Source organism: Stigmatopora argus, chromosome 17 (assembly GCF_051989625.1).
Source record: "Stigmatopora argus isolate UIUO_Sarg chromosome 17, RoL_Sarg_1.0, whole genome shotgun sequence".
Classification (NCBI taxonomy): Eukaryota; Metazoa; Chordata; class Actinopteri; order Syngnathiformes; family Syngnathidae; genus Stigmatopora; species Stigmatopora argus.
The window spans coordinates 14184261-14244491 of NC_135403.1; the positions used below are offsets into that span (position 1 = coordinate 14184261).

Below are 60231 nucleotides of genomic sequence, written 5' to 3' on the forward strand. Positions count from 1 at the left end.
GTTTGACCCCATGACGAAATATGCCACTTGATATAATGAGCGAATTATGCTGAAGAACCAATTATACACTCGGCTAGCTTCAACAAAAGTCCGTTCTTTTGTTGATACTCGACAGCTAGCTTGTATTTTTAGTCACACGGGGTTATTTGACACATTACAGCGCAACTCGGCGTTAAATCAACTAAATCTCACGATTAGGCTCCTCTTTTACAGGTGAATATCATTTACATTGAATGAATTTGACTTGACGTAACTGTTAATGAACCACGTCATTTTTCACTTTCAGTTTTGCAATCAACTTCGCTTGGTCCTAAATATTGGATTTGAACTTCTTTGTATTGCAGATAGTAATGGGTAGTTTTTTTTAACCTTTTCTTATGTAACATGACCTTGTTCTACATGATAGGTGTTAAGTCTTTTGTCATTATGAATATTATACTATTGCCATTTGTTCCCCAACCGTATTCAATTGTGTCCCCGTTTAATTTACTCGTAATCCCACTTTACGCCCGCAGAGGGCGGCACACGATTTAGTTTGCCCGTCAATGGACGTTTTCAACGCATCCAAATCCACTAAAAAGCATTTTATTTGTATGGCTTGTTGACGAACCTCGTTGCAAAATGGAACAATATGAAATGGAGCTTAGATGAACTAATTCAAAATGTAAATGTTGTGTAAGAATGACTTGACCGTCTGTTGCCATCCATGGCAGCCAATGAGTTATTATTATTTTAATATAGTTAACTTCATTTTGACAATACAAAGATAAATGTGCAATATGGGCGAATTTTTCACCCACCCACCCAGCCAGCACAACTACAAAATAAATAAAAAAAGGTTAAAGTGGTGTATTTTATGTGTTATTGTCTGTAAAGGTCAGGTCCAATTTTTCCGCTATTTGCACTAATACCGCTGGACTTGATGGCGCGCATACAAGGCGGCGTAACCTCGCGATACCTGATCCCCCTCCTCTCTCTTTCTCTCTCTCTCTCTCTGCTCTCCCCTCTCTCTCTCTCTCTTTCGCTCTCCCGCGCGGCGTTCCGGGGCAATCAAGCGCCCCGGCGTTGATTGGGTCTGGCGGCCCACGGAGAGCTCGGCGCCCTGCGAACAACTTGCCGCTCCCGCGCTCTTTTTTTCCTCGGCTTTTTCCAGCTTGTCTGGCGCGGCGGAGCAACAGCTGGACCGGGACTCCTTTTTCATTGCTCTTTCTTCTTCTTCTTTATTTTTTTCCCCCGGTTCCGCTTCATTTTTCTTTTTTTTCTTTTTTACGAACAGACGTTCGTCCGCGGACGCCCGTCATCCTCTCGCCGGTGGCCGGCGGCGGCGACGACGACGACGACGCGGCGATGTAAAGACCACGACGTGCGGACTTTTGACACGTGAGTACAACTTTTGCTGAGTTTTTGTGGCGTTTGATGGAAAGTTGGCATCGGAGACCCCCCCCCGGGACAACAATCCCCGCACGCACATAGGCATAAGCGCCCCCCCCCTCCTCTATCTGGCCCATTTGGCCTCCTGGGAGGCTGGCACGCGTTTCCTGTGTTCCTATGCAACCCCGGCTGCACTCTTTCCATTCATTAACATCACGACCACGCCAGCTCGTTAGCATTTTTAGCGCGGTTCTTTAGGTGACACCACTTTTTCCGTGGGTGTCCAACTTGTTGTGAAAGCTAAAAATCCTAAAAGAAATCCTTCTTTACATGGTATTTAGACCCCGCCCCTCCACGCACCGCCATTTGTCGACACGCAACTTGATTATAATGATAACAATTGGATAATTGATGAGATTATTCTAGCCAGTCAGACTCATTGAGCGTTATGTAAGTGCTTTGATTATGGCTGGAAAATGAAATGACAGCTAAAAAAACATGGGGAAGAACCACACCATATTTAGTTTGATGATTGAGCTATTGTTTCCATTTTTTTCATGATGGAATATTGAAGGGTAAATGTCTTTTGTCATCCTAGCCTATGGAAGATAGCCAAGCTTTCAAAATAAGATGTGTGCAAACACCTGCTTTTATTTTGGAAAAAGCAAACTGTGCTACTTGTGTGTGTGTGTGTGTGTGTGTGTGTGTGTGTGTGTGTGTGTGTGTGTGTGTACGTCATTGTTTACCTTGAACCTGCACAAGGGACTAAAGATGGAAATTAGCCCTCGGCTACAATCTTACACAACCATGTTCATTAACATGAATATGAAAATGTTCATTAATAGGTGCTGTCCCTTCTTAAAATCAATCAAACTCAATTCTTTTTATTGTATTTTTTAAACAAAGCAACTTTATTTTTCTTTGAAATGTGTGTGTGTGTGTGAGAGAAATTTTTGACAGATGTCCACCCAATCATACTCCATTCATACGTTTCTATGTTTTCTGAACTGTCCATTTGAAATCATGCCCTGTGTTATTTGATTGTCATATCTTTGTTCCGGGTTAAGCTAGGGTGAGGGGGCCCAAATGAATTTGGGGGCCCGAGGGATTTTGCTTCGCTCCAAATGGCCGTCGCCAGCGTGGCAAATAAAGCCGTCGTGGCAAATAAAGCCGTCGCCGCCGCTGACTTTGCTACACTTAATTAGCTCCTGAGCGTTTGTGGCCGCGTCAGCCATCTTTCCACGCCGGATCAAAAAAGGATTAGAAAAATTGCCATGACGGAAAATCGATGGATCTGATTAACGGCCCGACCCGACCCTTTGTCTTCGTCGTCCACGTCGTCATTTCTGCTTTCTTTCATTTTTTCCTCTGCGTTCCACAACGCAGCAAAAGCCCGATTGGAAAAGGTGTCGCCCCGCCGATTGGCCGCCGCGTCATGGGCGGGGCCCGGGAAGGAAGTCCTTTCTCTTATGCGGCGCTTCTTTTTAGCGGCGCTGGTGTCCAAATCCGCTAACATTTAAGAGTCACTCGCCGATGTCGGGGGTCAGAGCGCGACCTTGAGCGCCAAAGGTCGTCTCCGACCGACATTGTGCCCGTCTCCTGTCAACGCGTGGCGACCGCCGCGACAGGTGCTGGCGTCGGTGCGCCCGGCGGCCGGCCTGACCTTTTCCCCGACACCGGTCGCCACGTGCGGTCAGACGGTACGGGGAGCACCCCCTTGCTTTTTTGGCACCCGTGCGTGCGCGTCCGAGTATGAAGCCGCCGAACAGCTGCGGGCTCCGCCTTTGCGTCGAGGGCCTCCGTCGAGGCCCGGGGCAACGTTTTACCCGCCGGGACGTCCAATCCGCTGCGGCCGATCGCCTTTCATCGGCGGGGCCGAATTTGCCAACGTCCAGTCGTCCTCCACGCGTCACCCTAACCTCCCCCCGGTCGGGTGGCCTTTCCCGAGACCGCGACGTGGGCCGTCGGCGTGGCCCCGGGGTCGACCTTTGGCGCGTGGCTAATATTAGCGTGACCGGGTCGACCGAGAGTCGCCTTGGAACGCCATCCAATCGCTAGGACGCCACGTCCATGTCGAGTCCGAGTCATCAAATCGAATGCGGGCGACCGGCGCCGACCCCGGGCGTCCGAAAGGCCGCTCGGTGGGCTCGCGTCGTTACCATAGTGACGGGCGCCACTCTCGGGAGTGCGGCGCGCTGACGAACGGCGATTTCGAGCAAGTCGGGCGGAGTTGACTTTTACTTTTTAACTCATTGGCCACAGGAAGAACAAATAGTGTTTTGAAATGGCCGCCTGTGACGGTGCGCGACGTCCAATCGGCGGAAGCGGTGGCTTCGCACGGGACCAGCGCTAAACGGTTTACTGACTCATTTCAATTCACCGTGGAGCGACGACGGGATGAAAATGCCAGCCAGTCATTTTTGGAGCGTCTCCTCTTTTTTTCCAAAAGTCATTTCGCTAGCCTCATCATATGGAATTCGCACTCACGCACGCACACACACGGATAGATTTTGCGACATGAGCGCCGGGTGAATTCTTCCTCTAATCCGACACTTTAATGACGCCGTCGCCGCGGGAAAGACTCTTAAGAGGCGAGCCGACTGGCTCGTCAAGACGGCGGCGCGCTGGCGGACGGACGCACGCACGCACGAACGCACGAATGGACGGCCCAGTCAGCAAAGCCGTCGCGCTCCGCTTGCCTCGACCGGGCCCGACCCGCTTTGCGATGATGTGTCACCTCGCTCGCGTGGCGCTTAACCGGCTCGCCGTCACGCGGCTTTTCAAATGTTTCGTAACAAGGTCCGCACCGGGAAGGTGGTGGCGCTCCGTAAAGTGGCGTCCAGGTCTTTTTCCGCCACGTTCCACCTTTGTCACGCGCAAGAGAAAAAAAAAGAATAAATACGTAAACGTGGCGACCCGCCTTTTTTTTAAGGTCGCCGACATATCACAAGTGCGTGGCGGTAAATACGGCGTTTCGCTGTCGATACTTTTGCCAAATCGAAGAGACTTTTCTTTCCGAGACGGCCGCCATCTTGTAAACGCGTGGACGTGGAAGATGGGTTCTCATTCAAACGGTGAGACAAGTGAGCTCCTAGAAAATGATTTAATCAAGCGTCGGCCAGAGCGACAGAGAGAGAAAGAGAAAGAGAGACAGAACAGCATGACATAAACTAACATTCACGAAAGGGAGAAAAAGAATGAAAGTGATGAGAGGCAGAGAGACTCAAATAGGATAAATGGAAGTGGGTCGCTGTGTGCGCACACACACACACATACAGATAGTACGCCACTATAAGGTAGCGATACTGTACAGCCATCAAAAGTCCAAACATGGAGCAGACAGCCACGTGAAATACCTTACGTGACCCTTTGTTAAGGGTACACGGTCGATTGGTCGCCGGTCTTTTGGTCGCTGATCTTTTGGTCGCCGGTCTTTTGGTCGCCCGGAAGGTTATTGATAATTAGCATTTAAATCGTTGCTCAAATTCCCTAAATACAAATAGACGAATGACTATTTTGTCATACTTAATGCCCTTGTAATTATTAGGCTAAAGAAAAGCTCCAAATTTCCCGGACTTTTGTTGTTTTTTGTTGGAGAACTTGTTCAGACCCTGACAGACGTCGCTTCTTAAAGGGACAGCGCACGTACATACAAACTCTTCTACACTCACACGTGGGCTCAGTGAAAGTGCTCATGGACATTGTTGGCTTTTATTCATGCGTAGACCGTCTTGTTTTACCCTGTTTTGTTGCCGGTCTTTTGGTCGCCCGTTGTCGCGGTCCGGGCGACCAAAAGACCGGCGACCAAAAGACGGCGACCAAAGGACCGGCGACCAATCGACCGCACACGCTGCAAAGAACGTCAACCAGGTTAGCGTGCACCACCGTGCAACGTTCGTTCCTTCATTTGCGACCTTCGTCCAAGACCCCCTCGCCCCCAAAAAATGGCGTGCGTCAGCTACAAGTTGAAAGATAGTTTTCGGATGCCAGTCCTAAGCCTTTCATTTTACAAATCAAATGCCCTTTATTGGCTCTCCAGTTAGCAAGGCGCCAAGAGACCTACGTACGGAAGGGGCGTCTTCGGCGTCCTCGGTCGTCGTCGACCGCCAAGAACCGAGACGTAAGGTCAAAGTTGTCAAGCGCTTTTACGCCCCACAAAACCTTTGATGCTTTTTTGATCAAACGGCGACGGCGCTCCGGCGGAGCGTGTCTGACACCTTGACAGACAGACAAGATCGCGCTCGACTTAGAAGAAGAGGCCTCCACCGCCGCCGCGACTGCTCTGACCTCCTTTGGTGCTAAATTAAAACGAACCTGAATATTGACATCTAATGAAGGTGCGCGTGCGTGCAGAAAGAAGGCCGCCGTCCCAAAAAACGTTGAGCTTTTGCCCCGACGGCGTTTCCTGGCGGGCCGACGTCCCGTCCGTTAGCGCGACCGCCGAAGCCGCTTCCGACCGGGCGCCCGTGAATAATGAATGCGCCAGGCGGACCGGGCCGGGAGTTTAGGAGGTCACGGGCGTAACCTCAGCCGAAAGAAAGGCGACTCTTCTTCCTCACCCGATACCATACGCGCGCCTCTCTCGCCGCCACTTATTTGCCCGGGCCAAAAGGTCGGGTGACCTCACGGGCCGACCCTCTCCGTGGAGTCCCTCCGAAGCTCTTTCAGCAATAGACTGCTGCACCCTCATTGCAGGAAGGAGCGCTTCCGCAGATCCTTCCTCCTATCAGCTGTCAGGCTCTTTAACAAAACAAATGGCTGAGTGTTAAGACCTACCGCATGCATGCATGTACATCTATGTGTATGTATGTATATATGCTTATATATATGTGTGTATGTATATATACATACACGCGTGTGTATATATCTATATATATATCTATATATTATATATAATTTATTTATATATATACATACATATATACATATATATTATATATAATTTATATATATATATATATATATTTATACATATATACATAAATATATATATTATATAATTTATTTATATAATATATAAATAAATAAGCGTGTTGCTGATATATATATATATATATATATATATATTTATATATATATGTGTGTATGTACACGTATGTGTGTGTATATTTCAGCAACACGCTTATTTATTAATATATTTATTCATGTATTTATTTATTTATTAACTTACTTATTAGCTATCTATTTATGTCTAAAATGTCTTTTTCTGTGTCTGTATTCTCACCCTCTTGCTACTGTGACAACGAAATTTCCCGAATACGGGATGAATAAAGTTATCCAATCCAAACGGCGTTTCTCTCCAGAATATTTAGCGCTTCAAATGGGTTATCATAGCCGTCCATGCTAAATGTAAGGTGCCATTGCTTTTCTTTCTTTATGATTTTTTTTAATGGTCGCTGGCTGTCAAGCGCTTCCGTCGTTCTGACTCATTTCCTTTGCTTTTCAAAGCAAGCGAAAGCGATGATTCACCTTCACACTCGCACGCCAAAGTGCTAAAAATGCGGCGACAAAGAAAATCTTCTCCGCCATGCTAGGAAACCGGCTAACCAAATTTCGCCCGCTCCCGTCAGCGGAAACGGCGGCCATTTTTTACTTCCCCGTTTCGCTTCGATTGGCCGTCCAAACGTGGTCGTCGGTCGCCGGACGGGCGCGCGGGCTTCTCCGGCCGGCCCTTTCGTAACCGTGGCCGTTTGACGACGTAGCCCGTAAAATATTTTATCTCCCCGCCGACCTTGACCGCCGCCCGAACTCGGCGCGCTCCCGTCACCGCCGCCGGACGGCGCCGGCGGCTAACGGCGAAACGATAAGGGTACGCCGCGTCCGTCGGTGCCTCGGGCGTCTGCGCTCTGGCGCGTCACCTTCCTGTCAACGTCCTCGTCCTCGCACTTCATCATCGAGCGCGCTCTCACGTAGTCCTCGTTATTTTTTTCATCGGGGCTCGCCGTTCTAATAAAAAACGGACGCGACCGGGACGGCTTTAATTATTGTCCGTACGCCCGATTGGCGTGGAAATCACCAGATTTAATCCAATTGGACAAAACGAGTTAGCGGTGAGTGAGCACTTTTTAAAAACAATTTCTGCCACCTCAGAGCAAAAGTTGTTTTGCCGATTTGGGAAAAAAAATGTCGTAATAGGCAATTGCGATGAGCTAAAAGTATCGATGGCCGACCCCTCCGTTTTGCCGTTTTGCCTTTTTGCAGGCTGTCGACGTTTTTGTCTGTCCGATGGCCACGCCTCCATTGGCGTCCCGGGAGCGATCCTGCTAATTGGCGGCAGGCATTTTTCAAGCCAATTGAATTTGGCGTACGTGCGTGCCGGGGACGGGACGAGCGCTTCTGGCCAGGCCAAAAAAACCAGAGCCATTTCCCTTTTGATCCGGCCGTCACGTAAGCTCTCGTTTCGACGGGACGCCGACTGGTCGTCGAGGACGGACCGGCGGGTAAATGTCAATGTAGACGTGAGGGCTTCGTGCTAGCAATGGATGCCCAGCGCGCACGCTACTGTAATTAGCGCGTTAGGCACATGACTCGCCGCTCGCTCATTTATTGCTTTCGACTTTTGACGAGAGGCCCCGTATGGCTTTTTCACGTGACCTCTGACCTCGAGTTTTGGAGCCGACGGATCCGTCCTCCTTTAACACGGTGTGCAACTCGCGTCAACATAAATCTGCTCTTATTTTTCACAAAATGCTTTGATATTTTGCACTTCGAAAAAACTGCTTCTCATTCCAGTTGTTTATTTGAAAATGTTTCCATTTGGGGGGCCAAAAAAAAGGAAGGGTGGATTTCTATGTGAGCCAACGTCCGCTGTCGTCGTAAGCTAACCAAAGTACCATATTTTCACGACTATATGGCACATCGTATTTTAAGTCGCAGTATCAGTAACAAGTTCTATTTCTGTATTTGACACAAACAAAGGACGCACCGTTTTTAAAGACGCAGCCAGGCATGGCAAAACATACACCAGCTTAAACATACGGACACACGCTAAAAACACGGTTTTAAAAAGGCAACGGAAGCAAAACTGAGTTGGGTTGTACTTTATTTAGCCATTTTACAATGTACTCACGTCATCATCACACACAAATCCATTCAAGTCCTCATTTTCCGTGTCCGAATTGAACAATTGTCCCAATGAGTCATCGAAAACGCTGAGTTTTATACGTTCGTCCAGGCGGCCACAATCCATTCGCAAATAGTAGCTAGCTAGTAGCTAGCGTCCATGCTTCGTAAAGCTGTGTTGATGTCGATGGCCAGGCCACAATCCATTGGGTGTATTGACAAAAGAACTACATATCCCAGCAGTCACTGTGCAGTACTTTTTCTACGGGGAAAATAGTCGGTCGGGGGCTGCTTGCCATAGTTGTGAGAGCTGTAGAGGATGGTGTACCCTATCCACTGATTTATTTGATTTGATCGTGATAACAATTTGAGTATTGGTCCATATATAAAGCGCACTGCATTATAAGGCACCCTGTCTATTTTGGAGAAAATTGAAGACTTTTATGTGCGCCTTATAGTCCTGAAAATACGGTAGTCGGGGAAGGCGAGAAAAGTAGGCTGGGAAACCCAAGGTGGGGGGGCCAGGGGGGTCATTCTGATTGCGCGGCGCGGGCTTGATTGCGTGGTCGCCTAAGGAGCCCAGCTCAATCACGGAACGTCCAATCAAAGGAGCAGAGGAGCGGCGCTCTCAAGACTCAGACCCGCACCCACGCCCCATCAACCCCCCCTTCTTCCTCCAAATGCACTCCACTTATCCTCCGTTTGTACGTCAGGGTTTCTCCGTCTCCGTCTCCGTCTCCATCTGCGGCTTCACCTCAGCGTTCGGAGACGCTCTCTTTACAAATGGATTGCCTTTTACTACACTCCATTCCGACGGGCTATTTTCGCCATTAACATTCCATTGATTGGAAAAGAGCGTGGCGTTTTCCTTCCGTCCGTGGTCCGGGTTTTTTTGCACGCCGTCAATCAAATTTGAAATTTGAAATTTTAGGCTTTCGGTGGCTTTTTCCTATTCGCTTTGTTATACTAATGCCATTGACGTTCTAGTGCAGGGGTCGGGAACCAGAGAGAGCCATACAAAAATCATATTTTCAAAAATCATCTTCCTGAGAGCCATACTCAAAATGTAAAAGTCAAAATACATGAAAATATATGCGTTTTTAGTCATTTCACCACTTTTAAAGTACATAAAGACTGAATTCTTTTGATAACGTTGCTAATCAATGAGTATCAATGACGATATGCATGGAAAATAGTCTAATTTAAAAAAAAAAAAAAGGATTAAAAAGGCACTAGAGGTCGTGTCAAAGCCACAGTGCCGATGTAACGCTCCTATTGGTGTGTTTGGGACTCAGCTGTTTCCATATTTTAGCTCACGGGTTAGCGGAGAGCCTCATGCACTCATCCAAAGAGCCGCATGTGGCTCCCGAGCCATAGGTTCCCTACCCCTGTTCTAGTGGGACGGCGACTTGACTTGAATTGACTTGAATTGACTTGAATTGACATGAATTGACATGAATTGACTTGAATTGACTTGAATTGAATTGACTTGAATTGACTTGACGTCCGGTCGGTGTCTTTCAGCCGGGAGCGCGGGCCGGCCGGCAGCGGGATCAGGATGACAAGATGGCCGGCTGTGTGTTTCCAATGGGACCAGAGAGCTTTCAGCGCTTCACGCCGGACTCCCTGGCCGACATCGAGCGCCGCGTGGCCAAGGAGAAGGCCCGCCGCAACAAGCACTACCAGGAGGTGAGCTGGAGCGTGGGACGCTCCACCGCCGTGAAAAAATACAAACAACAAATGAGAAAGAGCTAGCGACAAATAACTGCATCTTTGTCTTTTTTTTTCCCCGTAGGACCTCGGCGACGTTGTGGTCCCTCGGCCACGGGCCGACCTGGAGGCCGGCAAGCAGCTGCCGCGCATCTACGCCGACATCCCGCCTCACCTGGTGGGCGTCCCCCTGGAGGACATTGACCCGTACTACTTCGCAGACAAGAGGGTAGGCCTGGCCAAAAAATCCTCTTCTTTTTTTTTCCAAATGAAACTGAATTCCGCCCCCCTCCCGTTCAGCTGCCGTCTTTCCCCGCCGCGGGAGATGTGAGCAAAAAGCGAGGCTGGCGAGCGATGCGTCGCCGTTCCCTCGCGCCGTGGCTCTCCCTCTCCTGGGACGTTTCCTCGTGCGAGGCCACATCAAGCGTTCGCTTGCGTTTGCGTTGCCAAAAAAAACAAACAAAAAAAACCTACAAGCGTGTCGCTACAGTTTTAATGACAGTTTTAACCCATTCAGTGTTGGCTAAGATTAGATGAGTGAGATAGTGAGTATGCGTTGTTGAAAAAAATAGGGAAATTGATCAACGTCAGGGGAGGGTGCCCGACTCCGGTCCATTAATTATTAGGCTAAAGAAAAGCTCCAAATTACCCGGACTTTGATTGTTTTTTGTTGGACAACTTGTTAAGACCATGACTGAGGTCGCTTCTTAAAGGGACAGCGCATGTACATACAAACTCTTCTACACTCACACATGGGCTCAGTGAAACTGCTCCTGGCCATTGTTGGCTTTTATTCATGCGTAGACCGTCTTGTTTTACCTTGTTTTGTCACCGGTCTTTTGGTCGTCGCTCTTTTGGTCGCCGGTCTTTTGGTCGCCGGTCTTTTGGTCGCCCGTTGTCGCGGTCGGGGCGACCAAAAGACCGCGCCCCAAAGACCGGCAACCAAAAGACCGGCGACCAATCGACTGCACACGGGAAATATGTCAAGCCTTTGAATTTGGCGGCGTCAAATAAATACAAGCGTGTGGCACTTGTGAGACGAGACGGAGGCTGGCTTTCACGATCCAACACGTAAAAGCAAAGCAAAGAAAATGCTTCCGGTTAAACTCACAGATGTTTGTTTTTGTTTCTGTTTCTGTTTCTCACTCAGACCTTCATAGTATTGAACAAAGGGCGAGCCATCTTTCGCTTCAACGCCACGTCGGCGCTCTACTTCTTCACCCCCTTCAACCCCGTGCGCGCCGTGGCCGTCCGGATCCTGGTGCACTCATATCCTTCAAATTGGTCAAAAGGTCAACGTTACTCTTATTTGCATTTTCGATTATTTTCCATCAACTCACATGGCGTCAACAACAAAAAAATCGTTGAATAGTTTTGCACTCGCCAGCTTATTGTTCCGGCCACTCCCCCTTTTCGTCCCACTCTTTTCTGATGGGACCCGTACGGTGGGCCTCCAAATGAGCAAAGTCAAGTTCCTTCCTCCCCCTCGTCTCGTCAGCTGACAGTCATGACTTCACACCCCGTCCCCGGAGCGCAGCGTCCGCCCCGATGTCCTCGCCGCCTCGCGCTCGGGTATTTTTAGCCGGCGGCAGCGGCGGCGGCGGCGGCCCTCGCCGTTGAGAGATGGCGAGTCGGCCGACACGCTGCCGTTGTCGCCGGATAAGCGGGTGAAGAGGTCGCCGGCCCAGGCGCGGCGCTGCCCACGCGGCGCTCGGGGAGGGGGCGTGGGGAGAAGTCGGATTTTGGCCCACCGGCGCGGCGCCGCCGTGACAAGCTGTGCCTTGACGCGCGCCCTTGAGAGGCGACGGGACGCTGGAGTGGTGCTTTTGATGCCGGCCTGGGGAGGGGGGGTCCCAGAGTGAGGTCCGGGGGGGTCCGAGGGGGAGCCAGGTTAACTCTTTGGCCGCCTCGGACCGCCGTAGACGTTGAAACCCTTTGGCTTGGCGGCCATCCAAGCGTCAATGTCGCCGATACGTCACCTTTTATTTTTAGCCAAACCTAGCGCGCTTCACCCGGCAAATTTGTTCCTCCCGAAATAGCAGCTAGCAGTAGAGTTAGCTTTCTCTTCGGAGACCAAAACGCCACTTGGCTCGCACCAAAGCCTTCCGAACATCGACGGTCGGCGGGTGGACCCCCCCCCCCTCGGCCACGAAAGCCGCCGTGGGCGTCGTAACGAGCTCCCCGACGGCGAGCCGTCGTAACGTCGTAATTAGCCGCCCGCTTGGTGGCCGTTCGCGTTGTTTACGGAACGGCGCCGCTTTTGCGCGGGGCGCTCGTCGCTAATTAGCGTTCGTTCCGAGCCGGATTGACGGCCGGGCACGCCCCTCACCCCCGCTTCCTGCGCCGAGACGCGGGCGGAGGCGACGTTCGTCTTACCGATAACATTTTGGAGCCTTTTACCGTGGCTATTGCGTCGTGTAGTACTCCGGTATTTGAGCAACGACTCGTTTCTGCTATGGTGAATAGTTGCGCTAGCATGACTTCAAATGATCTCGGAGGCCCAAATGTTTATTGGTAAATTATTTTTTCCACACACTTGTTAAATTTCCCACGCAGGCAGGTCGTCGCCACGAGACCCCAGGGGTCGCCATCGTACCGTATTGGCGCGTCGGCTCGTTTCGTGTGCTCGTGGTTTCTGCTAGCACGGCACACGAGTCAGCTAAGCTACTTTTCCCAGCTAACAACTTTCTAGATGCTCCCGTCAATTGTCACCCGGCTTCCGCTTTTGACGCCATGTGGTTCCACGTGTTCGCTCTGAAAAAGCAAGGGCCAACCACATTGAAAATAGATACGCTAAATGAGGCGTTTGAATGGGCGTGTTTATTGGCGTGGCGTTCCTTAACGTTGACACGTTGTTCAGCTTGTTCATCATGTGCACCATCCTGACCAACTGCTGCTTCATGGCCATGTCGGAACCCGCCGCCTGGGCCAAATATGTCGAGTGAGTACCGCCTACCCGGACAGCGGGCGGGGCGCACCCGGCCCGGCGTCTGAACCCCAACCTGAACCTTTCCGCAGGTACACATTCACGGGCATCTACACTTTCGAGTCGCTGATCAAGATCCTGGCCAGGGGCTTCTGCGCCGGTCGCTTCACCTTCCTCCGAGACCCCTGGAACTGGCTGGACTTTAGCGTCATCGTCATGGCGTAAGTGAGCGCCGCTTTGCCGCTTTGCCGAGAGCCCGCCATCCCCACGCTTGGCGGCGTTCCAGCCCCAGAAAGAAAAAAAAGAAAAAATAGAGCGCGACCCTTCCACTCACTCCAGTAATTGAACGAGCGGAAACTCTCCGCTCCATCGATCGCACGCGGCGGGACGGACGCTCGGGCCCCCGCGCCTCGTCCGCCCTCTAATTGGACACGGGCTTTGCCGGCGGGGCGACCCCGGAGCGCCCGCTCGCCGCGGTCCCCCCCGGGGCCCCTCGACCGGCCGTTAAAACCCGGCGCCGTCCGTCCCGGGAAAGCGAAATCGATGCCCTCCGTTTCCGTGGCCGAACGGGGGAGGAGCTTGAGGAAATATGGCCGGGAAGACGGCGCCGTCCCGTCGGGAGGGCGCGCGTCCTTGACCCCGTCCCCCAGTCGGATGGATCTTTAGTGGCGCGGGGGACGCATAAGTCACGCATTAGCAGACGCAGCGCGCCCCTGAAACGTCGCCTCCGGCTTTATTAAAAGCAGAGTGATGGTCAGTAAATAGACACACCCCCGCGGACACGCTGACTGATGCTCCGGGCCCCTCCCACCGAGTCGCCGTTGCCGTGGCAACAGTGTCCGGCCCGGCGCCGCGTCCAATGGAGACGCGCGGTCCCGCCCCTCGCCGGCCGTGTCACGTGCGTCACCTTACGACATTGTCAGATGAACGACGTGCGCGAGGCCGGGTCGGGTCGGGTCAGGCCAGGGGAGGCGGTAGCGCGCTCGTTCCCCGTGGCACCCAGGGGTCGCCGTTAGCGTGGTCGTTGCCCCCCCGAACCCCGGGCTGACCGGTTGCATTCCCCCGGCCCAGGACTGTCATTGTCCTTGAGAAAGAAAGCCAAGCCCACGTTGAGGAGAAGCGGCTAGATTTCAAATGACGGCGGCGACCGCCACGCACGTCCCATTTGACAACAAACGCCAATCCGATATTGTCTCAGGGCCCCTCCCACTGACCTCGCCACCGTAAGAGTGTCCAGTATTGGACGTTGACGGCTCCCTTGAATAAAAGCGCTATTTTTTTGGAACGCTAACCACGCGAGAGGCGACGCGCCGCGCCAGCGTTGAACGGTTGCCAAATGTCCCGTTCGACACATTTGTCCGAAGAAGAAGCTTTTACTGCCCGAGCCGGCGCCGACTCCGCCTCCGCGACCCCCTTAACCTCCGCCACCCCCCCTTACGCAAGCGCGCGGACTAATTCAATCAATCTGGCGGTCAAGAAGAAGAAATATGAGCTCTCCTCCAAGGCTGTTAGCGCCGTTAGCGCTCTTAGCGAACGCCACCCTAAGAAGAAGACCACTTCACCGTTTCCTAACCTCCACGGAGTCCGGGCACGTGACGCCCGCGTTAAAAGGATCGGCGGGCCAACCACTCCCAGGCTTTGCCGCGCCAGTTAGAGACGTTCATCAAAAAAGCCGGCGGCCAATTAGTTAAGCGGACGCTAACTTGCGGGGCCGCCGTCCCGCTCGCCATCCTAGTCTTGTGTTTTGTCTCCTTGTGTCGCGCCACGCCGCCCTTATCCGCCCCCTCACCCTCATCCACCCAATCCCCCCAATCCCCCCTGCAGGCTCTTAACAGAGTTTATCAAAGTAGGAAACCTGCAGGCGCTGCGAACCTTTCGAGTCCTGCGAGCCCTGAAAACCATCTCGGTCATCCCAGGTAAGACCCCCCCGAGTGGGCGTGGGTGGCCGTATGTCTTCCCGTGCCTTGTCTTTTGTCGGCGTTTATTCCTATCCAGCCCGAGGTAAACCCCCCGCAACCCCCCCACACGCTAGCGCCCCCTTTGCCCGACGACCCCGCCGGGGAGAAAGGGTCGTTATCGCCCGTGCGTCTCGTCCGCCGATCCCGGGGGCCTGGATACGAAAGAATTTCACCCGCCGATGTCGTGCTTGCGCTGGCGTGTTGTTTGTTTGTTTGTGCGTGGGCGCGTGACGCCCACCGTCGCGTGTCTGTGTGGTGTGGCCTCGTTGCAGATATGTGACCGAGTTTGTGGACCTGGGTAATGTGTCGGCCTTGCGGACGTTCAGGGTGCTGCGAGCGCTCAAAACCATCTCCGTCATCCCAGGTGAGCGCGCACGGGACCGAGCGAGCGAGCGAGCGAGCGCCGGCCGGGCTCGTAAATTACCCCCAACTCAAGGCTCTTTTTCACGAGCCTTTTCTCCTTCCTTCTTTCACTAACGGCCACGCCACTCTCCAGCTCGCTCCGACCCCCAAGAGCGAAAGCCTTGATGGAGCCATTTTGATTCGGAATCCGCCCACCCGGCAGACTTTAAACTGGGGCCGTCAAGCATTTCATTGCGGGCATTTAATGCCACTTGGTTTCCCTGTTTTTGCCGTAAACGGAAATTTAGCAAATTATTTTTTGCCTTATACGGGGAGACTTTTTCTAAAAAAAAATTTAAGGTGGATGTTGTGTTCAACATTTAATAGCGACGACCAATTTTTGGGTCAAAATCATCATTTCTTGTAATAATATATGAACGTTGGAGCACGTAGCGCTAGCAGCATGTTTGAAAAGTAGGAGTGGAGCGAGCTGCTGATTGGTCAGGCTTTTTCCTTCCTCCGTGTTTTCTTTTCTCTGTTGTTGTTGTTGATGTTCAAAAGTGGAATAGAAAGGCGTCATCACGAGACCTTCCCATTCCACTTTTGGCTTCTCCCAGCTTCGCCGCTTGCATGTCTCGTGCCGCTTTGGGAATGGGCAAAACGAGCGGTCCCGTGGTCAGGCAGGCACGCTCGCCAATGACCGTGCTGGCGTCCCCTTCCGTCTTTGTGCTAAGGCCTGAAGACCATCGTGGGCGCCCTGATCCAGTCGGTGAAGAAGCTGGCCGACGTGATGATCCTGACCGTCTTCTGCCTGAGCGTCTTCGCCCTGATCGGCCTGCAGCTCTTCATGGGCAACCTGCGGCAAAAGTGCGTCCGCAGCACGGCGCGCTGCCTCAACCGCAGCCTGCCCGCCAACGCCTCCTTCTTTTGCAACAACAAGACGTGGACCTCCGTCGGACACTTTGTCAGCGACGAGGGTGAGTGGCGCTCGCTGTTTATTTGGCCGTCGCCGTCACGGGAAAGCAAACCGCCGTCTAAAGTTGCCGACGTCGGCGGGACGGGCTCGGCTAGAGTCTCGAGTCTCGGGTTTCGCGCCGGCTTTTAAGGGGTCGATAGGAAGGCCCACGGGGACGCCGGCCGCTTTGTTTGTCGCTTTGTTTGCCCTGCTCCATTGTGGCGGACGCAAATAGAAGCCACGTTAGCCAACGCGGGCGGCTCCTATTTGCGTCGGGTTTGTTCCCCGACCAAAAACGCATTTCTGATGAACAAAAAACAACTACACGGATTCTGCGCCCCGTATTGTCATTAAAAAAAGCTGAAGCACCCCAAGCGTGAATGTGAACGCTAGCTAGCTAGCTACAAATCTGGCCCACAAAGTGTCATGCCGCTTCTCAATTGACCCAAAAACAGTCAAGCTCACTTAAATAGCCAAAGTAGACTTTTAACAATGGTCAAAAATGACAGACACTGCCAGAAGTAGGCTGGATTTTTTTTCCTACGGAAAGCGAGAAAAGTCCTTTTTTTTTTCCAAAGGCGGCGCTCCATCCATCCGTCCATCCGTCCCCCCCCGGGAGCTCCGCCGCGGAGGAAGCGCCTTTTCCCTTTTGCCGTCGGGCGTTTTATTGCGAAAAGCGCTTCCCGCGAGAGCGAGACGCCGGGCCTTACTTACGTAAGACGACGCCAAACTCTGACCTTCAAAGCCAGCTTGACATTTTGGCGCCCGCGTCTTATGGGAACAACTTTGAGCGCGCTCATCTTTTATTCATCCCACGCAAACATCGGGAAGCAACGGACGCTTCCTGCAACGCCGTGCGCTCTCATCTCTAGGTAGCGCGGAGACGCCGGATGCTTTTACCGTGGCGGGGAGCGACCAGTTTAGGGCCAAATTTAGCCGAGGCTCAAAAAGTTTTATTGCGGTGGCACCGCGTCGGCACCTCCATCGCCTTCCTTCTGTTACGTCGGCTCCAATGTTTTGGCTCGCGTGACTCGTCGCCATCCACTGACGGCCACGGGCGCCCGATATGTTTGGACCGTGAGGTGCCGGCCAATAACTCGGGTCCATCATGGACAGCACCTCCCACCCCCTGCATGAGTCTGTGGAGTCCCTCCGAAGGTCTTTCAGCAATAGACTGCTGCACCCTCATTGCAGGAAGGAGCGCTTCCGTAGATCCTTCCTCCCATCAGCTGTCAGGCTCTTTAACAAAACAAACGGCTGAGTGTTAAGACCTACCGTATGCATGCATGTACATCTATGTGTATGTATATATGTGTTTATATATATATGTGTATATATATATATATATATATGTATATGTGTGTGTGTGTGTATATATATCAGTGGGGGGCCATGCATTTCACACCTGGGCCTTCAATAGTGCTACGTGTGAATCAATCCAACCCTCAATAAGTATTTTGTCTATAAAACCTTTAATGCAGCTACAGTTGCGACACATATAAAAAGAATCAATAATATTGTTAAGACCTACTGTATGCATGCATGTAAATCTATGTGAATGTATGTATAGATGTGCTTATATATGTGTATGCACACGTGTATATACATATACATGTGTGTATATATATATATATATATATATATATATATATATATATATATATATATATATATATATATATATATATATATATATATTTCAGCAACACGCTTATTTATTTATATATTTATTCATGTATTTAATTATTAACTTACTTATTACCTATCTATTTATGTCTAAAATGCCTTTCCTATTTCTGCATCCTCACCCTCTTGCTACCGTGACAACAAAAGTTCCCGAATACGGAATGAATAAAGTTATCCAAGTTGCCGCCAATGACGATCGCGACCGGGAACAGGCGTTGGTTCGCCACGCTCGTGTAAGCTAGCTGGGAAAGGCTAATTTGCTGCGGTCTTGTCTTGCAGACAACTTCTACAAGGTGGAAGGCGCCAAGGACGCGTTAATCTGCGGCAACAGCAGCGACGCGGGGTGAGTGACCGACCAACCGCACGGGAAAAAAAAAAGGAGAAAAAAAAGTGTGAGCACAGTGAGCGACGCGGACGCCCAGAGCGGGAAAATGATGTTGAACCCACAGCGGCGGCGGCGGCGGCAGTGGCGACCGCATGGCGTGAAACCGTGTTAGCGCGCCGGGGGCCCCACGCCGGCCCCGCACGGGAGGCCGCCCGAGTTCGGGGGAGGTGAGGCGGAAAGCGGGCGGGAAGGGAATCAAAAATAGGAGGGCGAGAGTGAAGGAGGACGGGGGGAGGAAGAAAAAGAAAAAAAATCCCAAAAAACAGATGTACCTGAAGTAGCCACGTCGGTCGGATTTGCTTTTAGGAACGCTTGCAGATGGCGGCAAGTGAAGCAGACGGATGGAAAGTATAGAGAAAAAAAGCAGCCAGAAGTGGACAAAGGGAATTGGCCCGTATAAAAAAAAACACGCCACCACCGCTCATCTGGCCCAACGTCCGCCGTCGGCGAGCGTAAACGGACGTCACGGGACGTCACGGGACGGCGGGAACCCAGAAGCATTTATCAGAATGTTTGGGTGATAGAGTTGCGCTATTGATCCCACTAGCTTTTAGCATAATGTTGGAAGTTACGAGCGCAGGCCGGCTACTTTGCAACGACCACCGCCGACTTAATGGAATGATCAATCTGCTGGCGTTCCAGGAAGGTCGACCCTCCCCCCGGCCGCCCGCCCGCCCGCCTCCATTTCTTTCCCAGCGCGCACCACCTCGTAGAGAGATCGAGCGGCCCGTTATTTTGATCGGCGACTGTCCATCCGTTATTTGGCTGGAAATTGCATTTCTTTTACACGTCCTTTGTCGTTTGACCCGGAAATTCCTGACGTGCGCTCCTCGCTAAAGTGTAAACACGCAAAAAAGCCACGTGGCCCGAAGACACGTGTCATCAAAGTGCGACGATAATGTTCCGCTTTGTTTCGCCAATCCAATTTGCCGTTCCAAGTCAAAGCCGGACGACGTTAGACTGAAACTTAAAACGTTAAGTGGCGACCCGGCTGACTTTGGCTTATTTATTTCTTTATTTCCTTTTCCGTGCGTGTACGTGTCACATTTGTCATTGGCTGTCTGACCACTTGCGTTGTTTTTTCCGCATGAGTTGGGGTGTGCGTATTTGACAGCTGCGCTAACATAACATGCTAAACGATTAGCGCTTAGCCACGTGGTTGTTTAGAATGTATTTGGGTGTGACGGTGCATTTGACAGCTGCGCTGAAAAAACTAAAAAATGCTAACCAATTCACGCTTATCCGCACTTTTGTTTTGATTGTGCGTAATTGGCAGCGTCTGTGAATGTTTCTACATTTGTTTTTGGCAGCGTGTGCTTTATTTGCACATTTGTGTGTGTGTGTGTGTATATTGATGCCACGCGTGCAAGTCCTTTGAGCTTTTGTTCCCGCCGCTAACGGACTCTAGTCGCTAATGCGTGGCGCTCGCTCATTAGAGTTAGCATTAGCCATCAAAGCGCACGTCTATTTTAGGAGCGGCCGCCGACATCGGACACGAGCGAATCGGCTCTGACCTCCGTCGACCCCTAATGCTCCCATTCCCTTAAGGGATGGACGACCTCTGACCTTTGACAAGTTGCTGAGGGAGGAAAATGAGGAAAAAGTGGCAAAAGTCACCTGACACCGGGGTCGACGCATGCTAATGCTATCGCGGCCAGACTTTCCTCTAAATGTCACGCGTCATTTGTCAAAACACGCGGGGCGAAAAAAAAGAGAATAGACTGACACGCTAGGACGAGCTTGCGTTTGAATGCCGACGGCGTTAGACGTCCAATCCACTTAGACTGGGACTGCCAGTCAAATGGATCCTTCTTCTCGTCGGCAGTCGACGAATCGGCGCCCTATCCAAGTACTGTCATTTTTTTGCATCCCATTAGACATTTAAAAAAAAGGTCAAGCACGTGGAATGAGCAAATTAAGGCTTGATTTCAGTGTTGCCTTTAATGAGGCTGTTGCCCCTACCAACATGGCCGCCGCGCCCCAAAAAAGCAAGACAGAAAAAAATGGTCAATCAAATGTAAGGTGATAAATATTGGGGATTTTCTTTTTTTAGACCATATCGTCTCTCTCATACACACACACACACACACACACACACGGACACACACACGGACACACACACACACACACACACACACACACAAAGACGCCGGTGTGTGCACGCCAGCGCACGCACACACACACACTTCTCCCAACAGAGGTGGCACAAAACAATCTCCCCCGGCAACCGGCACAGGGATACGGTTGCCATGGTGATGCTAAGTACTGGCTTCCTCCCAGGCCTCCGTTTACCTGAATGTTATAATTGAAGGTGTGTGTGTGTGTGTGTGTGCAAATGGAATGGCAGCTGAACACACACGCGCGCACACATTTCCCTGAAGTCTCTTATTACTCAAGTCACCCAAAAAATGTTTTTTTTTTAATTCTCCACACTCAGCCAGCAGAACAAACTTTGGATGTGTGTGTGTGTGTGTGTGTGTGTGTGTGTGTGTGTGTGTGTGTGTGTGTGTGTGTGTGTTTGTGAGAAGAGCTGCCTGGCCGTTTGAGTGATCAAATTAATTTTGTCAAGAGGATCCAATTGTCCAATAGTAAATGTTCCTTTATTTACTAGTTTTTGATTTACTTTCATTTAAAGAGCAAAGAGAGAGAACGCCATTTTTTTTTCATGTACCATTATATAGATGTGTAAAATTCATTTTTTTTGGTTAAATTTAAAGAAAGGAAAATTGTGTTTCTATTAGATTAGACTAAAAATGTCATTTTGTTTTAGCCGGTGGACATTTATGTGCATTTTTCTTCATTAAAAAAAAAAAAAAGTTTGATTTTTCCATTCCCACTATGGAATTTGAAGAAAGTAAAATGTATTTGTTGTTTTTGTGGGCGCCATGTTTTTGTTTCCGATGTCATCCGACACCGAGGCCGGTCGGAGTCATCTTACCGTAAATAATAGCCAGTGATTTGGATGTGAGTCAACTGCTTGCCAAAAATAGCCAGAGCTCAGACTGCTTGATTGCGCCGTGGCTCTCGCCCCGGCTCCGGCTCCGGCTCGGTCTTGGGCTCGGTCTTGTGTTCCGGTTCCGGCTCCAACTCTGACCGCTTTGAATGTTCCCCCGCTCAGGAAGTGCCCGGACGGGTTCGAGTGCCTGAAGGCGGGCCGCAACCCCAACTACGGCTACACCAGTTTCGACACTTTTGGCTGGGCCTTCCTGTCGCTCTTCCGCCTCATGACTCAGGACTACTGGGAGAACCTCTACCATCAGGTAGGTGGGCGCCGTTGGCCGTCATTGCTCACCGACGGGCGACGTCGGGCGCGGCTGACCGTCCGTCGGCCGGCAGACGCTACGCTCGGCGGGGAAGACCTACATGGTGTTCTTCGTGGTGGTCATCTTCCTGGGCTCCTTTTACCTGGTCAACCTGATCCTGGCCGTGGTGGCCATGGCCTACGAGGAGCAGAACCAGGCCACCATCGCCGAAGCCTGCCAGAAAGAGCGCGAGTTCCAGCTGGCTGTCGAGCGCCTCAAGAAGGAGCAGCAGGTGCGTTCCCATAGATCGGCGGTAGGGAACCTACGGCTCGGGAGCCATATGTGGCTCTTTTGATGGGTGTATATGGCTCTCCGCTAAGCTGTGTGGGAAAATATGGCAACCGCTGGTGAGAAACCTAAGTCCCGATGCCGACACTATCTCTAGCGCCTTTTTAATCATCATTTTTCTAAATTGGACTCTTCTGCATGCATACTCTCATCGATACTCATTGATTTAGAAACAGTGAAAAAAGACCCTTTTTTTACTTTCAAAGTGGTGAAACAATTAATAAATGCACACATTTTCATGTGTTTTTCTTTTAAATTCTCAGTATGGCTCTCAAGGAATAATGTTGGAAAATATGAATTGTTTATGGCTAGATAAAGCCTTAGGCCGGCCGGACCTCTTCCGACCGTTCCCGACCGTTCTTGACCGTTCCTTCTACCCAGGCGGCCGCCGCCCCGGACTCGTCGCCGTCCCCGGCGCCGTCTCCCCCGGAACGCCGCGCCCGCGCCATGGTGGGCGCGGGCGACGCCGAGGCCAACCTTTCAGAGGAGAAGCTCCTGCAGGCGGACGGCAAGGAGGGCTCCAAGGTGAGGACGGCGTGGGTTGGAGGGAGGTCAAGGGGTCGGCGGCTTTCTGACCCGGAGCCGCGGCCCCCGTCGGCAGGCCCTCCGGCCCCTGCTGGCCCGCTCTTTCTCCGCCAGAAGCCGTCGGAGCAGCCAGGCCTCGTCCGTCTTCAACTTCCGGCTGAGGGGCCGCGGCTCGCTGGTGGAGATGACCGAGGAGGAACGCGGGGCGGCGGCGGTGGCCACGGAGGCCGGCGCCGGCCGCACCTACAGCGGCGCCACCTTCTCCGGCATCCTGGCCCGGCCCCGGCCAAAGAGGCGACCCAGCACCTACAGTGACGTCAGCAGGAACTCGCAGGTGGGCGATGATGGCGGCCGCTTCGGCCCACCTTTGTCTGCTCCCGCTTTAACGCGCCCCCTCCCCTCAGGTGTCGTACCCGGCCCCCAACGTCAACGGGAAAGCGTCGGCGCCCACGGAGCCCAACGGACTGCTCTCGGACAAGGTCAAGGACGAGAGCGCCAGCGTGAGTTTTGGTCCCGGCGGCGCCCGCCATCGCGTCCGACACTCACGGCCGCCAATTAGGAAGGGGCACTTTGCATAGTTGCGCCGGCCGGCTCCGATATGGTGAGCTTACCGCGCGATAACGCTAAGCTAAACTTTGGCCCTTTTTACGGGGTCAAAGGAGAGAGAGAAGACAAAAATAAACGTGTCGTTAAATATGGCCGCCATTGATTTTCACTTTCCTTCTTCTTTTTTGTTGACCTCACGTTTTTCCCCTCCTTTTTCTTTTGCGTTTACTTTTAAAGAAATAGAATGAAAGCGTTATTTCTCTGAAGTAGACTTTGGTTCCCCCTAGTATATTTAAGTGGCGGTTAGTTTTGGCGTGAAGACGCCACCCGTCGATCGGGACGCCGTATTTGATTGGGCTCGACTCCATTTCCGTCTTTGAGTTGGCGCCTTCAAAAGCCTTTTCTGGCCACGGAAGAGAATCTTCTCCAAAGGGACTGGGGAAGTTTGCCCGGCCGTCCGCTCCGTGAGGCGCTCCCCGTTTCAAAATAACGGCGAACCGTCTCCATCTTGCAGGTTCCGGCGGGCTGGGAACGGCGGGGCCGGGCGCCGAGCGCCGCCAGCCGGCTGACGGACGCCATGGAAGGTGGGTCCTCCCCGGCTGCACGTCGTCGACTTTGAGAGTGAGGGTGTGGTTGGTCCCCTCCTCCCTCCTCCCCGACTCAGAACTGGAGGAGGCGCATAAGAAATGCCCGCCGTGCTGGTACGCCTTGGCCCGCCGGCACCTGGTGTGGGAGTGCTCCCCCTGGTGGCTGCGGCTCAAGCGGCTGGTCAAGATGATGGTGATGGACCCCTTCCTGGACCTGGCCATCACCGTCTGCATCGTCCTCAACACGCTCTTCATGGCCATGGAGCACTACCCCATGACGGACGACTTTAACGGCATGCTCAGCGTGGGCAATTTGGTAAGAAATAGTCCTTCCCTCCCTCCCTCCCTCCCTCCCGTCCCCCCTGACTGACAGCCAACGGTGGCCCCGCCAGGTCTTCTCGGGCATCTTCACGGCAGAGATGTTGCTGAAGATCATCGCCCTGGACCCTTACTACTACTTCCGGACGGGCTGGAACATCTTCGACAGCGTCATCGTGTGCCTGAGCCTGATGGAACTGGGCCTTTCCGACGTGGAGGGGCTCAGCGTGCTGCGTTCCTTCCGCCTGGTGAGTGGTGGCCCGAGCGGGGGCCGACGGGTTCGGACTGACCGTGGCTCACGCCCCGCCTCGCCCCGCCCCCTCCAGCTGCGCGTCTTCAAGCTGGCCCGCTCCTGGCCCACGCTCAACACGCTGATCAAGATCATCGGCAACTCCATGGGCGCGCTGGGCAACCTGACCCTGGTGCTGGCCATCATCGTCTTCATCTTTGCCGTGGTGGGCATGCAGCTTTTTGGAAAGAACTACCAGGTAGGCTCGGGCTCGGCTCCGACTCCGACTCCGACTCCGACTCTGACTCTGACTCTGACTCTGACTCTGACTTGACCCTTTTCGTCCCTTTTTTTTTGGGCCGACGGCAGGACTGCGTGTGCAAGATCTCCAAGGACTGCTCGCTGCCGCGCTGGCACATGAAGGACTTCTTCCACTCCTTTCTCATCGTCTTCCGCGTGCTGTGCGGCGAGTGGATCGAGACCATGTGGGACTGCATGCAAGTGGCAGGCCAGCCGCTCTGCATCCTGGTCTTCATGCTGGTCATGGTCATCGGCAACCTGGTGGTCAGTCCCTCTCTCTCTCCTCTCTCTCTCGCTCCCTTCGTGCCGTGCCGTCTAATCGTGGCGTACCGTGGTCAGCGGGGCCCTGAAAAGATCTCACCTTCCTTGAAAAAGTTTCACTAGCGCCGTCCGTGGCAGCCGATATGTTAAGAGACAAAAGTCGCTCATTTTTCATTCAAATGAAAGAAAATGTAAACAAGATGCCCAAGAGAGCCCAGCGCTTCCCTCCTATTTTTCAGTTTTTTTTTTTTTTTTTTTCCCCCCTCCTCTTATTTGGACGTTTCAGCACATTTTGTCTCTTTTTAATCTTCCTTCCTCTCACTTTGGGCTTTCCGAACAAGGAGCGTCATTAGCTCCGGCGCTATTTGCCAACGTCTCCTTTCCTTTTTTCGGACCACGCCGAGAGATTTTTTTTTTTTGGGGCTTCGCAGCTCGGCTTTCTGCGAAATTCTCCCCGTCGGCGCTTCCGCTATTGTCGTGGCCCGAGGCGGCGGGGGGACGGAGGAGGGGGGTGGGTCGCCGGCGCTAATCAAACAGGCGCGAGGAGGACGCTTATTCTTCTGTTGTCAGCGCCCGCAACTCTATCGGCGCCAGCGGGGGACGGCCCGTGCCGACCAATGAATGCGTGGCTCCCTCCCGGGCCCCCGAAAAAATGCGGATGCGCGTGTTTGGTGGCGACGGCAGGTGAGCAGATGTTGCTTTGCTCTTTCCCGCTCATGACAAACGAGCCGGTGAACGCGTTTCCCTGAGCAAGCGCTTCGCCGGCCCGGCCCCGCCCCCTTCCAAAACAATGACCTCTTCTATTCCTCTCCCCGACGCTCGTCACGATACACTAAAACTTTCGCCACGTTCGCCACGTTCGCCCCCAAAATACTGGCATACGCTCGCGCCCTTTGTCGTTTTTGCGCGGGCCCGGCGGCGTTGGAGGTCGCCGACACCGGACGCGCCAACGATCGGGCCGACCAGCGGCGGCGTCGATATCGGGTCGCGCGTATTGACCCACTGGCCCGGTTTCCTCTTACGCAAACACCAGTGGAGCAAACGGTGACGTAAGCGCCACGCATTGTTGTGGACACGATGCGTAGACAAAGCGCGCCGTTTCTCGTCGTCCGTTGCCAACGGGCTAGCTTTTTTAGCGCCTCGTTCGCTAACGGGCTACCTTTACGTGTCCTCAGCTGCTCAACCTGTTCCTGGCGCTGCTGCTCAGCAGCTTCAGCTCGGACAACCTTTCGGCGCCGGACGACGACGGCGAGATGAACAACCTGCACATCGCCCTGCACAGGATCGGGCGGGGCCTGGTCTGGTGCCGCCGCCAGGTGGGCCCGCCTCATTCCCTACCGATACTGCTAAGTCCCGAGCCAGTCCTTACACCTATGGGCGCGTACGTTAGCTGCTACGTATAGATTACCCAAAGCTACCACAAAGTATTTTTTAAAATGCTAGAAACGTCACTGGTCGGCCATTTTGCGACAGGAGCCTCCCGCCGGACGGCTCTAAATGTCGGAATTCCTTTTCTTGGTGTCCGCGCAGGTCATGGATTTCTTCAATGGGAACCTGAAGCGACGGCGGCAGGACCGCAAAGAGGCTCAAAGCATGCTGAAGCTGAAGCGCCTGAGCTGCGGGGGTGGCGGCGGCGGCGGTCTCCGCGGCGAAGCCAATGGCGGCACGGCGGCGGTGCCGGCGGTGCTGGCGGTGCCGGCGCCGGCCCACGTCGATCCCCTCAACCAGCTGCACCTCCCGGGCCGCCACGCGGACAAATACGGGTCGCCCGACGACGACAGCTACGTGACCGACCCGGACCTGACCGTCAGCGTGCCCATCGCGCCCGGCGAGTCCGACGTGGAGTTCCCCGAGGAGGACGAGGATGAGGACGACGACGACGAGGACGAGCTGGAGCGCGACGACCGCAGCGACGACTCGCGAGAGGACGAGTGCCGCCGACAGGTGACCTTTTCAAATGGCGGCTTTTATGATTATTTGCAAATAACGGGCGCAGCGGGCCTTGAGGGGCCCCCAATTGGAACCCTAACAACAAAATAGATGGCGGGAGGTCGACTCTTTGAAAAATAGTGTGAGCCCCCCCTGCTCTAAATGATGGGATGCTGAAAATAATCGATTCGATCTTCCACGAATTGTGGTGGCGACCCTCCGTGAATACATAAAGTGGCCGGCCAGATATACTTGCGCCGCCTTTGTGCTCAAGTCAGACATTTTTTGTTCCCGTCTTGCACGGCACGGCGGCACAAGGCGGACGGCGGGAGGTTCTCGAGGTCTAACTCGTAACGACAGATCTGTGTCGCGCTGGCGCGCTGACTCAGTCGATCGCGACGGCTCGTCTTTAATCACGCGGCGCACCTGCTCGCGGGGTGGCGCGGCGCCGAGGCGTCACCACGGGGGCCCGGACTCGTGGAAATTCGGGCCGTCGTTGGGTGGCGCGGAGACGTAGGCTAACGCCGACGACCTCCGAGGTGTCGGGGACGAAGGTTTGATGCTCTCATCGCTGGCTTTGACGCCTTCTCCCCCGCTTTTGTGCCCGGCAGAAGGACGACGCCAGTCTCTCGGAGGGCAGCACGGTGGACCTGAGGAAGCCCGGCGACGAGGAGGACCAGTACTCGGAGATGGCCGAAGAGGCCGCCGACCCCGAAAACTGTTTCCCCGACGGTAAGCGCGCTCGCCAAAATTCGCCAAGCCACGTGCCGTCTTTATTTCTCAAAATGTCGCTCAAAAGTCGGGAAAAGAAGGACTGGGTCCTTTCTAGGCGGCCGCTTGAAATAACGACAGCCGATGAGGCGGGAAGCCCCGCCCCCTCGGCCTCATCCCTTCAGGTAAGATTTATGGCGGGGGGCGGGCGTTCGCTCGGTCCCTCCTGACTCAGCGACTCGCGCCGTTCCTTCGTACGCAAATGCAATTTTTTTCTATCGAACGCTCTCATCCGCTTGACGGCGCCGGACGTCCAAATGGGGGGCGGCGGTTTGAGACCTTTTCCGATGGCCGCAGCTGCTCCTGCGGCGCCTCGGGCGCGACAGATTGTGCGGCCCCCCCAAAAAAACACCACAAAATGATGAATAAGCGTTTTGGGTAAATGAATAACACTCATCTTGTAATCTGTTGACAATAATTCTGTCATTACGGACGGAATTGGTGCAGTTAATTAGCCAACAGGGGAAACAGGCGGTCATGTGACAAGAATCTTCCACCAATTGCAAGTCCCTAACCTTCACGTTGTGCAAAAAAAAATGGACAAAAAGGATTTCACCGCTTTAAAATGCCACTATATATGTTTTCAGCCGGTTTATGGAAAAAGCAGCGTAGCCGGGGAGGGATGACGGACGGACGGACGGACGAGTGCGTTCGCCGCGGCTAATTATTCACGTGGCGCGCGGAAAGGTCAGCCAGGCGGGAAAATCTCAGCAAGTGTCGAGCAAGCTCGGAGTTAAGCGAAGGTCACCATCTTGTTTTCCTAGCCGTGATGAAGAGTGCCGTGCTGAGGTCGGCTTATCGCAGCCCACTTTGCCCAAAGCGTCCGTATTGTGAGCGTGCCTTCCAGCTCGAAAAATGGCGCTGGATTTCCCGCACGACATTGAACGGGGCGGTGGCAGAAACCATCTTTTATTGTGCCATTTTTCTGTTTCTTTCTTTTTTTTTGCTCAGTGTTCACGTCCAGGTTCAAATGCTGCGACGTGGACACGTCCACGGGCTTGGGTCAGGTGTGGTGGCGCGTGCGGAAGACGTGCTACCACATCGTGGAGCACAGCTGGTTCGAGTCCTTCATCATCTTCATGATCCTGCTCAGCTCAGGCGCACTGGTCAGGCACTCTCGCCCTCTGACCTCACCCCCCTTCTGACTCTGACCCCCTCTCTCCCACCCGCAGGCCTTCGAGGACATCTACATCGAGCAGAGGAAGGCGGTGAAGGTGGTGCTGGAGTACGCCGACAAGATCTTCACCTACATTTTCATCCTGGAGATGATGCTCAAGTGGCTAGCGTACGGCTTCAAGAAGTATTTCACCAACTACTGGTGCTGGCTGGACTTTCTCATCGTGGACGTGAGTCGCTCGGAGCGGCGTGACGGCATAACGGCCTGGCTCCTCCTCCTATTTCTCTAACGCCGTGGCGTTCCCGCGCCTTTAGGTGTCGCTGGTGAGCCTGGTGGCCAACACCTTGGGCTACTCCGACTTGGCCGCCATCAAGTCCCTGCGCACGCTGAGGGCGCTGCGCCCCCTGCGAGCGCTCTCCCGCTTCGAAGGCATGCGGGTAAGGAGGCGGTCGGCCGGCCGCCCGAGTCGAATCGCCGGACCTCTGAGGGTCAATCTCGCCGGCGCCGCCGGGCGCGCAGGTGGTGGTGAACGCGCTGATCGGCGCCATCCCGTCCATCATGAACGTGCTGCTGGTGTGCCTGATCTTCTGGCTGATCTTCAGCATCATGGGCGTCAACCTGTTCGCCGGCAAGTTCGGACGCTGCGTCAACCGCACGGGACACGTCCAGGACGTGGCCATGGTCAACAACAGGTCCGAGTGCGACGCCCTCAACGACACCTCGCTCTACTACTGGACCAAGGTCAAGGTCAACTTTGACAACGTGGGCGCCGGCTACCTGGCGTTGCTGCAAGTGGTGAGAGACAAAGGCATCTATCTTCTCTTAACGTGTCTTGTCTGTCCTTCCTCCATCGCTTTTCCTGTCCTCCTTCCATCGCTTCTTCTGCCCTCCCATTTGCTACATCCCAAAAGTTCCAAGCCGCGCTTTTGCCCGCCATCGCCAGTCGAGAGACGTTTATTTTTAGAGGCCTCAAGCAGGCAGGCAAGACGAAAAAAACACGCAGGGATAGCGGGACAAACGGCAACGGAGGCGTACGAGCGAGCGCCGTCGCCCTGGCGACCGGCCGCTCGCCGTCTCGGACAAAGAAAGTCCGGAAAACGAGTCGGTGGGTCTCCGTGGCGATGGCAAGGAGCGAGCGGCGTCTCGCTCCTTTTCCACCGTTTTTAAACCGTGCGTGAGATATTGCGGGCGGAAGGCTGCCCTCTAGCGGCAAGCGTTCTCGTTTCCCATCGGGGCATTTCCTAGGCTGACTTTGTAATGAATTGGCCGCATTCCCGGGTCACTTCCAGGGCGACTTGCCCAGTTTCAAGCGGCTTGCCGTTGATTTCCTTTTGATGGAGGCGGAGGTATTCCCGGGTTTCTCTGAAAACGTTCCCTTTTTTTTTTCTCCACGGGCTCAGCGGCTGTTTTTCTGTCTCCCCCGGCAGGCCACCTTCAAAGGCTGGATGGAGATCATGTACGCGGCGGTGGACTCGCGAGCCGTAAGTCCCCGTCACGTCACGTCACGTCGTGGGCGGCGCGCGAAACGTCACCTCCGTCGTCGTGGTCACGCACGCAGGTGGAGGAGCAGCCCGTCAAGGAGATCAACCTGTACATGTACCTCTACTTTGTCATCTTCATCATCTTCGGATCCTTCTTCACCCTCAACCTCTTCATCGGCGTCATCATCGACAATTTCAACCAGCAGAAAAGGAAGATGAGTTGACGGCCGGCGCGAACGGGCGAGCGGGCGGGCGAACGGGCTCGCCCCAAAGTGACCGTGGGCGTGGCCTCTCGCACTTAGGAGGTCAGGACATCTTCATGACGGAGGAGCAGAAGAAGTACTACAACGCCATGAAGAAGTTGGGCTCCAAGAAGCCCCAGAAGCCCATCCCCAGACCTCTGGTAGGGTGTGTCAGGCGGGTGGAGAAAGGGGCGAGCGTTCCCGTTGCACTCCGGCCATTGACTCTCGCCTTTTTCGCCCGGCAGAACCGCGTCCAGGGCTTCTTCTTCGACGTGGTGGCCAAGCAGGCCTTCGACATCGTCATCATGGTCCTGATCCTGCTCAACATGATCACCATGATGGTGGAGACGGACGAGCAGTCGACGGCCACCGAGCGCATCCTCTACAACGTCAACGTGGCCTTCATCGTGCTCTTCACCTGCGAGTGCATGTTGAAGATCGTGGCCCTGCGCTGCTACTTCTTCACCGTGGGCTGGAACATCTTTGACTTTGTGGTGGTCATCCTCTCCATCGTGGGTACGTCACCGGCCCCCCGAAATCAAAAGTCGTCGGAATGGCCGCACGTGGCCTGGCGGTCCGTGCCGAGCGCCGCCGTTAACCGTCGAGCGAAGGAGGACCTTGACGCCGGCCCGTCATCAAGGTCCTCCTTCGCTCACGTGACGGATTTGGACGCGGCTGCCGGGGTTTCATTTGGCCCACCGCGGGCGCGAGTGTGATTAAGCGCGAGGGCGAGCGGGAGGTCGAGGTAACGCCGGCAATCGGCGACAAATCAAAGGCGAGGGGGTGGGGGTCGTTTGGAGCCGCGTTAGCCTAGCGGCCCCGGACGATATATTCATTTTAGCATCCTCCCCCGGACGATATATTCATTTCGGACATTCTGCGCTTTCGGCCCCGGACGATATATTCATTTTGGACATTTCCCCCCCCCCCCTTTTTGGCAGGCATCGTACTGGCCGACATCATCGAAAAGTACTTTGTGTCGCCCACCCTGTTCCGCGTGATCCGTCTGGCCCGCATCGGGCGCATCCTGCGTCTGATCCGCGGCGCCAAGGGCATCCGCACTCTGCTCTTCGCCCTGATGATGTCGCTGCCGGCGCTGTTCAACATCGGGCTGCTGCTCTTCCTGGTCATGTTCATCTACGCCATCTTCGGCATGGCCAACTTCGCCTACGTGAAGCGTCAGGCCGGCATCGACGACATGTTCAACTTCGAGACCTTCGGCAACAGCATGATCTGCCTGTTCCAGATCACCACCTCGGCCGGCTGGGACGGCCTGCTGGGCCCCATCCTCAACAACTCGCCCGAGGAGTGCGACCCGCGGGCGGCCCACGCCGGCACGGCCCAGCGGGGCGACTGCGGCAACCCCTCGGTGGGCATCGCCTTCTTCGTCACCTACATCATCATCTCCTTCCTCATCGTGGTCAACATGTACATCGCCATCATCCTGGAGAACTTCAGCGTGGCCACCGAGGAGAGCACGGAGCCGCTGAGCGAGGACGACTTTGAGATGTTCTACGAGGTGTGGGAGAAGTTCGACCAGGAGGCCACGCAGTTCATCGAGTACGCCAAGCTCTCCGACTTCGCCGACTCGCTGGCCGAGCCGCTGCGCATCGGGCGGCCCAACAAGATCAAGCTCATCTCCATGGACCTGCCCATGGTCAGCGGCGACAAGATCCACTGCCTGGACATCCTCTTCGCCTTCACCAAGCGGGTGCTGGGCGAGTCGGGCGAGATGGACGCCCTCAAGCAGCAGATGGAGGAGAAGTTCATGATGGCCAACCCTTCCAAGATCTCCTACGAGCCCATCACCACCACGCTGCGACGCAAGCAGGAGGACGTGTCGGCCGCCGTCATCCAGCGCTGCTACCGCCGACATCTGATTCGTCGACAGCTCAGGGCCGCCTCCCGCCTCTACCGGGACCGGGCGGGGCGGCCCGCCGAGGACCGGGAGGAGGGGGAACCGGAGGGCGACCGGGAGGGGGAGACGGAGGGGGACCGGGAGGAGGAGGAGGCGGGGGGCCGGGAAACCGGCCCGGAAACCGGCCTCATCGCCGCCATGATGCGCCGGAACTACGGCGCCCCCTGGCCTCCGGGGGACCGGGAGGCCGGCCCCGTAGTCGCCACCGTGCGCCAGAACTATGGCGGCGCCCCCTCGCCGCCGGACCCTCCGGGCGACCGGGAGGCCCGCCCCTCCCCGTCTCCTCCGACGGCCGATCCGTGAGCGGACAAAGTCGGCTAGCGTTGCACCCGTCCGTCCTTTCCGGATCCGCCACGTCAATGGAAACCCATCCGCCGCTCGTCGGCCGGCCGGCCAGCCCAAGCCTCGGTTCCGCCGCCAAAACGGGCCGGACGCCGACCCGCCAGCGGCGTGCGACCGAGTTGCCATAACTTCAAGCATTGCTGTCATTGGCTAAAATGGCTACAACACTAGTAAAGCGTGAGTTTTAGCTAAAACTCCAGCAGTTGAATTGGAACCAACCACGGCCTTTGACGGCCGTGCCACCACGATTCCACGAGCTTTGCGCTTTTCCTCTCCGAGAAGGCGAGAACCAATGAAAAGGCGAGAATCCTCACTTTGCCGTCTACGCAAAGTAGTCGACAACGACGACAATCAGCGAAAAGCGGCAACAACAACAACAAGAACAAAAAAAGGCCGAAAGCAGACGCTCCCGTCCGTCTTCCCCAAATGAACTCTCATTCCAAAGCGCACGAGTGTATTTGCACAGGGGAAGATATCTATCTATTCTATCTCACATGTATATGTATTATCTATCTATGTATCTATCTATCTATATCTCTGGCTAGTTATCAGGTTCCTCCCAAAGAATGCTTGGCGTCCTGGTTCCGTCCGTCAAAGTGCTTATTTATTTCCCAACCACTGACTTCTCCTTTTGCTTTTCTACGACACTTGTTTTGCACAAAGGACAAGAACAAACAAACAAACAAAAAAGAACAACAACAAACAAACAAAACGCGAGGAGCAATAAAGACCGGGGCCCCAGACTCGACCCGGACGCTCCCGGAGCGGCACTTCCGCAAAACAAGAAATGCACAAAGCGCTGACTTCTTCTATGTGTCAAAGTGGCGCTGTGGTCCCGCCCCCTGTTTGGAGGGGCAGCAAAAAAACAAAAACAAAAAAGGGGGAGAAAACGTCGCCACCTGGACTTGTTTTTTTATTTTAAATTCTGCTGTTGCAAGCAGAAGTGTGTTCCCAGGTGTGGCTCCATGTGCTGAAGGGCTCTTTTCAGTAGCAATAGACCCAACGAGTGTGCCTAGCTTGCAAGCGTGCGCACTCGCCCGCCTCCCCACCCGCCATCCCAGCGCCCCAGTGGTCCGGCGTCCCAGCGTCCCGGCGTCCCGAAACAAAAACGCACAGATATCACATGTACACTGAAAGACAGCAGCTATTACTCCTTTAAACGCTATCGTCCGAGCGTCTTCTCCTTTTTTAGTGGCCCGCAATTGAATTGGAAAAAAAACAAAACCTCAAATGAATTGACGGCCGCCGGCAGCAAACACCTTGCTGTCACTTTTTTTGCTTCCGTGATCCAACAATAAAGCCAAGAGTCCAAAAAGATAAAAGCATAAAAGCACAAGAAAGTGTTTGTTAGGCCCGAGTCCATCTCCCGGTCCCGTTCCCATTCACGACAAAAACCGTGTAAGCGACGACAAACGTTGTTTTTCTGGTGTTGAACCAGTTTGACGGGGTTCTTGTTCGAAACCGGGGTCAAACTGGTTCTGAAGCACCGTCCGGTTAGTACGTGACGGGTGTCAAACTGCTTCGACCTTTTAGTGCAAAAATGGATTTTCTCTGGCCGATGTCAACCTGCTTCAAAAGCGGTCATAGCGCTTGAGTTGAGAAAAGTGGTGGCGTCCAAGCGGATTGGCGCCTGTTGATGATGTCGTACCTTCGAAGGGACTGCCCTCGTTGGACTTTTCCGTCCCCGCGCCGTTTTGTGCTTTCAGAGCAAAGAAACGACAAAACGCTTGCGTTGGAGGACGCAAAAAAAAAAGGATTTCAAGTCATAAAATATTCATCTTTTCCAGACTTTTATTATGCCAGAAAACAAAAACTTTGGTGTGTTGAAGGAGAAAGTTGTGCCTCAGTGACCCCACGTCCTCCCTTTGCCTTGCCCCGTGTTTTACAAACAATATTCATTCGTTCTAATGATGACTACACGAAATATATCCACTTTTTAGTACTTTGAGTTGTAATACTCTTTAGTATTTTGCAAATAAATGTCTGTATTTAAAACATTCTGCAGTAAATAAATAAAAAAAAACAGACGAGACAAAAGTTAGTGTATTTGTACTGACCTCGCCGGTCCGCCAGGAGGAGCAAGAACAAATTTTCCCGTCTATTGTTGTGTTGTTGCGTCCTCTGCAGCACGACGGAAAAACTGTCAAGTTAAAATCTTTTGTTTGTTTGACGAATCTTTTTTCCGAGTATTCCAACTAAATATTTGCAAGCAACGTTCCCTCTAAACTACGCAAGGCTCGCAGACTCTCGACGCACTGCTAATGAGTTAGATATACAGAACTTTTTGTGTGTATCATTTTACTGTGAAATTCAGCGGATGACAGGTGTCCGGCCAATCATAGGATACGATGCAATTACGCCACGCAGCCAATCACGGCATAGACGGTACTTTGCGTGGCGGAGTTTCGTGATGCTAATGCTAATTCTGCTAAAGCGAATGCGATACTACGTCGACTTCCCAAAACAAAGTAAACAACTTGGCTTCTTTTCAGTTGGAATGGCTGTCGGAGTACGTGCAAATAGAAGAACCACCAGGGTGAGATATTTTCTTTTCTTTTTACCGAGAAATGTCTTCTCTGCTAAACGTGAAGCGAAGCTAAAGTTGTTAATGAGTTTTCCGATGGGAAACTCTGTCCTAAATCATTTAAAATGGAAGCTGGACTACTTCAAGCGACACATTCAGCAGAAAAGGCATTTGAGTGAGACGTGAGAAGGACAGACAGACAGACGTGAAAAATAGGGTCAAATTGGCCCTATTCTAGTGGCATTTATTAAGACGTTTCAATGAAGGGTGTCAATCATTACAATTGAGGATGACTCAATGAATTTTGGATAGTGGAAATGCACCCGATGGTGCTGGTGTGTGCCCAGACATGAAAAATTAGAGCCAACATTGTTTACAACTTGACTTTTTTTGTCTACTGCTGTATCATTTGGTTTCAAATGTTAATACTATATTCAAATGGTTAAATTCCCCATCTTCTGTTTTTAATGTGGATTGTGTTTTTTCCCCTATAACATGTTTTGCAACAAAGTAATAACTCTTATTTCTTTGACGCTGGTACTAATATTGATGCTATGCAATTGCCTGCTCATTCACTGTTTTATTTATCTTTGAAATATGTTATTTACATGTTCCTTATTCAGCATTTTATCCAGTCGTTGCCAGACTATGTACATATCTATTTTTTTTAAAACTTAATTAACAGGGTCCCGCTTCTTCTGCATTGCGCGCATGAGTTCCGACATGAAGTCGCTGCCTTCGCCGCCGCCGCCTTCTCCGTGCAGAGACGGCGTCGTCCTCTTAGGCGGAGGCGGTGCCTTCTTCAGCGAGCCACGAGGCCCGGCCGCGGCCCTCGGGGGGATGGTGGCCGCCGTGGGGGCGGGCGGAGGTGGCGGTGGCGGCGGCGGCGGCGGTAAAAACCCGGGATCGATAGGTGGCGGCGGCAGCGGTAAAAACCCGGGATTAGCAGGCGGCGGAGGCGGGAGGCCTGTGCTTTTGAAACTTGGAGCTGGCGGCAAGGTCTTTGCGACCGGCGGAGGAGGAGGTGGCCCTGAGCCCGAATGGGGCCCCGGACGAGGCGGGGGCAGGAAGTTCGGACCCGGAGGAGGCGGGGGCAGGAAGCTCGGCGGGGAGTCGTCGCCGGATGGCAGAAGAGGTGGTGGAGCGGGAAGGTCTTCCGCGCCGAGCGGCAAGTTAGTCGGCGAACGTCGGGGTAGGGGTTTGGGCTTAGATTTGCCCTTAGATTTGGTCGGAAGAAGAGGACGGGTGTTGGGCACGCTGCATTTGGAGGTTGGTGGAGGAAGTGGAGGCGGTGGTGGGGGGAGGGGCAGGGCTCCACCTTGTGGAGGGGGTGGTGGGGGCAGCGCTTGGCTTAGTGGAGGAGGTGGTGGGGGGAGGGGCAGGGCTCCACCTAGTGGAGGCGGTGGTGGGGGCAGCGCTCGGCCTAGTGGAGGAGGTGGTGGGGGGAGCGCTTGGCCTAGTGGAGGAGGTGGTGGGGGCAAGTCTCCGCCTAATGAAGGAGGTGGTTGGGGCAGGGCTTGGTCAAGTGGAGGTGGAGGAGGTGCAGGTGGCAAGTTGTGGTCCTGAAAAGCAAAATTCATCAGTCATGACAAAGGCTTTGAAATGAGGGCTTGTTTTGAAATGAACGACAAGCATCTCAATGTCTCAATCTCTGGCGTACCTGAGATGAGGATGAGAATGAGGATGGTGCTTCAGGGGCGTGTCCGTTGGCCACCCGGCTCTCTGATTGGTCTGCGAGCAGAGCAGGAAAACAAAAAACAAATTCAACCCGGATCTCGGCACACGCCAGCGTGCGTTCCAGTGCGGGTCTTCGGGTCTTTACTTTGGATGCATTCGGCCCACGCCGAAGCGCGGGGCACCTTGGTCTCGGCCGTTTTGAAGTTTTCGTACAGGGTGGCGCCGTACTGCGTGCGGCAAGGCGAGGAAGAGTCATCCGCCGGAAAACGGGAACGACGCTAACACTACCTTAGCCACGCGTATTCCGGTGACCCAAAGGCTCATGGTCCGAGCGTCGTCGCAGCACAAGTACTTGACGTACTGCGAGTCCTTCTGGATCTGAGGATGCTAGGCGCAGGCGGACGTACGTTAGCCGGCCGCACGTTAGCCGGTGCGGTCCGTTTGGCGCGCCTTACTTTGAGCACAAAGCAAAAGTCGCCGGGCGCTTTGTGCTTGGCTCGGAAGTCTTTCCCGTAGTAAACGTTGACGTTGTCAAACTGCACGAAGCAAACCAGGTCGCGGGACGACTGAAGGGGGCGGAGAGCAAAAGGCAAAATTGTCTCTCTCGGGAAGTCCGCCTCCTCGCCCGAGGCCTTTGGACCCTGACCTTGGTCTTGCCTTTGGGCACGTAGTATATCCCGGAGGCTCGGAGCTGGAAGAGGCGGGGCTTCCACGACTTTTTGCCGTCCTCCTTGAGGTGCAGCACCCCCTCCAGGTCGGGCACCATGACGGACGTCCCGCAGAAGTTCTCCTGTGGTGGAACTCGACGTGAAGGCTCATTTAGAAGACCACAAAAGAGCCTTACCTTGATCAAGATCTCCTTGTCTTTGTCCTTGACGTCATCCAAGGCCTTCTTGCTCTTCTTCCACAAGTAGAATTTCTAGGCAGAACAGCGACATTTCCCCCCCAAAATCCGGGCCTCCCTTATAGTTCAGTTAGTGGACGGTACCGACCTGCGGGTTTTTGAAGACTTCGTACTTGTCCGGGCTCTCTTGAAAGTGGATCTGGTTCTCGCTGTCCCTGGTCCAAGCCAGCAGAGGCTCCACCAGGTTTTCATGGTCCTCAAAAGTCCTTTCTGGCGCAGGGAGGGCAAAAAAAATAAATTAAAAAAACATTTCACCTCACCTTACTTTCCGAGCGCGTCACGCGTCGACTCGGCTAAATTTAGCAAACGCGCGGGCGAATGGAAATCGTATTTCCTCATATTGTTTTTCAGCCGTCGCCACCGTGCCCGACCGTGGGCGTAGCTGGAAGCCATCTTGGGTAGGGCGACCGCCAGCCGGAAACTAAACTTAGTACGCTACTGGTTTTGATGGGAGCGAGACGCGAGCGCTGACCGAGTTGCAGTTCCGGGTTGGTCTCGCTCAGGCTCCAGTCCACATTGCAGTCGCAGTGTGTCTTCTCAAAGAGGTTGTCCAGCACGTCCCTGACGGTCTGTCGCTCGTCCACCATCAAGGTTTTGGAGCTGCCGTCGCTCACGCGCACCTTCACCACCAGCTGCCGCGCACAAAGGTTTGACTTGGCGCCGGGCCGGGTCGGACCACGGTGGGAGCAGGAGTCCACTGACCTTTTTGACCTTGGCTTCTTTGAGTTTCTCCAGAGCTAGCTTGATTTTGTCCGCTTTGATGTGCGCCTCAATCTCCTCCTGAGGACCACCGGGCAATGGGTTCCAGCCGACGCAAGGGGAAGGCTTCCGGGGCTCACCATGGACGGTTTGCTGGATTGCGGGGGCGGAGCCGGCAAGGCGGGAGAGCGCGACGAAGTGGGCGAATCTCCGCCGGAGGACGAGGCCGCCGGCTCGGGTGGCGGAAGCTCCGGCGCGTTCAGGCCTTCCCATTAAGAGGTGACAAACACTTTAATATCCCCACTTTGTATCCCCCCAAAAAAACAAAATAGCTCCCAAAATGTTCCACTAGAAAGAATAGGGTTATTTTTTTATCATTGGATGCCAATGGACATCTGTCAATGAGGCCTATAGACCCATGAACATAATTCGTGACCGGACGTTAGGTCGCTGGACGTTTGGTCGCCGGACGTTTGGTCGCCGGACGTTTGGTCGCCCGGACGTTTGGTCGCCCGGGTGAATATAATTTTGAGAGCTGGTTTCAACAGTAGATATTTAGATATTAAACTCTCTCTCATGAATATAATTTTAAGAGCTGGTTTCAACAGTAAACTCTCTGTCATGTTGTCAAACGTCCGGCGACCAAACGTCCGGGCGACCAAACGTCCCAAACATCCGGGCGACCAAACGTACGGCGACCAAATGTCCGGGCGACCAAACGTCCGGGCGACCAAACGTCCGGGCGACCAAACGTCCGGGCGACCAAACGTCCGGGCGACCAAACGTCCCAAACATCCGGGCGACCAAACGTACGGCGACCAAATGTCCGGGCGACCAAACGTCCGGGCGACCAAACGTCCGGGCGACCAAACGTCCGGGCGACCAAACGTCCGGGCGACCAAACGTCCGGGCGACCAAACGTCCGGGCGACCAAACGTCCGGCGACCAAACGTCCGGCGACCAAACGTCCGGGCGACCAAACGTCCGGCGACCAAACGTCCGAGTACCAACATAATTCCTTGGCTGCCGTCCCTCCCAGTTCCCGTCCCTACCTTCCTTTTGCGCCATCAGCTTCTCTTCGGTGGCGTTGAGGTCGGCCACCAGGTCGGCCATCAACGCGTCCAAATCCGTGTCTTCCAGCTCGTCGAGGGACGCTGCTCGGAAAGCGCATCTTTAAAACCTCGCCGTCCGACCGTACCGGACGTCCGTCGCCGCCAATGCCGCCTCACCGTTCAGTTCGGCCGAGTTGACGGAGCGCTCCGCTTTCCACTCGCCGTCGGGCGGAGCCAAAGGGGGCGGCGACGGGGCCGACGCCGTTTCCTGTTCCAGGCTCTGGGGGGGGGGGAACCCCAATCGGCACGGCTCTCGGTACTTAGCGGCTCCGCTTACCGGGAAGGGGGCGGGGCTCACCTGCGTCAGGAGGTCCATCTCACCCAGCAGGTCGCTGAACATGGCGTCGATGTCGTCCATCTGTTTTTGAAAGTCCCCCGGCTCTTTTAAATTGTATTGACTAAATTGTATATATATTTTTACATTTTCCATCAATTAATTTCAGAGTAAACAGTGGACACGTGGGTTACTTTGGCAGGCCCCCAAAACAGGATGTGTTGTTTGACACCCAGGGCGTAGAAAGTTGAAGAAAGTGCCGTCATTTTATTTTGTATTTTTGTATTATGTTCCCAGGCGTGTTTGGGCTCGCTGTCACTTTTACTTTTAAATCTGGAGCTGGATTTGAGCCCATCCGACCACGTTGCCACGTGAGTAGCCACCCGACGTAAAGTTTGCCAAATGTTCACCTCCACAAAGAGGAAGTGGTCGCACTCGAGCCTTTTCTATTTGGTAACGCCAAAGGAAATGATGACATGGTCGTCATACGGGTATGATCGGCGCCTATAAATACTTCAGCTTCAGATTTAGCTTTTAAGGTCCAGTCACATTTTGTTTCTAGAGCTCTTTACCCGCCATTGACTGCAATACATATTACAGTTTATCCCACTTGGTGTTTTTTTCATGTTAGATATTGAATTCATTTTTTTTTTTAAATTAAAAGACAAAAACATTTTTACGAGTACGATATTGGATTACAAAGGTATAGCTAGCCCAAGTCGGCCCAAGTCGGCCCAACCCGACTCAGCGCAGCCCAACAAGCAGAAGCGCTAAAAGCCACAAACCAATCCGACTCACCTTGTCCGATGTGCGTGTCGTTACAAAGTATGTCAATAAATCCTCCCTAAAATGGCCTCGTCTACATTAGCTTTTGAAAAAAACGAAAGAGCCGCTAGAAGGAAGCCGTTAGAAAAGGGCGAGCGGTCTTTTGGGCGTGTTGTCGAGCGTTGGCCCATCTGCTTCTTTTTCTTTTTTTTTTTTTTTGACAACAACCTTCCTGCCTAATGCGGAAGTTCACGTCCAGACCTGCCCGTCGCCGCATTCCTGTGCCAGGCTTTCGCAACGCACTCGTCGGGGCCCGACGCACGCTCTCTTCTCGGCGTTAATCATTGACCTCCATCAAAGGTCGCTGACCCACTTGAAAAGAGCCAGGCGGGCACGAGGTGTGTCGGGCCCGCTCCGACCGCCAAGGCCAGCCCGTCAGTCCTCGTCCCTTGCGCGACAGCTGCCCGGACCCCCGGCGTCTTCGTCTCCCCCTTTTTTGGATTTTCATTTTGTATGTTTGAATTGAATGTTAAATATTTTAGTCCCCCCCCCCAAAAAAAAAAAAAATGAATGGAATTAAATTTGAACAATCTACTTAATATTTACTGTATTGGGCTTTTACTTTTTTATATTGTTTAAATTCAATTGAATTTACATCTCCTGGAAGCTAGCAGCGCCCCCTGTTTACAGATGGTGTCATTGACGTGACGTATGAAGCTAAAGTGAATTGATGTTAAAATCATTTTAGAGATTTTGAAAATAAGGAGAAATTGTATTTAATAATTTCAATATTATCTTCCTCAATAAAGTGTCAACTTTACACTGGGTGTAACGTATAATAGTAGAGAGCTAAAATGTATTTTGAAATGCGTATAAGGTCAAACTTGGAACACAATTGTTACAAATAGCTTAAACTTTGTGCCCAACTCCGGTCCTCGAGGCCTCCAACCCAAGCAGACTGGATAGGGGCCCTCGAGGACCAGAGATTGACAAGCCATCTGTTTTGCCCTTTAAATGCGATTTTTTATTGAACTTCGACTCCCCTCTGCTTTTCTACAACTTGGATGATTCCATTTCCGGTGTCGGAAGTTTTCAAAGCAAGCAGCGGGAAAAGTGACTGCTTTGTTGTCGGAAGTTGACGTTACGGACGAAGAAAGGGCATAAATGTTCAACAATAAGCACGACTATTATATTTTTCATGTCGACAACGAAGAATTTTCCATGAGGTGAGGCGGACAAATTCCTTAAACATTGCGGAGGTTGCTAATGTAACGTTGTGCTTGAATGTAAAACGGAGCTAGCTAACAAGTTAGCTAATATACGATACAGATGTATTCTTAATTTTTCACAGAATGGACGCCACGACGTGTTTGAAGTCTCTGTTGCTTGCTATGCAGCAGTACGAAGTTGACAGGAATACTGACAGTGCGGCGGAGCTCGTCGAACAAGTAGCGGTAAGGCATATTTAGCCTTTAATTTATTATGACTGACAGTCCGTTGTACTCAGAACTCGTGCTTCTCGTGGCATTCAAATACCAAATGAACTATTTTTCTTCCTTTGGCCGCGATAGACGTTCATCCTATTTAGACGTCAATTGCTCTGAAAGTGTTGACCCTACCAACATGGCTGCCAGTGACGCACGTCACCAGCCATTTTCACTGTATTTTTAGGAGATAGTGGTTAATGCATTCACTGCCACTGACAGCGGTATACGTGCAATCGTTAGGAAGTGGGATTATTCATTGATAACATTCCATCAGCGGAAATGAATGTCTATACAGTGGTACCGCTACATACGAGCTTAATTCGTTCCGGGATTGAGCTCGTATGTTGATCTTCTCGTAACTTGAACGAACGTTTCCCATTGAAATGAACTAAAAACAAATTAATTCGTTCCAACCCTCTGAAAAAACACCAAAAACTGGATATTGGATTGGAAAAAATGTTTTATTTCTTCTAATTTGCCATCTATTAACAAAGTAATACATAACTAGTGGTTTAATAGTAATAAAATGTGTTTAATAGAACTAAAATTAGACGGATTTTGCGGAGGGGGGGTTCGGGGGCACCTTCCACGACAACGCACTCGTAACCGAACAAACAAATTTAAATTAACAAAATTTTTCTCGTATCTAGAGCTAATTATTCGCTTGAAATTTTCCTCGTATCTCGAGCATCTTGTAGGTAGAGCTGCTCGTATGTAAAGGTATCACTAATCCATTTGAACTGGGAGGGGATGGTAGGGATCATTCAATTGCTACAAGAGCCTCACAGTTCAAATGAATGGGTTGTCTGTTGACGTCAATGGCACCCAATGAGTGGATCATTTTATGTCATTTTGTTTGACATGTCATTTGTGCAGGAGGTCTCCTCCCTGAAATGGGAACATCTGCTGTCCTCGGGTCAGCCACTCCCCAGCGAGTGTGTCCGCGGGCTCGTCCAGCTCACCGGAAATGCCACCACGTGTCCCACCGTGGTCGCCGCCATCCTTTCCCTCCTGGCACAACTCGGTATTCTCCGCCGCCTCATTATGTCAACATATAACTGCTTTGGTGCATTTTTTTTTTTTGCATTTTAAAAAGTTGTGTATGAAAGTTCTTCTGAAGGTTGTCACTATTTCCATTCTTCACCTCGCAGCGTTTGACGACGACAGAAGGAAGATACTCGACTGCAACTTCGACCTCACCGGGAACCTGGCCTCGCTGGTTCATCGTCACAGCGCCGCCCCAGCGGACCCTCTGGTGCTGCAGGTTAGTCTGTCGTGGTCCTTAGAGGGAGGTGCTAAAAAATATTTGTACCTGTATGTAATGACAATAGAGGCATCTATTGCGTTCTTTGTGCTTTGCAGAGTTTGCAATTGCTGCAGAAGCTGACTTACAACACTCGCGTCTCGTCATCCTCAAGCTACATTTATAAACTCGTCGACTTTCTCGTGGCCAACATGTAAGGAGCGTACACGCCCACCAATTTGCATTATAATTATTTGGAAATGCATGGCAAAAAAGGCAATTTTATTATAAAATTAAAACTGATTTTTTTGTAGTACTAGGTCAAGCTGTAACTGATTGATTTCATTTTACCTGATTTTAATGGGGAAACAAACTACAGTGAGGTACAATTTTAAGATGACGTTTTATTGAGCTCAGCCAGTCGCATGCTGATGACATCATCCCACCCTGCCTTTGCCTGATGGCCAATTTGTGTCGGGATAACTATGCTGTGCAGAGTTACATCAAGTCTCTGGTGAGTGTTGATCATATTATGTCTTTCATGTTGAAATACGTTTTTTTAAAAAAAACTTCAAATTTACAATTTTTAAAACATTTCGAACTTGTTATTTTTGATTTTTTGGAAAATGCTTTGAAACAGGACGGCGTGAAGGCTTTCAATCGGACGTTGCTCAACTTTCTGAATCACAAGAATCTGACGGTGGTGGTCTTCACCTTGTCCGTACTGGTCAGCCTCACTCTCAACGAGAAGATCGGCGAGAAGGTGGGTCATGTCGGCCTTCTCCTTTTTGGCCGCGCCCTCATTTGTTTTTTGATCGTCCCGTGTTTCCGCCGCAGCTCTTCGATGCCCACAATATCCACCAGACCTTCCAGTTGATCTTCAACCTCATCGCGAATGGCGACAGCGACGGCGCGCTGACTCGAAAATATGCAGTTGATCTTCTCGTTGACCTCCTGCTGAACCCTAAAATGGCGGATTATCTCACTCGGTAAGTATGACATTGTAGGGACGTCCGCCCTTGTTAATGGCAGGCAATTGGTTTTCTGGTGGTCCGTAGGTACCAGCACTTCTCCGCCTGCGCGTCTCGGGTGTCGGAAGTACTGCGGTTGAAAGACGCCGACTCGGCCGCCAAGGTGAGTGGCAAATCTGCGCCAAGTTCCGCCCCCTTTCTAACTCGCCCCTCGTGCCTCGGCAGGTTCTGGAGCTGCTGCTCGCCATGTGCGGCGTGTCGGGTCTGCGCCCGCAACTCTGCCGGGTTTTCTTCAAACCGGCGACCGTTCTCAGGCGGCCGGAAGGCAAGGTGGAACCCGGGCCGGCGTTGGTGCGGTGGCTCCGCTCGCCCGTCGCTGGCGCCGAGGCCTGCTGGCCCAAGGCGATGCGGCTGCTCCGCGAGCTGCTGGAGGTACGCCGGGTGGCCGAGCGGGGGGCGGTGATGAATGACCTCGCGACAACGAGCGCGCTCGTCTCCGTCCAGGAGGCGCTGGGCCCCGACGGCGCTATCGAAGGCGCGCGGAGCTTTGCGGAAATGGTCCTTCCCGTTCTGCTGGATTTTGTCAAGGGAGCGGACGCTGACTTGAGACGACATTGCGACCGTGTCTCGCACGTCAACGACGTGCTGCTCGATATCCTTGAAAAGCGTGTGTGGTCGTTTGGTTGCCGGACTTTTGGTCGCGGTCTCTTGATAATTACCATTTAAATGGTTGCTCAAATTCCCTAAATACAAACTGCAAATTATTATTTAGTCATTCTTAATGCCCTAGTCATTATTAGGCTAAAGAAAAGCTCCAAATTTCCCGTACTTTTATTGTGTTTTGTTGGAGAACTTGTTAAGACACTGACTGACATCCCTTCCTAAGCGGACAACTCATGTACATACAAACTCTTGTACACTCACACGTCCGCTCAGTGAAACTGCTCAGGGCCATTGTTGGCTTTTATTGATGCGTAGACCGTCTGGTTTTACCTTGTTTTGTCGCCGGTCTTTTGGTCGCCCGGACCCAAACAATGGGCGACCAAAAGACCGGCGACAAAACAAGGTAAAACAACACGGTCTACGCATGAATAAAAGCCAACAATGGCCATGAGCAGCTTCACTGAGCCGACGTGTGAGTGTACAAGAGTTTGTATGTACATGCGTTGTCCCTTTAAGAAGCGACGTCAGTCCAGTCAGGGTCTTAACAAGTTCTCCAACAAAACAATAAAAGTACGGGAAACGTTGAGCTTTTCTTTAGCCTAATAATTACTAGGGCATTAAGTATGACTAAATAATAATTTGCAGTTTGTATTTGGGGAATTTGAGCAACCATTTAAATGGTAATTATCAATAACCTTCCGGGCGACCAAATGACCGAGTACCCTTGAAAAGTGATTCTTTACATTCTCCACTCCTTGGCGCTTTGGGGAATCCATTAACCCGTAAGCCTTAACGCTTTCACTCATGTGTGGCGAGGCCCCCACGCGGGCGCTGCTTTCCTATCACCTCGGCGCCCACCAATGCCTGTCGCAGGTGGAGACGCTACTGGCCGGTTGCCACGGAGACGGCCCCTCCGCGGACGAGGGTCTCGGGTGAGCCCACGGGCTGATCTGTCGCCACCGCCACCGGTTCCTCAAATGACACTTTGACAATGTGGCGGCCGCGTGCGTAGTCAGGTGTGCGCCGAGGCCCTGCTCGGCACTCTGGAGCTGATGAGCAAACTGCGCCAGCAGGTCGAAGACATGGAGACCAGCTTCTCCCGGGCGCTGCAGGTGAGGGCGCCTCCTTTCAGACCCGCCTACCTCTTCGTAACCCGCCCGCGCCGTGCGTTCAGGACCAGAGGATAGTCACGCCCCTGGCGCTAGCCCTGACGTCACCCCACAGAAAGCACGTCCGGTCCGGGATGGCTCTGCTTTTGGAGGCCGCCACTCTCCCGGACTTCCCATCACTCGTGTGAGTCCGGCTTTGCTAAAATAGATGGGAGCGTTGGCGTGGTCGATGGCGCCCAGTGAGATTTGTGCTCTGCTCCCCCAGCCTGGCAGAAAGCGTGGCCGCCAACAATGCTTACCGTCAGAGGGCAACTGGGCTGTCCGACAAGTGCGTGGCGGCGTTGGACGCTTCGACCCACGGCGGCTTACAGGTCTCCAAACGGGGCTCCCGTCCCGTCTCACTTCCCGTCCTGTCCGGGCCGACCGAGCGCTGCCATTTTGTGCTTTTTTTGGTTGCAGGTGCAGGCGCAGGCCAAGGAACCGCACGTGTCCGACATCATCGACCTGTACGAGCAGAAGCTGGCCGTAAGTCTTGTGATCGATCATTTTAGTTTTGACTGGCGGCAGCACGAATGGCCCGTTCAAAGAACAGTTCATTGATTCATTGACCATCCCCAGCCAAAATGGATTGGACATGGAGCGCCATTGCCGCTAGCCAAATAGGACTCGGACCTTCCAGTTTAAATGCAAATCATTAGGTGCATATCGACATGTTTTTTTTGCGCCACTGTAATGTTGTTTTCCAAAAAGGAGACGATTACCGTACTTGAGTTCTCCCCGATTGTGTCGAGTCCTAATCTGGTCTTCAGTCCAAGGAGAGTCGCCTGCGAGACGCGCTGGAAGCCAAGGCCTCGGCCTCGTCTCAGGTAGCGCGGTGTCACGTCCAGGAAGCCAGGGCCGAGGCCGAGGTGAGCACTTTCGGTCCCGCCGCCTCCGCCCAGAGAACGGCGAAGCCCAGCCTCACCCGCCGCCCACCCGTGAACGCCAGGGTCGGAGGCTGGCCGGTCTGCTGAAGGAGGCGGAGAGGCGGCGCGAGGACCTCCAGGCGGAGCTGAGCGTGCAGCTGGAGCAGGTGCGGCTCACCCGGGCCGACATGGCGGAGCTGCTGAGGCGCAACGCCAGACAGCAGCTGGTTTCGGAGGAACACCAGGACCTCAAGGCCGCTTACAACACCTTGTTGGACAGGTTAGGTCAGGGTTGGGCAAACTTTTCGGCCCGGAGGCCACATTGACTTTAAAAAAATTGACAGACGGGCCGGGTCAGCACAAGATACGCTACATATAAAAAACTGCATCCGTTAACAGTACATATGAAACATAAACAGAAAAAAAGGACTAAAGTATGAACATATCACTCATCTGGGATTTATGGGGTGCTTTCTTGGTTTTCATCAGACTAAAGGTCTGTTCACACACATATGTAGAGCCAAATAACACCAGAATCCTATGTGCCATCTTCTGGATGTTTGGAAATTTGGCTGCACTTAATGAAGCCTAAAACTCAGAGACTTTCAGGAAGTTGAACTTGTCACATTGGAGATCAATCAGTTCCAACTGCAACTCCTGTGGAAGCGTTTCCGGGTCTTGTGAGAAAGGACATGACACCAGCTGTCAATTTTTCCAAAATCACAAAACCGACGGCAGAATTGCTCATGCAGGTCATCCAATGATTTCCTGTAATTTTTCACATGCGGGGGCCTCTTTTAACACAACCAGTGTAGGGAAATGAGCAAATGACTTGTCTGATATTTGCTTGAAAAATAAAACCAGCTTGGTTATGAAGGCGTAAGGTTTGCTTGCATTTCATGCACAAACTGTTTTTTCTCTTGTAGCTTCACATTCAGCTCGTTCATCTGTGTCAGTATTCTCAAGTAGCTCCCACACACAGTTACATACTTTTAATAGGCTAGTGCGCCATTTATCGGGGAAACGAAGGTATTGCAGGGAAATGAATGAGGTAATTGATTTTTACTATAATTTGGACAACGTTGGTGTGCCGTATATGGCCCGCGGGCCGTAGTTTGCCCATGTCTGTGTTAGGTGCACTGCACTGCAAAAAAGGTTCAACATCCATTCATCTTTTGTTAACTTAATCATTTTCATCGACGTAACGCGCCCCCCTTAAAAGCGCTTCTCGTCAGGTTTAACGAAAGCGAGCGTCTGCTGCAAGAGCTTCGGACGGCTCACGCCGACCTGGACCAACGGCACCAAGCCCTGAAGGACGATCGCCAAGCTTTGCAGACTCAGCACGACAAGTAGGAAACGCCCGTCGCCGGTCCGGGCGTGGCATTTTTCCTCACGGCGTTTCCGCTCGCTCTCGACAGGACCGCGGCGCTGCTGGAGGATCGGGAGAAGGAGCTGTCGTCCGTGGAGCTTCGCAAGCGTCAGCTGGAGGACCAGCTCGGCGACCACTTGGCCAGGCTCGCCATGATCCACACCTTGACCGTTGGTGACAAGCACAACCAAGTTCAGAAATAAGTGATTGACCACCTAACGCCCTGCCCCTAAAAAAGGATTTTATAAAAGGACTATATCACTTGTCCAATAAAAACAATGCTTAGTTGTGCAAAAAAATGAAATTGTCGGTTGAGTTATTTTTAAAATTGACAGGTAGGTAAGATATTCAAATTTAGCCGGCATGGTTCTAACCGTTGTGTTTTCCAGGACACCGCGAGCGGGTGTTGCCGCCGGCCCGGCTGGCTCTTTCTATTTTCTGCCACCTGTTTCTCCACAGCTGCCGACCGTCACTCCAAAGCACTTTGGCAGAAGGTCGGACCGAAGAGGCTAGCGTGCTAATTCTTCCCGACAGGACTCGAGCTCAACATGAAGCCTCCGCCCGCACTCGCTGTTTTGCTGCTAGCGCTTTTCTGGCCAGGTTAGTTGTTTTTTAATCATTGTGCTTATCCTGGATCTTTTGAGATTATATTTGGAATTTATTCCATATCTCATTCGGATTAGCTAGTGTAGACATTAGTGCTGTGCGCCTACTGTACGTTGAATGGCAGTTTTTTTAAAATTTATTTTTCTAAGATTTTAGTTAATTTTTTTTTAATTGCCGTTCCGAGTCCAAGTAGATTGGTAGTGCTGGTCAAATGAGTTAAGGTTATCGTTTGCCGTCGTTGGAAAATGTCTGACTCTGTTGGACCGCAGTGGAAGGAAGCAGCTGTCGTGGGAAATTTGAGCTCTGGAACGTGCCGCTGTCGCTCTGCCCTACAAACGTCAATCCGTCAGCTGGGCAATATACCCCAAAAGTTCGGATCAACATTACGGAAAAATAGGGGCCCATTCTAAAGTTGCGTTGGTACAAGCACTAGGAGTAAGCATAACATACTTGAAAAATGTCCCGAGGAAGAATAGAAATGTCCATGAGTCTGTGAGCTAAAGCACACCTACTGAGGTCATGTCTTTTTGTGTTTATTTATTTTTTAACGGAAAAATAGGGGCCCATTCTAAAGTTGCGTTGGTACAAGCACTAGGAGTAAGCATAACATACTTGAAAAATGTCCCGTGGAAGAATAGAAATGACAGTCTGTGAGCTAAAGCACACCTACTGAGGTCATGTCCATTTTTTTTTTTTTTTTACATTAAACTCCAAGCCTGTTCGCAGGGTGCCGGTGCAGAAATGAAGAGGAGCGCCTGATCAACCATCTGCTGAAGGAGCGCGGCTACAACAAGGAGCTGCGTCCCGTGGAGAGACAGGAGCACGCCGTCGACGTCTACCTAGCGCTCACGCTCTCCAACCTCATCTCCTTGGTAGGAACGCCCGCCGACGCCCCCCAAAGACGGGATTTCTACTGAACGTCCGCTTTGGGTTTTGCGCAGAAAGAAGTGGACGAGACTCTCCTCACCAACGTGTGGATCGAACACGTGAGTCCCGGCATTTAAAAGATATATGCAAAGATGGCAAAAAAGTCAAACGCGACTTTTCAAATTGAATCAAAATGGACACTCGGGACTTTTTCCTCATTTTGTGTACACGCCACATCCGCGCTCTTCCCCGTGGGCCAGACGTGGACGGACTACCGGCTGACGTGGAACGCCAGCGAGTTCGACGGCATCGAGATCCTCCGCCTGCCGTCCAACATGGTGTGGCTGCCGGAGATCGTGCTGGAGAACAAGTGAGGAAACGTAGCTTGGAGCGAATCCCGCATGGGACCGAGAAAAAACGTGCCTGGCGTCTTCCCCACCTAGCAACGACGCCCAGTTCCAGGTGGCCTACTACTGCAACGTGCTGGTGCAACCCGACGGGCTGTGCTACTGGTTGCCCCCCGCCATCTTCCGTTCGTCCTGCTCCATCAACGTCAACTATTTCCCCTTCGACTGGCAGAACTGCACCCTCAAGTTCACGTGAGACCCCCGAGCGAGCGAGCGAACGGCTCCGTTCCGACCCGGAGACCCATTCCAATTTGCGTCCGCTTAGCTCCCTGACGTACAACGCCAAAGAGATCCGAATGCTCCTGAAGCCGGAGGGGAACGCCACGGTGGAGTGGATCATCATCGACCCGGCCAGCTGGACGGGTAAGGCCCGAGATCGGGGGGTGGGGGCGGAGCCGGCGGTACTCGGACGATTCGCCGAAAGACGTTTCGCCACGTTTTGGACACGCAATGTAATTTATCAAAGCTGGGGATTGATGTCTGACACTAAGAAAAAAACAACACTAGAAGACTTATGTGAAATTCTAAGTGCCTTGGACAGACTAGAGAACAATACTTGAAAATGCCATGGAACACACTTTTACTTCTTCTTTAATTTTAAATAATTTTCCATTATTATAGGAAATGTATATACAAAATGATTTGCTGAGAACCTTAATTCAAAGATTAATCTCAACGTTTTTTTATGCTGGTGGAAGTTTTCTGGAGTAGGATTTCTGGATTTACAATTTCATGACAGTAGTACTTACTGTTACTACTACAAAAATTGCCAGCACAGTAGTACGTACTTGTATTTAGAAATATGTCCAGCGGTGGGCAGTACATGCCCTTGTTATCCCTAAATGTTATCTGTAACGGGCTGTATATGGCCCGCGGGCCGAGGTTGAAAAACATGTACACACGATCCGGGGGCGGGGCGAGCGCGCAAATCCCGTTTCGGCGAAACGTCCGTTCGGCCAAACGTCTTTCGGCGAAACGTCCGGTCACGAGAGCCGGCGTAACTGGCCGTAACTGACCCTACCTGACCCCGATCCTCCCCTGTCTCCGCCGTCAGAGAACGGCGAGTGGGAGGTGATCCACCGTCCGGCCAAGAGGAACGCCTACAAGCACATTCCCATGGAGAGCAACAAGCACCAGGACATCACCTTCTACCTCATCATCAAGCGCAAGCCGCTCTTCTACATCGTCAACATCATCATCCCCTGCGTGCTCATCTCCTTCCTGGCCTCGCTCGTCTACTATCTGCCAGCGGACAGTCAGTCAAGCCTTTGGATTCTTCTTCCTACGTTCTTCTTATCCACTTGACCCGCCGTCCAGTCAAACGCCGCTCCACTTTTGCCGGTCAGGCGGCGAGAAGATGACCTTGTCCATCTCGGTGCTGCTGGCTCAGTCCGTCTTCCTGCTGCTGATCTCGCAAAGGCTCCCGGAGACGTCCATGTCCGTCCCGCTCATCGTCAAGTACGTCGTTTGAGCGTCGGCGGACGTCTTTTGCCTTTTTTTTAACGTGCACCTTTCGTAGGTACCTGATGTTCATCATGGTTCTGGTCACAGTGGTGGTCTTGAATTGCGTGGTGGTCCTCAACCTGCACTTTAGGAGCCCCAGCACGCACGTCATGTCCGACTGGACCAAGAAGGTAAGCTGAAACGTAGCGGTCGGGGCCATCCGTCGAGGATTATTTGGACCTTGCTTTTGGGGGTGGGGGAGTGAGTTCAATGAAGAGTAAAATGACACCCACCGGGGAACGTTTGCTGCAGGGATGTCAGACTCGGGTTGGTTCGCGGGCCACTTTAACGTCAACTTGATTTCACGTGGGCCGGACCATTTTACATATAATATTTAGATTTTTTAAAAATAAATGGATTAAAAGAACTGGATTAAAAGCCCTGAATATTCAGTTTTTTATAGATCTAAAACAATGTTTATTTGAGCTTTTTTTAAATATATTTTTAGATTTTACAAAATGATTTTTGAACTAAAAGCAGAAAAAATGGATTAAAAAATGACAATTATTGATTTAAAAGGGGGAAAATCAGGAAATTTAATATCCATCTATACTCTTCATTTTAATTTGATCCTAAAACAGGAAGTCGGCACTCATGATTGACTTTCCCGGGCCACACAAAATGATGCAGCGGGCCAGATTTGGCCCCCGGGCCGCCACTTTGACACATGTGGTTCACTGTATTTTTCTTCTGTGTTATTATTATTTTTTGGAGTCGTCCATTTATCCGCGGCGGTCCTTGTTGTGATCTTTGTGCATCAGTTTTTCCTGGAGCGACTCCCCCGCTTGCTGCTGATGTCGCGTCCGGCCGAGTCGGAGCCGTCCTGGGACGGCGCCTTGCACCGGCGCTCCAGCTCGGCGGGTTACATCGCCTCGGCCGAGGAGTACTACAGCGTCAAATCCCGCAGCGACCTCATGTTCGAGAAGCAGTCGGTCCGACACGGGCTGATCGCCCGGCCCGCCCAGGCCGCGGGTAGGCCGGCCTTCCCGCCAGCGCCCGCTCCATTCCGGCGGCCCTTCCTCTAAGGTCGCGTGTGGTCTTTTTTTTTAGTGAAAAAGCTGCAGGAGGACGGCGGCGGGGTCACCGAACAGCTGTACGGCGAAATCAAGCCGGCGGTGGACGGGGCCAATTACATCATCAAGCACATGCGCAACAAGAACGACTACAACGAGGCGAGCGGGCCGCCGACCCCAATTTTGCTTGTCCGCTACTCGACCGCTAGTACTTAAAATGGCGGCACAGCGAGTCAATGGAAGCGTGAAGTGACCTCTGTGTGCCAATACAGGAAAAGGACAACTGGAGCGGCATCGCCCGCACGGTGGACCGCCTGTGCCTGTTCTTGATCACCCCGGTGATGACGTTGGGAACCATCATCATCTTCCTCATGGGCCTCTACAACCACCCGCCGCCGCTGCCCTTCGCCGGAGACGACTACGACTACAGGGAGGACAACCCGCGCCCGATGTGACCCCGACACGTAATTCCCAAATCTTTTGCTTCCTTCCTTCCTTCCTTCCTTTCTTTCCTTCCTCCTCTCCTGTCTTTCATTTGGGCTGGCAATTAAAATTCAACATGGAAAGAACGAAACGCTTTGATCCCGCGTCTATTCAGAAAGAACCAAGGAATCAATAAATGGGGGGGGGGATCCGATCTATTCTAAGTTAAAAAGGTCATTTTTAAAAGAGCGTAAAGAAAAGTTTGCATCTAAAAAAAACATGGTTTAGGCCTAGACATCCCTTTTATTCTCTATTTTGAATTGGAAAAACAAATCTTAAGAAAATGATCTATTTTGACTTTTTTTTTTTTTTTAAATAATGACCAAACATATTTTTGAGCATCATACAATTGTCTTCAAATTTCCCGGTAAATATCACAAACTAACAGGAAGTGACCCCTAACTTTCACACAGATGTAGTTTGGAAACAAGAAATGGAGACTTCTTTTTGTCGCTACGAGCACCTTACTCGGCGATTTACAGCCGTAACGCGCGCATCTCTTGACGCCTCGGCAGCGGTACCAACGATGCGAGCTTCCCTGGCCGTCAGACACAAAATTCCCACGGAAGGATGCGTTCGGCGGACCCATGGGAAAACGGGAATAGGCTACTTGAAATCTTTCTGCACTCTTCTGTATTGACGGTGGGTGAATTATTTTGTACACATTTCCTCTCATTTATTTTTCATTGTACACGCTTGGGTTTTTGTTTTACTTATTTTATATTTTTTCTAAAACCTTTGCATTTTTTTTCTATCAGGCTTTTTTGTTTGAACCATTTATGTCACATGTCAAAGTGGCGGCCCGGGGGCCAAATCTGGCCCGCCGCATCATTTTGTGTGGCCCGGGAAAGTCAATGATGAGTGCCGACTTTCTGTTTTAGGATCAAATTAAAATGAAGAGTATAGATGTATATTACATTTCCTGATTTTCCCCATTTTAAATCAATAATTGTCTGTTGGAATTATTTTATATAAGTTATCCTGATTCTGGTATGACTGTTGAAATGTTAGTTAATAGAATGAGAGTGTCTTGGGCCCTGGAAAGTTTCACCTTAGAGGAACTACCCAGGGGGGCCGACGCCTGTCTGTTTGTCTGTTTTGTGAGGGGTGCAAGATATCAGGAATAAGACTATAAAGATGTTATCTTGAAGGGGCATATGGTCATGATCAAAGAACCTTTTGTAACTGGGAGAGAACTATCTCTCCTTCGATCAGCTTGAAACTTCCTGTAACTTGGACACTCCCAAAACACAATAAGAGAATAGGCGAGGGGAGATTTTCTTCAGAGTGTTTTGGAGAGCTGTGAGAGTGACAGTCTCTGAACCTCTCATTTTTTAAATAAAGTTAACTCAAATTCTCTGTGATTTCCTTCTTTTCAGGTTGGTGAAACAAATGTTTGGTGTTTGAACCTAACATTTAATTGGTCCTTCGAGCCGGATTCCAAGATACCGGACGATCCCAGCAAGTGAGCAAGATCCAGAAAAGTCTGTGGCCACAGCATAAAGATCCTTTTTCAGGACTGTTTCTTCCTTACGGGCTGGGGTCCAAAGGTTGAAGGGATACCGAGGACGCAGAGAATCGTGAGTAAAATTTTGTTTAAAAAAGAATGAATGAAGGCGTAACAGACCCCTTTAGTTGGAAAGACTAATTAAACTCTGTAAAAGTAAAATTAAATAAATGAAAACCCTGAGAATCCTAGAGCCCTATCAGGTAAAATTCAAACAACAAACATCCGCGGCGTAACAGACACCCTTAGTTGCAAAAGACTAATTAAACTCTGTAAAGGATATCGGAGTCCAAGTTGTATTGAACAAACAATAACCAGAAATTCGTGGCGTAACAGACACCCTTAGTTGCAAAAGACTAATTAAACTCTGTAAAGGTTTGCGGAGCCTTGGTTGCGAATTAAAAGGAGTGAACGTGCAAAAAAGTGTGTATGGAAATACATTTTACCATTTGGTGATTTGTATCTCATATCAAACAACAGGAGACAAATGTCGACCTTTAGTGGATGTATGTAGACGCGAAACTCCGCCTGAAAAGGTTGAAGTGAGTTTACCACTAAAGGAATTTATCGACATCCTGTTGTCTAAACCCAGTGTTAGTGCACTATAGGTGCAAAGACCCACTGGGACTAAATTTTATTCAAAAATGGGTAAAGTACAAAGTAAAACAAGTAAAAAAGAGGAATTCCTCTCGGAACTTGCGTCTAAAGACTGGAAGATAGTTCATAGAGAGGATCCCGACGCGGTGGAATCCTTGCGTTATTGGGTAAAAAAATATGGGTTCACCGGTAGACTAATAATAAAAGATATCCGTGAACTACAACAAAAAATCGAAGAATCGTGTAACAAAAAACGAAGTAAAATGCAAAAACGAGGTTATGATCAAACCAAAGCGTGGTTGCGAATAGCAGGGCAAATAGAAGAGGTTGAGAAAGTAGCTAAACAAAAAAGAGAAGAAGAGATAACTATATTAGGCCTGTTAAAAAACAGTGGTCCCTCTTCAGCTCTCCTCGTGCGAGGCTCCACACGCAAGCGGGGAGCACGACGACGAGGGGGGGGGAAAGGGGGCCTGCTGGTCGTGCGGCAAAGAGGGCCACATAGCCAGGGAATGCGGGGGCAACCCTCCCCGCGCACAGCGACGACATGATAGCGCACGACGAGAACAGAAGGTAGCAAAACAAACGGTTAACAAAAGTAAGGGGATAGATAGATAAAAAAGGTGGTGAAACCCCCCTTCACAGATGCGGACCCCCCTCAAGATAAGCACACTCTTTGCAAACAAAAGGAGGGGGGCTGGCTGGGGGGGGGTGCGCCCATACAGTTTACTGCTCCCTTCACACCAAAAACAAAGGGCAGGAAAGACTACCACAAGAGAGACAGAGATAGTTGATAGTGTTATGATATATTAGTGAAAAATTATGGGTCTTTTATTAAACACTAAAATTTATATTAGGAAATGCCTAGTGAAAGGTTATTTTCCCTAAATTGTAATTGAGGTAATAGTGAGCACAGAAAATGGCTCTTATTTTAAATAAAACTGCCTTCTTAGAGCGGATAGGAATTCAGCCAGAGCTTTAACTATTGGGTTTTAGAAATATGAGAGTGATTTGCGATTTAGACTTAAGTATTAAGAATCATCCAAATTATTAATGATAGCAAACATGAAAACAATGCAGAAATGGCATTTATCCAAATTATTAGGTAAATTTAGATAAATTGTTTGTCTTTTTGTGTTTCTAATTGGCCGACCATCAAGATATAATCAATCAGATATCAAGGTGGAAAATGATTTAGAAATTTGAAATCAAATTTTTGATGAAAATTATGGAAAATTGTTTAGTCAAATGAAATTTTAATGGTAAAAGCAGCAGTACTCCAAACGTGAAATTTGAAGTGGAGAAACAAATCTGCTATGCAAAATTTAGGAGCACTGAAAAGACAGTGCTTGATACCAAATTCCAAAGTACTATTGATTTATTGTGATAATGGCATCCAAATTGTGTTAACAGAATAATTGACTGAATTGACAAAAGTTTCCATATTTCGTTCCGAAAAAGAAAAAAAAAATATGGAAATCTAATTTAGTGGAATGTACCAAACGCCATTATTAACTACACGACTGGAATTGGAGGATGAGGCTAAACATATGTCTGCATAAAAGAAAAAACTTTAAGGAAACGCATTCATTTTGGGTTGGCAGAGGGAGATTGCATTTCTCAACAGGAAACATGATGAGCAACCCAGGATGAGAGTGCAAATGTTCCTGACCAAACCAGCAGACATGAAAATAGCGGATCCATTTTGTGCTCTGTAAGAAGGTTCTCTCAGTTGAAACGTATGATGAGACAGGTAAGATAAACTTTTTGACGTAATCAGATAAAATGGCAAGCACTCCAATATTGATTGGAAAGATTATTGCTCGGGGAGCAATGCTGTAAGCCATAAGGAACTTTTTATATTGGTTTTATTGTCTCCATATAAAAAAGCGTTTCAATTGAGACTACACCTTCTTACAGATAGTTGAAGTAAACAATTAGAGAGAAAAGAGAAACTACAATGGATAGAAATGTAACTAGAATTTAATTTTATGCCTGACTATTGAGAAATATTGATTAAGAAAGTTTTATAGGAGCTGATTGACAAACTCCAATGGAATGTTACATTTGATAAAAAGACTACTAGTTTGGGATATTTTGAATTTCAAAAAACTGAGTTAATATGCAACGCAATACACATTGTTAAATGAATTTGGGACTTGATTAGTATGCATTTTAAAAGTAATGGGTTTTGATTGCTCTAAAGGATACAATTATGCTAAAAATATTGACCCTGACAAACAAGGGGTGATTACATTTTACTGGGTTCAATTCTATTTAGAATTATAAATGTGTGCATTTTGTTTCTGAATAATAATTGATGTGAATCTAAACTGTTACAGAGAACGGGAAAGCTGTTTTCCTGAGGAGAAAGCAGCCTGGTTTGCTTTTTGTATTTTTCCTATTCTTAGTATGATTAGTTAATTTGTGTAATTGTAGGAAAGAGGGAAAAACAAATATGGGTTTTGATCTTAACAAGGAAGCAGTGTTCAAAATAGAATATCAGCTAGCATGTTTAATTTTGACTAATAAGGTATTTAAATTTTCACAAACATAATGATGAATGTTAAGCACGTGTTGAAGACAACGACAGAACACAGCAGCTAAAGCAGCAGCGCAAACACTTACTGCACAGCATACACAACAACAAAACTGAGCCGATCTCAAGAACAGTCAGCAGACGAACTGTACAAAGCTAAAGGCCTACCGTACCTACCAAAAATGTATTCCATAATTGAGCCATAAATGTCTCAACAGGGGGGAGGTATGGTGAAGAGGTATAAATACCTATTTTAAAATTTTTGTAGGAACTGTTTAATTTGTTATTTTATTGATCTGTAAAGAACATGGGATCTCCAGAATCATCTGGAGTGACAATGGAGCTCATTTTTCAAACAGCATAGAGCAAAACATGGCAAAACAACTGGTAGAACTAGCTTGAGATTAACACTTTTTGAGATAGTTATTGGAAGACCATTCCAACTTCCTTTATGGGAAGATGAAGGAGAGAAACTATCCAAAGAACATGTAAGGTGCCGTGATATTTGTCTATCTTGCAGGAGGTGGTGTAGCCAGGTGACTGGATCCTGATCCGAGTCATAAAAGTGAAGTCCTGGTTCTCTCCACGATGGGAAGACCCATTCGTGGCCCAACTCACCAACCTCCACAGCAGCAAAGATCGCTGAAAAGTCAAAGTCGATTCAGGTCAAGAGTTCGAGACAGGTGACTCTGAGTGGACTAAGTCGGACGGTGTCAAAACCCTTGTCCGTGAAGAAACTCATCTGACGTCTACTCACCAGCCACGAGCACCCCTCACTTAACCCTGACATCCCATAGACTTTGCACCTCTATACAGAAGCCACAGTGAAAGCTGTTGTCATCCACATCACAGTGACTGGACGGTCAGTGACAGCCTGGGCGTATCTGAACGCCCCGCCCACAGAGACTCGAGTTGGAAAACAAGTGCAGGAAACGTCCTGCCTCATCGCTGGAAAGGCAGAGCCAAGCGGTCCACTCTTGGACGGGGACCCAATCTACATCAACAACATCGGGGTTCCCTGCGGAGTACCGGATGAGTATAAACTTGCTAACCAAATGGCAGCTGGTTTTGAATCATTCCTGTGTTGGTGGTGTACTATTAACAAAAATGTGGACAGAATCAACTACATCCATTACAATGTGCAACGACTGGGGAACAGGACGGAGGAAGGGTTTGCAGCCATCCATGAACAGTTGTCGGCTACCTCTTTGATGGCTTTCCAGAACAGAATTGCTGTTGACATGCTCCTGGCAGAGAAAGGTGACGTGTGCTCCATCTTTGGCGACCAATGCTGCACGTTCATCCCTAACAACACAGCAGCTGACGGGAGTTTAACCAAGGCCCTGGAGGGTCTTCGATCCCTCAACAGCAAGATGAAAGAACATTCTGGAATCGACACCTCAATGTGGGGCGAATTTGGTAGCATGTTTGGCGAGTACAAACAGTTGGTTGTATCAGTTCTATTGTCAATCGCTGTTTATGCTGCCATTCTCACAACTTGTGGATGTTGTTGTATTCCCTGTATTCGTGCGTTATGTCAAGGATTAATAACAAATGCCATAGAACCAGTCAAATCCGAAATGTATGCCTTATTGACATCTGGAGGCGAACCACGGGATGACGACGACGCCGACGCATTTGGAGATGAGGAGGAAATGCAGTTCATGGGACTGCCTGACATGTTCCCAGATGCTAAAGACTATGGCATTGATTTTTGAGTGTAATGTTTTTTCCTGTTATTTTTGTGATCCTGTAATGTGAAAATCTGAAAAGAAGAGGTTATGGGTGATGATATTTTATAACAGAATCTGGATAAACAGGAGGGTTATGTTGGAATTATTTTATATAAGTTATCCTGATTCTGGTATGACTGTTGAAATGTTAGTTAATAGAATGAGAGTGTCTTGGGCCCTGGAAAGTTTCACCTTAGAGGAACTACCCAGGGGGGCCGACGCCTGTCTGTTTGTCTGTTTTGTGAGGGGTGCAAGATATCAGGAATAAGACTATAAAGATGTTATCTTGAAGGGGCATATGGTCATGATCAAAGAACCTTTTGTAACTGGGAGAGAACTATCTCTCCTTCGATCAGCTTGAAACTTCCTGTAACTTGGACACTCCCAAAACACAATAAGAGAATAGGCGAGGGGAGATTTTCTTCAGAGTGTTTTGGAGAGCTGTGAGAGTGACAGTCTCTGAACCTCTCATTTTTTAAATAAAGTTAACTCAAATTCTCTGTGATTTCCTTCTTTTCAGGTTGGTGAAACAAATGTTTGGTGTTTGAACCTAACATTGTCATTTTTTAATCATTTTTTTCTGTGTTTTTAGTTCAAAATATCATTTTGTAAAATCTAAAAATATATTTAAAAAAAGCTAAAATAAACATTGTTTTAGATCTATAAAAAACGGAATATTCAGGGATTTTAATCCAGTTCTTTTAATCCATTTATTTATTAAAAAAA

General features: G+C 51.1%; 4 protein-coding genes across 7 annotated transcripts; 3 read left to right on the forward strand and 1 right to left on the reverse strand.

The window, feature by feature from the left end:
• The first annotated feature begins 1069 nt into the window (after positions 1-1069).
• Positions 1070-41105, forward strand: LOC144091468 (sodium channel protein type 3 subunit alpha-like). The gene is made up of 34 exons (XM_077623810.1): positions 1070-1380; positions 9958-10122; positions 10229-10372; positions 11294-11411; positions 12994-13084; positions 13162-13290; positions 15300-15391; positions 16104-16346; positions 18290-18353; positions 21514-21655; positions 21732-21929; positions 22367-22510; positions 22587-22844; positions 22915-23010; positions 23571-23640; positions 23721-23959; positions 24036-24209; positions 24288-24449; positions 24560-24754; positions 25927-26067; positions 26282-26695; positions 27292-27412; positions 28403-28557; positions 28624-28797; positions 28883-29005; positions 29088-29363; positions 29996-30049; positions 30127-30264; positions 30348-30452; positions 30537-30807; positions 31233-35087; positions 38008-38634; positions 40039-40112; positions 40755-41105. The coding sequence occupies exons 2-31, from the start codon at positions 10000-10002 to the stop codon at positions 32510-32512; spliced, it is 5934 nt and encodes a 1977-aa protein (XP_077479936.1). The 5' UTR covers positions 1070-1380; positions 9958-9999; the 3' UTR covers positions 32513-35087; positions 38008-38634; positions 40039-40112; positions 40755-41105.
• apbb1ip (amyloid beta (A4) precursor protein-binding, family B, member 1 interacting protein) lies at positions 35636-40732 on the reverse strand. Of its 2 annotated transcripts, XM_077623787.1 has the most exons (15): positions 40540-40732; positions 39766-39825; positions 39585-39687; positions 39408-39509; positions 38496-38620; positions 38359-38436; positions 38129-38288; positions 37745-37866; positions 37597-37671; positions 37399-37542; positions 37208-37318; positions 37041-37139; positions 36898-36979; positions 36736-36806; positions 35636-36637 (listed from the first exon to the last, which is right to left on the reverse strand). In XM_077623787.1, the coding sequence occupies exons 2-15, from the start codon at positions 39823-39825 to the stop codon at positions 35750-35752; spliced, it is 2220 nt and encodes a 739-aa protein (XP_077479913.1). In that variant the 5' UTR covers positions 40540-40732; the 3' UTR covers positions 35636-35749. The 2 variants fall into 2 exon arrangements, with proteins under 2 accessions (XP_077479913.1, XP_077479911.1); XM_077623785.1 differs by having other exon boundaries at positions 37399-37671.
• A 2250-nt stretch (positions 41106-43355) lies between the features above and the next one.
• cip2a (cellular inhibitor of PP2A) lies at positions 43356-48483 on the forward strand. Its single transcript, XM_077623789.1, has 16 exons — positions 43356-43450; positions 43616-43750; positions 43877-43999; positions 44074-44225; positions 44295-44370; positions 44433-44639; positions 44712-44859; positions 45673-45802; positions 45883-45982; positions 46045-46163; positions 46245-46350; positions 46439-46504; positions 46789-46887; positions 46968-47164; positions 48120-48233; positions 48303-48483. The coding sequence occupies exons 2-16, from the start codon at positions 43697-43699 to the stop codon at positions 48454-48456; spliced, it is 1845 nt and encodes a 614-aa protein (XP_077479915.1). The 5' UTR covers positions 43356-43450; positions 43616-43696; the 3' UTR covers positions 48457-48483.
• Positions 48484-48704: 221 nt separating this feature from the next.
• chrnd (cholinergic receptor, nicotinic, delta (muscle)) lies at positions 48705-53753 on the forward strand. Of its 3 annotated transcripts, none has more exons than XM_077623804.1 (13): positions 48705-48853; positions 49586-49731; positions 49801-49845; positions 49987-50096; positions 50170-50325; positions 50399-50496; positions 51188-51388; positions 51480-51591; positions 51653-51767; positions 52398-52608; positions 52687-52808; positions 52922-53113; positions 53648-53753. In XM_077623804.1, exons 1-12 carry the CDS (start codon positions 48802-48804, stop codon positions 53102-53104), a joined length of 1551 nt encoding a protein of 516 aa, XP_077479930.1. In that variant the 5' UTR covers positions 48705-48801; the 3' UTR covers positions 53105-53113; positions 53648-53753. The 3 variants fall into 3 exon arrangements, with proteins under 3 accessions (XP_077479930.1, XP_077479929.1, XP_077479928.1); XM_077623803.1 differs by lacking the exon at positions 53648-53753 and adding an exon at positions 53546-53635; XM_077623802.1 differs by lacking the exon at positions 53648-53753 and having other exon boundaries at positions 52922-53489.
• The last annotated feature ends 6478 nt before the right edge of the window (positions 53754-60231 follow it).

Excerpts from the sequence above, each read along its gene's own strand:
- LOC144091468 (XM_077623810.1), top strand. The coding sequence starts at position 10,000 with ATGGCCGGCTGTGTGTTTCCAATGGGACCAGAGAGCTTTCAGCGCTTC. Across the intron at positions 22,845-22,914 it reads ACGTCAGCAGGAACTCGCAG|GTGTCGTACCCGGCCCCCAA; the intron begins GTGGGCGATGAT and ends CCCTCCCCTCAG. Across the intron at positions 23,011-23,570 it reads TCAAGGACGAGAGCGCCAGC|GTTCCGGCGGGCTGGGAACG; the intron begins GTGAGTTTTGGT and ends TCCATCTTGCAG.
- apbb1ip (XM_077623785.1), bottom strand. The coding sequence starts at position 39,825 with ATGGACGACATCGACGCCATGTTCAGCGACCTGCTGGGTGAGATGGAC. Across the intron at positions 38,289-38,358 it reads AAGAAGCCAAGGTCAAAAAG|CTGGTGGTGAAGGTGCGCGT; the intron begins GTCAGTGGACTC and ends TGTGCGCGGCAG. Across the intron at positions 36,980-37,040 it reads CCGGAATACGCGTGGCTAAG|TACGGCGCCACCCTGTACGA; the intron begins GTAGTGTTAGCG and ends TGCCGCACGCAG.
- cip2a (XM_077623789.1), top strand. The coding sequence starts at position 43,697 with ATGGCCAATTTGTGTCGGGATAACTATGCTGTGCAGAGTTACATCAAG. Across the intron at positions 46,351-46,438 it reads CGACCCACGGCGGCTTACAG|GTGCAGGCGCAGGCCAAGGA; the intron begins GTCTCCAAACGG and ends TTTTGGTTGCAG. Across the intron at positions 46,505-46,788 it reads TGTACGAGCAGAAGCTGGCC|TCCAAGGAGAGTCGCCTGCG; the intron begins GTAAGTCTTGTG and ends TCTGGTCTTCAG.
- chrnd (XM_077623804.1), top strand. The coding sequence starts at position 48,802 with ATGAAGCCTCCGCCCGCACTCGCTGTTTTGCTGCTAGCGCTTTTCTGG. Across the intron at positions 49,846-49,986 it reads CCAACGTGTGGATCGAACAC|ACGTGGACGGACTACCGGCT; the intron begins GTGAGTCCCGGC and ends CCCGTGGGCCAG. Across the intron at positions 50,097-50,169 it reads GAGATCGTGCTGGAGAACAA|CAACGACGCCCAGTTCCAGG; the intron begins GTGAGGAAACGT and ends TTCCCCACCTAG.